Raw genomic sequence first — 72,089 nt, 5'->3', positions numbered from 1 at the left:
CTTGAGTCTGTAACCTCTCTAAAAAACCTCTTCTGTGAGTTGTGAGTGTCAGAGTCTAAAATGCCATGGCAAGTAATGATCAGAGAAGTAAATTACATTTATCAAGATCCAAGTCTACACCCTGTTGACCTCAAACCTACAAATGGAGTCAGAGTAAGACCTTGCAGCCTCCATGGACCTTCAGAATGGAGTCATTTATGTGAAGTTATCAAAACTTAGGGAAAAAAAAGTTAACCCTCCCACTATGACAGACTCCTAAATTAGACCACATAAGCAGTTTTCAAATTATGACTACAAAACCCAGATAAGAATACAGAAGGAATGCTACACAAATCTGATTTAGGGCAGTAGAAATAGCACATGCTGGATTTAAAATCAGGCGAGTCACTGAACAATGCTCTTTGACCTGGCTGTAAGCAACTGTTTGTTGTAACCATAAGACTTATTACACATTTTCAGTGGTTCAGGCAGCACTTACAATGATAGGAGTGCTAAAATTTTAAATATTATCTAAGAGAGATGGGGAGGGGGGAAAAAATATAGGTACATTTTTCCTCTGCTGTCAGAATCAATTAAACAATTAATACACTTTCTCGATTCTTTCCTATCAGCAATGGTTGCTAGAATTAATCAGTTTAATCTGCAAATTCAGTAAAATAATATGCTTATGTACATTACTGCTGCTGTCTCTTCTGATCTGTGGTGCATGAGGCATGACCCATTAGCTCACCCTCATCGACTTTGCATGGGCAATAAGGAAAAGAGGATCTGCAAATAAGAAGTTGTATGTTTTTAGTGGATACTGATACGTTTTTGTTACTACAAACTATAAAAGAAGTATTGAAATTTCCTTGGCCAAACATCATAAGGATCCTTCTTTTGCCATGCCAGACTGCAGCATGAGTGTGTAGCAGGCACCTGATGTATGCTATGCTGGCAAGAGGTCAGCCTTGCTAATGGATGCTGCACAGTTCCCTGTGCCAACATGTCAGGATATCGATCCAGAAAAGCACTCAACTTATGTTATGGTTATCCATGACCTTAGAGAAGAACAGATGAAAATACTGATCACTACCACTACAGGCATTTTCTAAAAGCATAATTTAATTGCTGTGATATTCTTGGAGCAGGCGTGACCAAACTATCAATTCTCAGGAGTGCTCATTGAGTATTGACACCTCTTAGCAGAGGACTCCTACTCATTTTTCAGTACAGAGCATGGTCCTTTTGCATGGTGGAGACAATTTTTCAGGTCAGTGCAGTTTTCAAATGTATGTGGACAAATGTTCAAGTTTTTCTGAGCATCAGAACAGTAACTGAAAAGGAGGTAAGTCTGTCTTCAGCAACCTGAATAGCATGTAGTTTAGGAATTTACACTGCAGAGTATAGGCACTTTAAATTCATAAATAAAAACATTTCAATAATGATACCAAAATTGCTTCTTATCATTAATGAACAAAACTAAAGGCCATTGAATTTCAAGACCTGAATAATTTTAGAATGGCTACACACTTAATCAAATTCTCTAACATGTTCTGCTCTGAAAGAGAATGAAAGGAACATAGAATTTGAACTTTTGACATATAACACACATATATTTTTAATATATATATATTCTTTCTATATACTATATATTAATAAGAAGATCTGCTAATCTTCATAATTCAAAACTATTTCTGAAGAATAAATTCTTAGGAGATGGTCAATTACATTCAGATTATGATCAGTCTTATTCAACATTTTCAAGGCATTTTATTTGAAAGTAAACATAATTCTCCCCCAAGAAAAACAGCAAAAACTGCTGACTTTTCAAAATATGGCTGTTTCTAAAAAGCAGGTTTTGTGGAGCTAAAGTCTATCAAGCTACTAAATGCTAGTAAAATGTATTGTTTTGTAGTCGTACACAAAAAATAGCATGCATCTGAAGTACTATTCCAGTATTATAATTTAAAAATATTAGTAAAGGATTAATGTTGAACTATATTAAACAGAAACAAGTCCAACTAAAACAAGACAAAACAGAACAAAATCAACAATGAGTTCTTCTACCAAATTGAATTCACTAGGTTGGGATAACAAGTTTAAAAGTGCTTTTAAAAAGCATTCGTGGTGCATTCGTGCATTCGTGGTGTAAATGATGCCATAAATCATGACAATACACACCAGAAGAAGCTGCTTGGCAGTGGCACAGCCACAGGGATGAGCAGGCAGAGCTGGCAGCCAGGCTGGACCTGAGAGCCTCAACACTGAGGTCTACCTTATTACAGTAAGCCCAAGCTTCTGTATAGGTCTGTATTTTTCTACGTATTTTTCCTAAGTTCTTAAATGAGGTTTTATTTTACTTAGATATACCTAAGCAGTGAGAAGCAGCAGCTTGTTATGGTTTATACCATGACCCATTCATGCTAAATCATTACTCAATATATTCTAGTTCAAACCTTATTACAACATTGTGGCTATACCTAGGGAAGGCTCTCCTTTGACTATGGGCTCAGTTCCTCAAGCATTTTATTACTGGGTCAGTATTATACTAATATGTTATATAATAATAACATTCAACTTGTAAAAGTAAAGTCCATTTGGGTGAAATGATTATTAGTTTGTGGTGAATTTATTTGTCCATTATATTGGCTCTTAATATTTTTGAGTTAAATCTGGAAGGCAAAAGGGGAAAAAAAAATTAGTTTGGGGAGAGGGACCCTTCCAGATCACATCTGGCTTGTTTTTTGTGATGAAAATCTAGACCAACTGCACTAAAAGCAAAAAATGTTCCAATGTGAGGGCCTGATTCTGACCTCGATGTAGTCTTCAGCCAAACTTTCTTGCAGATTCATTAAGGATAATTGGTGTTTGATATTGTTGCTGCTACTGGCTGTCTGATTTCCACAAACTCAGAACCTCCATATAACAGTGAACTACTGTACTTCTGATGAAGCACAATCATGAGGTATTTTTTGTGTCCTTTATCTGGTGAAAGCCAATGTAGTGGGTCAAGAAGATTCAGCTCCTGTAGGTTTAGGTCTGGAATTAAGATTTACAATTGCATGTTTTAGAGCTCTTTTAGATATCAGCTTGATGAATTCCAAAAACTTATTCTTCCATCATTATGCTGGTGGAATTTCTGTTTATACTTGTCATTAAAAAGGGATTTCAATAGTGTTAGTTCTCAGGCATGGACACATCTCTGGAATTATTTAGCAATTAGTGTTCAAGGCTGCAAAGCCATATTTTGCATTCTGTTCAGTTTCAGTATGTACTTTTCTGTCTTGGCCATATCAGTGGCTGGAATTCCTGCAGAAGGAAGATAAGTGCAACAGTAAGGACACATCCATGCCATATTATTTTAACCTGCAGAAATACAGAAATGACAGAATCTATACATAGAAAGAAACAAAACCAAATGCTTTAAAATAGGCTTTCAATAAGGCAGGGTGTATAAAAAAGAATAAACATTTTGGATCACATGACATCCCTGGTGTAACATGCAGGATATTTGTTCTTTTTAGAATATGTTGTTAAGATTGTGCAAATCGGTCCTGCTTGCATCAAGCAGAGAGCTGAAAACAGACAAGCTGAGCCTCCTGGTAGCACCAAAATGCACAATGAGCGTGAGGATTCACTGAGAGCAGAAGTGAGAAACTCATTCCCCATGGGCCAGGCAAAGCCTCCAGTCAGTGATTGAAAACCTGTCTTAACAGCAAAGATGATTTCATTTTTGTAGTGTTGCTGCTGGACAATGTCACAAATATACACATTAACAGCTTACTGAAAGTCCTCCTGAGCCCAGAACGAGCAGAGTATTTCCTGCTGCTCTCTCCTGTAAGAGACAACCATTTTGGGGCTGTCCTGTGCAGAGCCAGGAGCTGGACTCCATGATCCTGTGGGTCCCTTTAAACTCAGGATATTCTATGATATAAGCTATAAACTATCCAGGTTGTTGAGACAAGGCAATTTCTCCAGCACATGATGAAGTCAGGAGATGGAGAGTTACTGTTCGGGGTTTTAGGCAGCAATTGAAGGGGAAGCTTTGGGCTGTTGTGTGGCAAGTGGTTCCTTGATTTAACCATCTCCGGGTCTGGCTTGGGTAAAGGCATACCTGCCTTTGGGAGCATTTTAGCCATGTCTCTGGTTTTAGGAATAACAACAGATTGAACTAGTGGTCACTGCAGCTGCTTTTGAAAGCTTTTTTCAGCTTTTGTCAAATTTGTCAGATATGATGGATAAGCTTTGGTGAATTTTCTTGCAGAGATGTAGAAAAAACATTGCTGCTATGTGCACTATTGAAAACTCCTGGTGCTAATGGGAGAGGAAAAGGCCTTCCTTTACACTTGCTTACTGCTTTCTATCATGTCGAGATAGGGATCTGAAGCTCAAAATAACAGCCTGGGGCTGCATGGAAGGACAAAAGAAAGGATGCACATTGACTGACTCACTGACAGCCCCTCCGGCTTTGGAGGAGCTAGAAGAAGCTGTTTTACCAGACTGCTACCTTCAGTGTATCACAGACTTTTCCTCAGATACTTCTACTCAGTTGGCCATTTTAGAGCGAATCCACCTGTTTTCCCCGTTGCTAAAATGCTAATCTTTGCACCAAAGTGCTAAGGCAAGAGTCCACCTTGCTCCCACCAGCTCTGCAATGTAGAAGGCAGCTCTGGCAGGGAGTGGGGTTGGATAATGAGGCAAAACCTCAAACCACTGTAAAACAACCTGCCAAGCTTGCCAGAGCACTCTGCAACAGCATTTCTAACATACTTAACAGCCTGTGATCGATCTACAGGAGGATTTCAGATGTAATCTCCTTTGGAAGCCACCATCATCTATAGCTCCACGGAGCCATATAAAATACAATCAAAGTCCAAGTCAGACAAAAGGTGGTATTTTGCAGTTATTTCACAGAAGTATAAATGATTGCACAAGGTGCAAATAGGGTACAGCAGAGACCCGACATGCTCCCTGTCCAAGGATAAACTCTGAATTGTTACACACTGTTTGCCCGCAGGCAGGTTTTAACTTAGATCATTCCTGTACTTTAGACGGGGTTGAAAAGGTTTCTTTGTTTCCCTGAGGAACAGATGAATCTTCTATAAATAACCCCGTACAAGGTTCACAAATGCTGTCTGAGAGCTTTCCCCTTTTAATGTAACAGAATATAAAATCAGATTACCCTTTGCCAGTTTGTTCACCCTCCCTCTAAAACTGTCAGTAGTAGGAAAAAAAGTTGATATAAAGGATCGGTGAAGAACAACTGCACTCATGCATTATATGCAAATGGTCTTATGCTGTTAGCCAGTGATTTCTTACCTTGACTATAAAAGCAATTTGCAAAAAATTCAGGTCCAGCCACAAAAAGCCCTCCACCCTTAACTCAATTTATCACTTTGTTTGCTCAGACTGCACCTAAACACATAAAACAAACAAACAAAACTTAAGACAGTGCAGATAGATGAAATAACACCTAAGTATCTCAGGATATTGACTCTGAACACTGCTAAAGCCCTACATTTTTCCCTTCCTGCCTAGCCTCCAAACAATTGCCATGAGTCTCTAGCCAGGGGCTGCCTCACACCTCCCAAATCCCACAAAAGCTAATACATTCCTTCATCTAGGAGATATTGAGGCTGCTCTAAACAGTTGCACTTTTAGACATGCATGCATATATTTGTGTGTCTCAGCTCAGGAGCACCTAATTTTCCATAATCTCTGACCTGGCATAAATAGTGAAAACAAGCCCCGCTGGATGAATAGCGGAAAAGGCTCAACTGCTTAGCTGGATCGCTGTTGGGAAGGAACACTGCAAAGCTGACTTAGCTTCTGAGGCCAGCGAGTGATCCTGGAAACAAGGGAGCTCAGAAACATGCAAGGAAACGTTTCATCCTTTTTTCTCATTTTCCTCCCCCTGGAATAACTCCTGAACACTTGCTTAAGTGACACTTCTGCCTGCCATAAGCAGCAGAAGGAGGCCTGTGCCAAGTGCCAGGCTGGGAAAGGGAGCAACTGCTGAGCACAGATGGAACTGACAGGGCATTTAAATAGTGGTAGGCAGAGGTAGGTTATCTCAAAGCTGATGATTCAGTCATCGATTACTTTTAAAAATACACTTCCATTAGCACTGGAGAAGGCGTTTCCTCGGGTGTGGGCAGCTGTGGCCCACATTCCTTGTGCCAGCATGATGGACCATCAACTACCTCTGTCAAAGAAAATAGGGAAAGGCTTTATGGCTAAATGTTAAAAACAATGACCACGGATATTTCAGAGAGATTTATTTTGCTCTATTTATAAAGGTTATGAAGGATTCTAATTTTTATCTGTTTTCAGCCTGTTATTTCTTTACCCAGTACTCTTATGATAACTGTGATGGGATGTCTGTGGCAAATGACAAGATAGGGCAACAAAAGATATGAGACATGTCCTTGTGTTGGCTGACAGACACAAATGTAGGTTAATTTTAGCAGGAAGTTAAGGTGCTCAAGGAGTGCTGGGCTGTGGAAACAAAGCTGGATTTTCCTTGTCATATTCTCTCACATCATTCATCCCTGTGCATGAAGCTTCTCTGCCAACAGTGGAAATGAGTGCTGAAGCCAAGCGAAAATCATGGAAGGAGTTGAACATGTACAAACATCACACAGTGACCTTAATGCAGCTGTCAAAGCAATCTACCAAAGCAAGTGTTGGGTTGGTTTTGCCTGTAATGAAGCAAAAAAAAAGGCAGATTCCTTCTAGGTGTCCTCAGGCATGTGAACACTCAAAGAACAAAGTAGTGTTCTACTTATTTCTGCAGGCACTGGGATATATATGATACATTCAGTAATGCATTTAAGTGTTTTGGGATCTGTCTAGGTTCTTCTCATTTGGCTAAAAGTTGCATCTGCCCTATTGAATACAGTTGGAAAAGGTTGCAATACCTTTTGGGCAGCGTCTTTTTTGTCATGACAGAATATTATTTTTTCTTTATTATTGGGAAAATTTGAATATAGAATCATAAAAACTAATATCTGGCAATTTATGAATATATTTTCCAGTTTCCAATGTATTTTCCACAGCTTGATATTTTCACAGAAGCAAAGTCAAGTATGACCCACTTTTGAGTAAGAAATAAAATGGGAAATGCAGTAGACTTGGCACCTCCAAGATGAAAGCATCAACACATTCAGTTATCTTTCAGTTTGCATCTGGCCTGCAGTAAATCTAGTAATCTCCTGTCAAAGTGATTTTCTTGGAAATTTCCATCACAGATTTGGTTTTGGAGAAGTTATCAGCATTTTCTGGGTCCAAACTCTGCAGTGATTATTATCTCATATAAACAGCCTTTACAGTCATGTTATTAACTTGCTAAATCAAACATGTAATGACAGCAGAAGGACAGGAAATCCTGTCCTTTCTATTTACTGCAATGCTATCCTCCAATGAATAATAAAAGCAGATCTAAGAATTGTATGTCATCTTAGGTAAAACCCACAAAAACCAGGATAGCAGCATGCATTGTTATAGAAACTGCAACAAAGTATGTTCCAGCACATGTGCAATCTTGTCAGTCAGAATCAAGTTAATGAATTTCCTCTGACAGCTTCTGATTTCTTTTAGTATCCAATAAATCAGGAGGAAAACAGTAATACCATGCCACTGGCTGGACTCTAATTTTGTCTATTAGTGCATTACATTTGGTGTCACTTGGTTAAGATTTAGATCTGAATTACACCCAAATTCAATTTCTTTGCATATGACTGCATTAATAATCTAATGTGCTAAAAGGTCATTAGCTACTCTAAGATAATTAAGTGCTCGGATTATTAAAAAAATCAATCAGGGACTAAATCTGTAGGGTTTTTCTTCTGGTAAATCACACACGCATTTAAAATCTGACTTAATGTAAGAATGAATAATATATGGAAAGCATTAAATCAGGAAGGTTAAAAGTAAAGAGGTTAAAAAAAAAAAAAAAAGCAGACCAACAAACCAACATTAAAATACCCAGCAAATAAGCCCTTAAGTGCCTGTCAATAATATGTGAAAACAGAAATGGCATTGTAGTTGCTGATGTGAAGAATGGAAGTCTCATGTAGACAGTGGTAAAACTGCTTTAGAGATTTCAGGGATTACTGATGATATTTTTCCAGTACTCAATAGATGGCACACACGGAAACCTGACTGTGGTGGGAAGGGCTGGAATGAGCACCAGGATGGAAGGTTGTGGTGGTCTGAAGACAGACACAATGCTCACAACCAATTACATCAAATGAGGTCACAGGGAGAACAGACTCAGCCAAGCTCTGTTACGTGTGCACGTGTTTATGGCTGAGTAGGCATTTACAGAGTGTTTGCATTTAATGTGGATACACACATACAAATAAATTCTACATATGCCTGGTTTTAAGTTTCCTAGAGAAAAATTAGTTAAGAAATAAGGAAAACAGAGAATGTATTAGATGAGAAAATTAACAGTATTAATGAAAATTAGGATGTGTATCAGAAGACTTTATTACATGGTGTTAAGCGGTGTTTGAAATATTAAAATGAACAATTTTATTTAAAACCTTTTCTGGAAAAGGAAGGAAAGACAATAGTTAGAAGTGGATAGCAAGCATAAATATGTCAATAAAAATTACCACACAAATCCAAAGAAAATTCAAGCCTAGTAAAATGAGGGAAAACAGAAGGAAATCTAGAGTAGAAGCAAGAGAAGGTAAAACTGCAAGTAAGATTTGGTGCTAGATTAATAGGAGAGTGCTAATGTTAGCTACAGTATTTGGTAAGGAGTGAAAGGATGTATTTACATCTGATCAGGGTAGTGGATAATTTGCTAAGTCAAAATGCAAATGTAAGTTTTAAACAACATTAATAAATATTCTTTAAAAAAATAAATATTCTAAAAGGAAGGGAGAGAAATAACCCCAGATGAACTAGCTAAAGAGTTTTCTATCTTGCTGTTAATCATTGTTAATAATTCTGAGCATGCAATGGAAGTCCTCCAATGCTGGACTCAAACAACATGTTTGACCCAATCAGTTATAAAATGTAAAATATGAAGCACCATCAATAGAAATATACTGATGCTCACTAATTTGGTTTTAGAAACAGGACTTGGCAACCTCAATTCTAGCTGTACTCTGATGAACTTCAATTATAATTGGGTTTTGTAACTGTGCTGATGTAATACACTTCTATAGGGCATTTAACTTAGTCTTTCATGGCCTTCAAACTAATATAAAATAACATTATGTAATATAAATGAGATACTTGGGAAACAATAAATGCAGTATGGCAGATCTTACAAAGAAGCTTCAGAAACATACATACTTGACCTTACCATAGGTAATATTTTTATGGACATTGTGGAAACTAATACACAACCACCAAGTAACTGTATTTGCAGATGCTGGAAGCGGAGATGAAGAGATAAATCATGATGGCAATGTAGATTGCACAGCACAATCTGCATTCCAGGATAAATTGGACCCATTCAGAGAAAGCAGATCCTAAAATGTCAAGTGCAATCTCATATATCCAGGGGAAGAAAAAATGTGTGCTATATTTCTGGAAGATTAACTAGCGGCTGAACACAACCTGGCAGCAGGTTGGAGAGGCAGCTTGCACTTCCCTGGTAGCTTTGCTATCAAAGAAGCCAAATGACTTCTGATGAGAAAAACAACAGTATAAACTGAAAAATAGGATATTTATTGCATTGGATTCACTGCTCTTAAATGCAGAGCAAGTGAAAGAAATTCTGCTACTGCAATTAACTAATTTTTTTTCTTATCCAAGGCATAACATCAGATAACCTGTGCCCACAAATAATCTGCACAAGGACAAGGGGATAATGGAAGGGGATGAGAAACAGGGCAATGTTTCCCAAGCACAGGATCAGGGATACATTCTTCTGGTGTAACCTGAGCATGCATATAATGAACACTACTGTTAAACCACAGGGCATTTTCCCACCCACACAGAAGCTGTGGTTTTACAATTGAGGATACATGTTGAAGCACAACAATGGATGTTTGTTGATTGACCTGAAAAGAGCACATCAAGTTGCCTTTCCTCTTTGTTCCCTTGTCCTAGCTGAAAATGCTAAGATTGTAGAGGATTTCCTCATATGAGTTTCCTGTCATTTATGCAAGTCAGAAAGAGGCAAGGATTTCCTACTCCCAAAAAGGAGACATTACACCATGCACATATGTCAGGCAGCAGTGCTGTTGCCTTGAAACGTGAATTTTAATTTCAGCGAGCTTATTTACATCATGATCCTTCATCTATTTACCTGATTTTAATGACACTATTATATGAGAAAGTAATCTGTGACAAGTATGTTATTTGGTGTAACTTTCTAAAACCTTAATGTCTTAACCTTTGTTAGAGTGAGTCATACAATTAAGTAATTGGGTAAGGTCAATTGAAGTAGACACATGGTGCCTGGTGAAAGCATGTGTTGACATGAAGCTGGTTTTATAAAATCATGGTATAATTTCTAGCCTCTGCTTGTACCTTGAGAAACTATAGTTCCCCTAGGGAAAACCCTTGTGAATAAGAAAAGATGGCTGAAAAGATAAGTCACCACATTAGTACTGATATCTTCAATGGCTAGGATTTTAAGAGAAGGTTTTAAATCCTTTTGTTAATTTATGAAATCACTTCTTTCATGGCAAAGTGGCAATACAGTGCCCAAAATTTACTTTTTGGCATCAACATTTAGGAAAGCTTTTGAAACTTCCTTCAGTATTTTGATTTCCCCATTCCTCATATTTGGATCAAGCTCTGATCCTTTCTGTTGCTGTGGCTTCCACACAGATTCACTGACCACCCCACTTCAGTCAGGAGGACCTTCCCTCCTGCCTGTCCTTCACTTACCCGCACAGTATTGCCCTGTCATCCTCATCGAACTGAGATTTGAGACCAATGCTTTTTCCTTGCAGTACTGTCCTTCCAAGTCCAGCTTTCTTCATCTGTGTGGTTTTTTCTCCATCCTGTGTTTCTTTACAAGGTAGTTACCCATGTCTGCTGGCTTAGCTTTCTAGATTTGTCTACTGTTTTGCCATGCAGTATTTATTGCCTGACCAGTGAGTGAAAGCACTCACTGCTTTCCTGATCAATTTGAAGTAGAATTATTTGGAATGAGTAAATTATTTTCCTCCATGTGAGAATGCATGCTTGTCCAAATGTTCAATTTTTCTATGTATCTTCCCTGCAACTTCCTCTGAAGAAACTTTTCCTGGGAAAGAACCAGCAGGCCTGACCTGGTGCCTAGCTGAGGAATCTGGACAGTTTGATTGATTCACCAGGCTGGGCTTTTGGAAAGTGAACCAAGAGAGTGAAAAGAGGCCCTGGGGAATCATGAATAGGAGGGAAAGGGGAAACAAGCTATTACAAAAACTTCAAATTGCCTTAGAAGGGCATAGCCACAGTGACCACACTCAGATTAGTGACATTACACCTCTTTGCCAGGCTCAGCTCAGGAGCATAAGATGACTTTGATGAAGTATAGTAGGTGTAGAACTAACAGTTAATTCCTGTTCCTCAAGAAATGACCTCATTAATTTTTTTTCCCCTTAAGCTGGAACAAGAGTTGAAATTTTGAAATCTCCTACCAGCTGGCATTTTGGGGGTAGAAAAAGTCAGGAATGTGAAATATCTTTCTGAATTAAACAGAATTACTAAATGCAAAAATTTAAGCAGGCTGTTTAGAAGTGGTTTGAAAGTTTGGATGTTACTTTGCCATGTCTGGTACAGGACACAAGACATGGAAGAAAAAGTGATTATATCCTCTGGCCAGGGCTTTCTAATTTGGGAGCCAGTATTGTCATGCTGAATCTATTGCACTCCTTTCCTTCCTCCATTTCCCTTCCTTCCCAAACAGTAAAAATATAATCATGCATTCAATTCTAGTTCTCAGTAGGGAAGATGGATCTCTTATGTGTTTGCATTATGCATTGCTGGAAGCTGCTGCAGTGCAGTGCTCTGATTTTTTGTCCAATTTGACCCCATCTCTTCCCAAGCTGAGGCCTATATCCTTTCAAAAATATAGGAGCAATCATGTCTTGCACACTAAATCCAGTGGCTTTTGATATAATTCAGATCAGAATTCATTCCTTTGTGCTTCAAATTATAATGCAGCAATTAAGATGTTGAATAATATCATAGACTAAAATATGCATGATGGCTCCTAAGATAAATAGTATTTATTTTTAATGCTGATCTTATTTAACAAGCACTATGGTTGAAAGATATATTAAAATGAGAAAACCTTATAGATTTTAGAGGCTATTTGGACAGGATCATATTTCACTAAACTTTCTAGGCACAGAGAATAAAAGGAATATGTAACTTTAACGTTTCCCAAGAGCATTTTTGATAATGTCATTAGTAAAAAAATAATAAATCTCCTGAGTAGCATTTCTCATTTGCTTTTCTCTTCCTCTTCAATGACTTGTTTTTTGCAAAAAAAAATAAATTACAGTGACAGAGAGTCTAAACAAGGCACTTTCTAGGAATACAGCAAATTCTATTAACTCGAACCCAAATAAAAATTATTTGTTTGGAAACACTACTTCTCACATCTTTAAGCATACAATTAAGACAGTTTTAAAAATTTCTGTCAATTCATTTCTCCTATGATGGGACAGATGAATTGCATCTACTTGACTATTGCAACTGGTAAACTCTGTCAAGCTCAAAATGGCCCTTCTATGCCTACCTGTTATTTCCAATGCATTGAAATATATTTTGCAGTGAAAATCTGAACTGCTGATTCAAAGACGAAATTTCTTTAAATGACAATGTAAAGTTTGTTTAGACTTTTTTATTTGTTGATCTCTTAAATGTAGTAAAAGTATGTTTGTGGAAGGATAGAGAGGTGATTCTAATCATAGGAAAGACAGGAACTCTCAAATTGATTGTATTCCCTGGAGTAATATCTGGTGAACAATGGAAAACTGATATTATCATCTCACAGCATTTTATTATTATTTTATGACTTTGCACTACATAGCACTGTATTTATGTATCGAAAAACCTCAGAAAAAATACTCTTTGTGAACCAGGAAAATACTGATTTTTCGGTGAGAATCTACTGTTTGGTTCATTTTCATCTGCTGTCTCCAAGAATAATTACTTAAATATGTTGAACATATAAGAGAAAATCTGGTTGGATACAACAATAATGTGCTATGACTCTCTTTTAAGGAAAAAAGATGAGAAAAAAGTGTAATATTAAGATGCCTTGGTAAATTCTTCTGCATAAAGCACATTGTCATTTGACTTAAAAAAAAAAAGAAAGAAAAAGAAAAAAAAAGGATTCGCCTCAGGTGAACAGATATAGTTTATTCATGAAATCACATATCCACTTGCATTTCCACACTCCCAGCTGTCTTTTCTCTAATTATTTCTCCAGTGACGATTTTTTGCCTTTATCTTTCTACTGCTTAAATTTAACATCCCTCTGATAGATAAGCTCAGTGAAAGCAGAGTGGAGTCTGAGGAAGCAGATTTAATTAATCAGTTTTAATTTATACTTTCAGTTATTTGTATCCATTTATGTGTATGCATACTGTAACCAGTGCTTGCCTCCCATCCACTAAAATACACCTGCTTGCTTTGGATCAAATAAATAAATCAAAGCTGCACACTATACACGCACACTAAGTCATAATTACTGCAGTAGACACCTTGTTATAGGGACACATTACATGTAGGGCTTTTGCATGTGATTAGGACTGCAAAAATGGAACAGCTTTGCAGAAATTAGTACAAATGTTGCCTACAAATGAGGAACGAGTTTGTTAGTCCTTTGTTAGTTTAGGGACTCAGGTTCAGGAAGTGGTGGGAAACAACCCCAGGAATTTCCCTGACAAAGGGACCCCCCAGAAGATCATCTGATCACAGTTTAAAAGAAATGAGCAGCAAGGATGACAGACTTTAGGTAGAAATATCTGAGATAATTAAGAAAAAAGAAGTATGAGAGTGTGTGAGAGAGTCCGTGTTAGAACTTCACTTTTTCTTACAAGGAGAGTGGCAATATTTGTAAACGTCCAAAGTTTTGTGGTGAATGGATCCAAAGACTGTGTTACTGAGTTTTGATACACTTGTTTTACTTAATTTCTTCTTTTCTACTTGTCTCTCTCTTTTGTTACCAGCAAAGAATAGAAGATTACTGCTAATCCTGGGCTGATTCAGGGGGGTGGTACATGGCTGGTTCTGGGGAACAAAAGAGAGGTTATAGGGAACGATTACTTTGGAATTCCCAGCCAGAGCAGGATCACCAGGAGCTACTCCTAGCTCTCTCTGAATACCCGGAGCTGTTCACTGTATTATCAAGAGCTGTATTATCATGCCTGGAAGGAGAACTGCATGATCACCGATTCCCATCCCGTGCCCATCAAGGGCATTGGGATCCCCAGCAGTCAGGGGCAGTGTCCCATTGATTTAGGAGAGTAGGAGATTGATCCCTGCTACCACCTTGAAGCATGGCTGGGCAAACCTTTCCCATTAATCCTTGTAGCTTCAGATCTGACCTTCTGCTTCAGCCAACAGACTGTCCAGAGGATCACCTGGACCATGTCCCAGCCACCCTGGCCTTGATACACACTTGAGGCCCCTGGAGCAGTTCTTACTTTGCTGTCTAAAATCTTCCTTTAGAACTGGGTTTTGTCCTTGTCTTTTGGGAAAGGACAAGCGATGTTGATTCAGCTTAGGAGGAGTTCCTCTTTCTTCTGTGCATGTGTTGTTTTTCCTTTGTCTTGCAAGCTGCAGAAGGGCATTTCATGAGCTTTTCCTCATTTGTGGAAGGCAGTGAAACTTAGAGGGCTGCTGATGAATGGCAGATGCAGGAACCACAGCTTTGCTCTGGCAGCAATTCGTCTTCCATACCAGTGTCTGCTGACACAGATGACCACATTGTTCACATTTGTGAAGGTCATGACCAAATCCAAAAGTTGAAAAATCAGGGTCCCAGATTAACCTTGAGGAGTTGCCACACAACAGCTGAAATCTATGGTTGTAAATCCATGTTGGTATTAAACTTGTAATTATTTGTATTGCTGTGGTTTATTAAAAAAACCCTCAACCAACCAATTCCACCCCTCCAATAGATAGCTTCTTGTGTGATTTTAGCTAAATTTTAAAATTTTCATTTCAAGTTATGCTGCAGAGGATTGCTGTGAAAAACATTAATTCTGTAACTCAGAAATTTGAACTGAGCGTAAATTCAAATGTGCAGTTGAAGTTTGCAAGGAGCTGGGAATCCATGTTGTAAACTTTCAAGGACATAGTTTAACCTGTAACTACCACAGGGAAACAGCTACATCCCATATTTAAATGACTACAAAGGAAAGTATTGGATTCAATCTGAGATTGCAGCTCTTGCAATTCTATATTCTTTTTCCTCTGTTTTAAACCTACACAGTAATACAAATATTTTATTAACAGATGCAAAAACCCTTTCAAATGAACTTCCTCAGCAGTAGCTGAGCTCAGCAGAAATATCTGGCTGCATACAAGAATTGCAAAACTTACAAGTTCAGTAAGCTTCCAGACCAAAGGAGTACAAAAGCACAACTGGCAGCAGCAAAGAAACAGCAAAGGGTAGAGGCTAAGCAGTTTCAGCTCCAAATTTTACAGTCATGTTCTGGTTATTCTTACAATTGAAGCAGTGGACATGTCTCATCTATTAATGACTTTCTTACTATTTGTTCTTTTTTCTATTCCCTGATTAGGCCTCCCCTGTCACTTTCCATCCTATACTCTCTGACTTCTGTTCAGATACCATTTCCTTTGATCCACTGCTTTCTCTGCAATAACCAGAGAAACTGGTTTTCAGTTAAATAATTCAGATGGTTAAAACATGGATTTGTGACATTGTATTATCCCTTTGTATTTCTGTCCACTGTCTTTCCCATCTATTTGTACATTGTCAGAATCTGAAAGCAAAATGTTGTGCACACATTGCTAGACTTAGGGTAGGGTGCTACAAGTCACCTATTATATTCCTTCTAATGAATCTTCTGCCTTGTAAATAAAGGTATTTGAATCCTAATTGACTGCCCCAATTTTTAGTAAGAGATCTGGAATACAACACCCTGAGCTGCTGTGTTCATTGAAGATGGGGTTGTTCATCCCTCCGCAGTACTCCAGGCAAGTCTGAGAGGCTGCATCAAAAGGTTCTCAGTCACCACCCCTGGAGGTGTTCAAGAAATGACTGGACATAGCACTTGGTGCTGTGGTTTAATTGACAAGGTGTTGTTCTGTCAAAGACTGGACTCAATGATCTCAGAGGTCTTTTCCAACCTAACTGATTCTGTGATTCTCTTACCTTGTCTTGGGAGAGCAGTCCATGAGATGGCAGAGCAGCATTAAACTAGTGTGACAAAACTGGTCCTGTAAACAGTGTCCTACTGGGAGAGATCATCCAAAGACAGAGACATTCTAAGCACCACATTTTTAATACTGGGTAAAAAGAAAATTTGTACAACATGTTTGCATTCACTGAGAATAAATTCTGAGCACAAAAATATAAGTTTAGACCTGCTATAATAAAAAAATCCTCCAACACAATTACAATTAAATGAATGATTTGTTGTTCTGTAGTGGCTACTGAAGATTGGTAATAGCCACATGAAATCTGAATCTCTGCCAGAAATTTAAATAAAAATTTGAATCTCTGCCAGAAGGATGTGATGATGGTCAGAATTTTAAAATAATTTTTAACCTCAAGTCATGTGTGCACAGGATCAGGAGTTCTGATCCACTTCACTCTACTGGATGTTACTCATGTAGTGTTCAGAAGTAATAAATCAAGAGGAATGGGAGACAAGCACCATTTTCCCAAATTGTCCGTGTGGAGGTCCTAGTTTTAAGTATCTGTGAAAACATGATTTTGCAATAGCTCTGGGGAATTTCCAAATGTGGATAAGCCATAAATATTGTGGAAGTTTGCTTTCCTCTTGTTCTAATAATCTATCAAAGCAAAGAAACCTTTTTTTCCTGCAATATTTAGTAGCTTTTAGATAACATTCCCAGGACTCAATCCTGAACAACAGCAACTTGTATGGCCTATTAGATTTTTTTTCTTAGTGTGTACATGAAAAACTACTTTTTCATTCACAGAGGATGGGTTTTTTTGTGATGTTTACAAGCCCTGTCCCTGGCAGGGTGTTAAAAATCAGCCCCACTACAATACTACTTTTTTGTAAATAACATGTTCAAAATCAATTATTTCACCATGGATTATCACTGTTGTCTTCCAAATGACTTCCTTCCTCAGGTGACAAATGCAAAAGGACTTTGGGTGATAATCCTGCTCTAACATGCAAATCTCAAAAAAAAGGAAAAGGAGCTATTTCATCCCATTTGAATTTCATGCAAACAACTGAGCAGTGACAGGTCTGAGAGAGAACACCCAAAAACTCCTTAATTATTAACAGAGTCACTGAGTGGCTCAGGTTGGAAGGGACCACAGTGGCTATCTGGTCCAACATCCTGGCTCAAGCAGGGTCAGCCCGGAGCACATGGCACGGGATTGCATCCACGCAGTTCTTGAGTATCTCCAGTGAAGGAGACTGCAAACCTCTCTAGAAAATCACAGCAGATTCACCCACACTGTCAAGAAGTTCTTCCTCATGTTCTAGTGGAGCCTCCTGTGCATAAGTTAACTATTCTGGGGGCTTTTGTGTGGTTTTTTGGTGGTTTTATTTGGGATCTTTTTTCTGCTTTTATTATTGTTGCTTTGTTGGGGTGGTTGTTGTTGTGGGGGTTTTGTTTCTTTCCTTTTTTTTTTTTTAATAAAACTGACAGAAGTGCTTTCCTTTGGAGGAGATTTTTGGGGCCAAATCTCAGCTCTTGTCCCACCACAAACCAGCTTCCTGGTGCCAGGAAATCCCCCAGGACAGCTGCCCACCACACTGTGCACAAGGATTTTGTTTAATATCATGCTTTAATGGGCAAAGCTTTAAAAATGAAGCTATTTTGCCCAGTTTGAATGTCTTGCATACACTGACAGATCTGCCAGAGAACACCCCAGCAACTCTTTACTTTTTAACAGAATTATTAGGGTTGGAAGGGGCCAATGGAGGTCATCTAATCCATCCCCCCTGCCAATGAAGAGTTATCTGGCGCAGGTGACAGTGGAATGTGTCCAGGTGGGTTTTCAATGTCTCCAGAAAGGGAAACTCCATGTCTTCCCTGGGCACCTGTTCCAGTGCTCTGCCACCCTCAATGGAAAGCCCTTCTTCCTCACATTGAAGCGGAACTTGTGTTTTAATTTATGGCTAACCATTCATGGGTTTGATGTGTATACTTTTATTCATGTGTGGGGTTTTTGCTTTGGGGTTATTTTGGTGGGCTTCTTTTTGGTGGTTGTTTTTTATTTCTGTCCCTCCCCCTTTTTTTTGGGGGGGGGGCGGGGGAGGGTATAATTGTTTTGCTTTTTTGTTGCTGTTTTGTGTATTTTTCTTGTTTTGCTTTGAGGTTATTTTAGGGCTTTAATTTATGGTTGTTGCTTTGGGTTTTTTTTTTGTTGTTTTGTTTTGGTTTGGATTTTTGTTCTTTTTTTTTTTTTTTTTTTTTTTACTTCCCCCCCTTAGTTTTGTTTTGGGGTCATATTGGCAATTTTTGTTTTGGTGCCTTTTGTTTTTTTTTTTTTTAATTTTTTTGCTTTGTTTTGCTTTGAGTGTTTGTTGTTTTTTACTCTCCAATTTTATTGCTTTGATTTGTTTCGCAGTTATTTTGGCGCTTTTTTTGTTGTTTCGGGGCGCTTTTCCCCCCCTCTATTTTTCTTGCTTCGGGGTAATTTTGGCACTTTTTGTTGTTATTTTTGGGCTTTTTGTTTGTTTTGTTGTTTGTCTGTTTTGAATAAACCCGATAGCATTGTTTCTCTCGTTCCTTGGCCAAACCCGCTTCCCAGCGCCAGGATCCCTCTGGAGCATCCCACGGTCCGCACCGCCCCCCGCCCGGACCGCACCAACTGCCCGCTCCGGGGGGGGAGGGCTGGGTGCTCCCTCACTCCCCCCCCCGGCCGGCCACCGTCGCCTCCCCCTCCCGGCCCGGTGCCGCCCCTTTGGCCAATCACATGAGCGGGCGCGGGGGCCGCCGGGAGCGGGCGCTCCCCGAGGGGCTCGGCTGAGGCGCAACATGGCGGCGCTCGGAGGGCGCTGAGCGGGGCCCGGGCGGGAGCCGCGGACGGGCAGCGGCCGGGCAGCGGCCAGGGAACGAGAGAGGGAGGGAATAATTCGGAGAACTGCGGAGAAAGGTGGCGGGGCCGTCTCGGGCGGCCCCGAGCGGCGGCCATGGCCCAGTGCGTGCAGTCGGTGCAGGAGTTCATCCAGGACTCGTTCGTGCCCTTGGTGGCCGTGCTGTGCAGCGAGGAGGCGGAGCGGCTCACCCGCAGGAACAACCTCAGCTTCGCCGAGCTCGTCAGGCCCTTCTGCCGCCTCACCTCGGAAGGTCGGTGCCGGGAGCGGAGCGCGTTGTTTACACGGGCGGGGGAGGCGGCGCCGCCGCTCCCTTCCGCCCGCGGCCTCCGGGGGTCCCGCACGGCTGCGGCCGCCGGGGCTGCGCCCGCGGGACGGGCCCGACGCCCCTTCCCCTTCCCGGCGCCGTGGCGGCGGGCGCCCGGGCGGGTGTCACCGGGAGCCGTGACAGGCTTGGCGGAGACACGCGTTTGCCGGGGTTGTCGCGGGTGACAGCTGTTAAGTCAGCTTAGTTTCATTCGGTCTGCGGAACCGGGGAAGTTTGGCTTCTCCTGGAGGCATCCCACGGCTGAAGAGGAAGGTGTCTGTAAATTCAGCTCTTCCAGAGGGATTTTTGTCTTCCATTAAAACCACTTTGCTGTTACCTCCCTAGTACTGGTGCCTGACTCTTGCCGTAGACTACTGGGTTTCACACTTGCCGTAGCCAGGCGTTGAAAGTACGGCTAGTGTTTCAGAAACATTAATCGTGATTTCAGTTGCAGGGCTTTCCTTTCTCTTGCCTGTAACTTTATCATTTATGCTTTTTTTTTTTTTTTTGGTTGTTGTTGTTGTTGACGTTTCTGTGAGTAAGACCTGTGCAAAGAAGGAGTGGGAATCGAGCTGCTTATGTGGCAAAATGGCCACGTGAAGCAGCAGGAAAACTGGAGAATAACCACTTAAGAGAAACAACGGAGTTTTTTAGCTATGATGCTTTAACTTACTATGCGGAATTTGTTTGTTTTTAATTTAGTTAAGCTATGCATTTCAAGCTGCTGGTCATTACAGTAGTGTGCAGGACAGCAGTTTGCAGAGAACTGCTTGTCAGAATAGTGCTGCAATGACATTTGTCAGGTTTGGTTTCTGACAGACATGTAGCTCAGACTGCAGCCTCTGCGTGTCATGCGCTGAGGAAAGAGTGCAAGAAAATTAAGTTTGTACTGTCATTCTTGTTAGATTTTTGCATTTCTCAAAAAATAGCAACAGTTTAAAAGCTACTTTGTGTTAAAAACTGCCTTAATTTTCAGGTGAGTCTTAGTAACTTATCAACTGTAACTTGTTCATAAATGTTTTTCGTTTTGTTTAACAATGCTTATGAACTCCGTGAGAATGCAGCAGAGATAAAAATAATAAATGCGGATGCTCACATATTTAGAGTTCTGAAGTTAATTATCTCTTTCTTTTAGTGAAAGGCTCTCAAAATGCATCTAGGAAACAAAACCAGGCAGAGTATTGGAAATGAAGCATTCACTTGAAAGGTTAATTAATTCACTTAGTTGCAACTATTTTGGTCCAATTATTGTGACAGTTAAGGAACTTGCAAACCTGAATTATCCTCAGTGTTTCCTGAGTAAAAGTTGGCACAGTGGGTTTTGTTGCTGCACTATTTTGTGTGTATTCTGATCCAGCAGGCCACAAGCCTGAGTCCAGTTCCTCACTCCAAGAGTGACTTCCTCTTCCTACTGCCTGGGAAAAATGTTACTGCATGCTGACTCTCAGTTCTTGTGTTAGAAGCAGCATGTGTGAGGGTAAGGACAGAGAGGAAGAAAGGCATGATTAAATGATCTGATTGTGGTATAGCAGAATGTGTGCACATGGCATGCTCTGTGTTTTACTGCTTCTGGTTATAATGTTATTGTTATTCTCATATTATGTATGGTTATGATATTGTGGTGATAACTATTCTGGGATTCTGTGAGGAGCAGTGGCCATAAGGTAAAATACAAGAAGTTCTGCTTCAACATGAGGCAAAACTTCTTTCCATTGTGAGTGGCAGAGCACCAGAACAGGCTGCCTAGGGAGGCTGTGGAGTTTCCCTCTCTGGAGACATTCCAAACACACCCAGGCAGTTCCTGTTTACCTGCTCGAGGTGATCCTGGCTTGGCAGGGAGGTTGGAGTAGATGATCTACAGTGATCCCTTCCAACTATAACAGTTCTGTGATTCTTTAGTTCTGTTTTGATATCTTCCTTTCTAAGCACAATTTTTCTTAATGTGTGAAATGGGGTGTGAAATGCTGTCCATTTTAAATTAATCTGTCTTTCTTTACTTAGTGGCTATTCCATTGGATTTGTAACAGAAAATTGGATTGATTAGTATTTCATCCCTTTAGAAATAAGCTATCCCTTGCTTATGCAGAAGTTTAAAGTACATGAATAGCTTCTTGAATTCTTCTATAACTTGAAAAGCTCAGTCATGGATTTGCTACTGCATTTTTAGAGTCCTGTTACAATACATGTTTTTGTCTGAAATTAGGAATTATGTAGCTTATGAACCAGTGGCTGTGTGTTTGTCAGCCTTCTTGCTTAGAGAAGCAGTGCAGGTAGGAAATTAATCTACTGATGTATGTGCAAAACAATTCTGATAAACAGGAATTGAGCTGAGCTCTCTACTGTGCACGTGTCAGTCATCCTTCATGTGCTAACAGAGATGTGAAGGACCAGAACACACCATAATCCTTCAGGTAGTGTAAAACCACACACTGTTGAGGTTGCTTAATTTAAGGAGGATAAATTCTGTCTAATTTCAAGTAGAACCCCAAAAAGATATGTAATGTAGACACAACAGGAGCACCCTTTGCACAGTATTTAATCTACTCATCAACTTTGGCCTATCAGTGACTTGCTAATATTGGTGTAGCCATAAATACCCTTGCAATACTCAGCAAACTGTGATGGTAGAGTGTCCCAAGCACAGATTCAGGGTGCTCTGTCCTGTAAATTTTAGCCTCTTGACTTCTGTAAGAAAGACACCTCCTGTTAGTGAAGGAGAAATGTTTAAAAAAGTGAAAGGACAGCTTCCCCAAATTTTCAAGTTCCTTTAATAAGGAAACTAAAAGTATACTGAGGATTTTATACCCTCATATTTATTCTCAAAGTGGCTGTCTTTCTTAACTGTTTTGTTTGTTAGTAACAGCTGATGCCTGATTTAACATGTGTATGCATTGTATAAATTGTGTATATAGGTAGGTTTTCTTTAAAATAGGATCCTGTTTTTAAGACTCTTTAAAAATGCTTATGAACTAATACTGTCTCTGTGGGAGGGAGGATTACAGTACACATGTCAATTAGCAAGTATCACTTTAAGATAGCATTGGTTACGCTTAAATCAAAGTATTTGACCTTACACAAAAAAAAAGAGAGCTTCTGATAACTATCTGATTCTAAGCCTTAAATATGTGCAAGATGTAAGGAAGTATAATGGGAACACTGTGCTTATTCGAGCTTAGTGTGATGTTAGGAGTTCCTTGTTCATGTGTATCTTAGCATCTTCAACTTCTGATGAGAAAGATACGTTTCTAATACATGATACTGCTGCCAGTTTTGGCAAAGTTCTTTTTGAAATTATCTTATAAACATTTTAAGAAAATGTATAACACAAGGCATGTCTTTTTTTTTTTTGTATTAAAACTTCTTGGGGTTCCAAGTATGTCTGTTATTTCAGTCCTTATCATTAAACATATGCCACAGATGTCATCTGTGTTCTGTATGGAAATGTGCTTGCACTTCATTATTATGGCTGTTACGTTTAGGGCAGACAGCAAGGATGAGTTGTAGTGTTACAGCTGTGCTGGTGAAGGCAAACTAGTTTCCTAGTTGTTTGCCACTTCCTTTACATCTGATAATTTCAAAATAGGGTTGATAATTTACCAATGTGATAAGATGAAAGAAGCCCCATCCAAAACAACTGCTTCAGCTTTCTGATAGAATTGCTGAACTAAGTAAAGTTTAGCTAGCACAACTGCCTTTTCGGGTGTTGGTAAAGCCTTATGATATACGAGTTCAATCTGAAACTTATAGCTGAAAAAACCCACACAATTTTAGATTAATTTTGGCAGGATGAGTTTTCTAACCTGCTTTACTGTGTTTTCCCATGAGCTTAAGTGCTGGTAAAGCTTGGGAGTGAATATGTGCTTGAGGAAGGTAGAACTACATGAGTCAAGATTTGAACCACATTAGAAATCTGTTTCAACATTCAAAATGGATTGTGAACACATCTAGTGTGATCTGACTTTAGCTATGTACTTGGTACTTCTTTCTGAAGAGGCTTGTGGAGAAGGTGTGGAGTGCTTTCCAGGCTGGAGCAGATTGAATACTCAGTTTCAGACCTTTATGGTGTGAATCCTGTAGTTAGTTGAAAGATGAAGAAAACACTAAGAATTTTCCTTTGTGCTACCTTTTCTATGCTATACAGGAATTTGTGAAAAAGCATGCAGAGGAGTCGGGCTGTGCTGCGTGGCACATGGTAGCACCAGGTGGCTTAGGCAGCTGTAGTCAGTGTGTCCTGCCTGCACTCACAGTCTGGCTTGCTTGGTGGGGTTGTAGTTTGAAATAGGGTGAAATTACATGAAAAATCCCAGCAGGCCCAGAATTGTAACGAGCGTTGAAAATGTTGTGAACAGTTTTTTAAAACCAGATGGCTTTAGGAAGCAATTTTCACAAAGATTCTACAAAGGAAGCTATAGCTAAAAATCATAGAATGGTTAGGTTTAAAGGGACCTTCAGGAACGTCTAGTTCTAAGTTTACCCTGCTGTGGTTAGAGTTACTTTCCATTAGACCAGGTTGCTCACATCCCTGTCCAGCCAGGCCTTGAACTGTTCCAGTGTTAGGGCATCACAGCTGTTTTTGGGCAACCTGTTCCAATGCCTCACCATCCTCATGGTAAAAAATTTCTTCCCAATATCTGATCTAAATCTGCTTTCTTCTTTCAGTTTTAAACCATGCCCCCTTGTCTTGTCACTACGTGCCCTTGTACCTCTCCAGCTCTCTTGAAAGCCCCCTGTAGGTACTGGAAGGCTGCTCTAAGGTCTCCCCCATTCTCCAGCAACCCCAACTCTCTCAGCTTGTCTTTTAGGATACGTTAATTTTGGATGAATGAATACTATGTTATCCCTGTCAAGTTTCTTAAATGCTATTTATTTGTGTGTGTGGGATTTTTTGGAAATTGCTGATTCCTTGAAACATGATGTGTTGTGTGAAATCCATACATGGTTCTTATGGCTTTTCCATGAAAGTTGATATGTTCTACACGGAAGGGAGTGTATCAGTGTAAGATGTGCATGTACTATGTTAGATGGAGTGGATATTCTTACCAACTGAGATCCTATGCTATTCATTAATCAGTCTGCCTAGATGAGCCTAATGTTGAACATCAAGTAATTTTTTGTTACCACCTTCCCCTCCTCCATTTTTGGTAGTCAAGCATTATGGACTGTGATCTAAAATTGATGATGGAGAAGTTTAGTGGAGCAATCTTTAAAGAGATAATGTGTTGGAAAAAGACTAATTTATGACAACTATTTTAACTCTGTCACACTCCTCAACAAATCCTCTTCTTTTTCCTTTTTAGTTCACATGAGAGATCCTAATAATCAGCTTCACATCATTAAAAATTTGAAGATCGCTGTCAACAACATCATTACTCACCCACCTCAGCCCGGTGCTATTCGGAAACTTCTGCATGATGTTGTGTCTGTCAGTCAGCCTGCTGAAGGACTGGTAGCTAATGTGATCACAGCTGGAGATTATGATCTCAACATCAGTGGTATGTAATGCATTGTATTTTTCATCATGTAAACTGGAATTGGCTGAGAGATTTCTAGCCTTCATTTCAGCTTTGTGGCATGTACTAAAATTATTCAGAGATGCAGTTTTGAGACATTGCTTTTACTGAAACCTTGGATTTATAGCCAATAGTTTTGGCTATATGTAATGCTGAAAGAGTGGTTGAACTGAATTAATAATTTTAATTTTCCTGGTATTGTAGTTCTTCTCAACTTCTGCGAAATCATTATTTTAATGTAGCCATTAGCGATGCTTTCATTGTGTAATTTTCTTGTTACAAAACTGATACAGTGACTTGTTGCAGTTGGCTGGATAAATGTCAGAACTTGGTGTTGGTACTAATGTACGGCTTTATCTTGAAGTTAGTTAGTTATCTTAGTTATCCTAGCTTCTTTTATTTTTTATGATAAAGTCATAAAAAGCTTAAGGAAAAAGGACTGTGAGGAAAGGTGTGTGATTCCTTTGATTCTTTGTCTTTTTTTTTTTTTTTCCTCTGTGGAACTTGTGCTTCATATTTCACTGTCAAAATGACTAGAGTATTCTAAAAATGTTTTTTTTCTCAGATCTCCAAGTGATGAGGTATTGTGAATAATGCTAAATGAGACCTGATCTTAGGAGCTGAGAAGATTGAACTCCTCCCAATTAAGACCCTAATCCATTAAAGCTTCTGAGCATGTACTTAGTTTGAAGCTTGTATGCACTGCCCTATTTAAACATGCATAATTTATTGTATTTAAAGTTCAGCCTGCAGTGAAGAGTTTAGCTCTGCTATAGCAATAGACTGATAAAACTTTGTGAGGATTAGTGACTAATGTTGCTGTAGTAAATTCTTTTTTAATGTTGATAATGGAAAAATGGCATAATCTCATGTCTTGGATACCTAATTTACAAGATACGTCTTTAGCTTGATCTCCCGTGTTGGTTATAAAGCAAAAGACCTGAGCCTGGAAATTTCTTGTTTTTGAGATGTGTTGAAAATCCTACATTTTGTAAAATTTCTGTGCCCTTCTTTATAGATCACATTGGTGAATTGCCATTTTGCTATGAATTTTTTTTTTGATGGAAAGTTTGCTTCAATTTTAGAGATGGAAAAACCCTAAGAAAGCAGAATGATATCAGTGAGGAGACTTTTCCATGAGGTTTTTAATGACCTTAGTTTAGATGTTGAAAGAAGGGAAGAAAAATAGTGGCTATATTAAGCAATGCTTTGTAGTTACAGAAGCAAATATCTCTCCTTTTGTTTTCCATATTTGCTGCTGGAGCCTCAGATGTACAAATTACCGTGTTTGACTATCTTTTATCTCTCAGTGATTAGGTTCCTATTTCCATTCACACTGGCTATATGCTTATTTGGCAGGAGGAGAGGTGTATAAGCTGTTTAAGATCACAAAGAAGGACAAATTCATGTAGTAGCTTTGTCATTCAGTGGAGCTCTGTGTCACAAAACACTGACAGTGCTGTGATGGAGGAGTTTGTATCCCATTACAGTGTAAGAGGGTATGAGTAAATACCAAGTAGGGTTTCTTTATGCTTAGATGGATATGAGTATTTATTAAGACATTTAGGGTATTTTTTTTTCAACTTAGAGCATTTTATTCAAACCAAGGGATGCCTTCATTCCTGACAGCAGAACATAGTCATTTGGCATTGCAAATGGGAAATGTTCTCATCAGTTCTTAATTTGTTCTTTTTTGGGAGTGAATTAGTTTTCTAGGATAACAATATTAAAAGATATTTCCTTAATTTTAATGGTGATCAAGTGCAGTCTATTTTGAAGAAAGATAAACACTGTTTAAGAAGCTGAGTTATGTTTCTGGCACTGGGGTCATAATCCTGCTCTTTTTTTGATAAAAGTTTTGGAACTGGTGTGTTGTATTGATTTAATTGTTTGTAATCCTTCTTCGTTACAGTTTTGTTTAATATTCTTTTATTTCCATAATCTAGTGCTGGGAGACTCATCTGGTTGCTGAAAAGTTGCTTGTGTTCAGCCATGCCTGCTTCTCCCATGTACTGGTGCATGTAGAAAGTGAAGAAAAATGATCCCATTAAAGAGCTAAATTATTTGAAAGAAGGAAAGACTTTTTTTTCTACTAGATCAGTTCCCTGGCTATGTTTGTTCAAGGCTGCATGCTATAAATGCTGGCATGAGGCATTGGAGGAATATGTTTGAGATGAGAATGTTGGGGCAACCACTTTCAGCAGCTAATGTATTCAGGCACTTTTAACTAGTACTATAGGCTTGGAAATCTCACAAGTTAGTGCCTTAGATTTACTGTCTTCCATCTGGTAAAATAAAAATCGAGTGTAGATACAAGTTAAATCTTTGCTACTTGATAGAATTTCCATTTTTGTTTGAGCCTAGAATTGGGGCTGAACTAGAAATTAATATTGATTTCCATTAAAATACTCTGTCAAATGTTGAGAAGCTTGAAATATTCATGATTAAGGTTAGCTGGAATCAAATCTCCTGCATGCCCCTCATGGGCTTGCATGGTGTAGATTTTTTCTACTTCACGCTACCAGGGTGTAAAAGCCGAGAGTGTGTTTGCATCTGACCCTTTTTAGTATAATAATATCATGTTTTTTCTATCAGATCGCTCAGTTAAGGCTAGTGTTCCTTGGTACAGTAATTGGAAAGAGACACTGATGGAACTGAACACATCCACGTTTTATTCAGGTATTTTTTTGTGGTTGGTGCTGATTTGCCAAATTGCCCTTTACTCCTTTTCCATGTGCCCCCTCCACCTTTCCTTACCATCTGCTACAACTGTTCAGCACTTTTCCAGACGTAGATGTGTGTTCCTCCATTTTTTCCCCCTAACTGAAAAATCGTTGGTGGTGGTTGTTTTAATTTTTCTTTTAATCACATTTCTACTCCTGTTAATCAAAATCATTTGGTCTTTCCATACAATCAATAAGGGTGGTGGTGGTAAATTACCTGATGCTGTTAAAAACACTGGATTGTTTGATCCTATGGAACTGTATACTGTCACTATGCTGTATTTCAAGTGTACTTTCTGCTTCTCTGGGGAATGTCTTTCTCAGGGGACAGTAACACTTTTTAAGTTGGAACTCAACTGCTGACTGTACTTAGAGCACGTGTGTCTCTGCTATATTGACATCCTTTCTGGAGTATGATCCTTAAAAAAAGAAAAAGCTCTCTAATACATTTTTATGTAGTTTATGAGACTTATTGCTACCAAACCACATTGGTTATTGACCTCTCAAGTCTCTGCATTGTGGTCTATAAGAGCCAGGTTCTGATGTTTTTCATTTTTATATATTAATATAGTTTATGCCTTTGGTGAATAATATCCATTCATCCCTTCAGTAGTATCTGTTCAGATCCTGCTAAATGCCTAAAGGGTACAAAACTTCATTAAGTAGACTTTCCATTATTACGCTGTTATGTAGAAATACTACTTTTTTTTATTCTTAATAAGTTCTGAATGTGTTAACAAGTTTGCCAAAACTTCAGTTCTGTTTCAGCATACTGGAAAAATGCAAAGTGTATGGATCTGGGTACCTGAATGGCAGTGCTGGTTTACACTGCTGTAAGGTGTTATGAGGTGTTACAGTAGTAAAATTTTTTTCAAATACTGCTTTTGTTTTGAGTATGGTGTGTGTTTATCAAGTATCTACAATAAGTGATTACAGCCCTGTAAAAGGCTCAAGTGAATCCTGTTGATGTTGCTGTGTAGAGGAAATCCCAGTTTCCTTTGAGGCTGCTTCCAAGGTTTTTAAATAGGCCTAATGAAAAAAGAGGGCAAGGGAACCAATCCACAAAACAGAGTAGTACTTCCCTGTTTGTAACTCTCAGATTTTAAAAAACACACATTTTTTTATTTTGCAGTGATTCAGCTGTAAAACAGAAGTGAAAATTTTTTGCCTTAGGTTGTTTAACAGTGTTTACTTTGAACCAGAGTTACTGCATGGCTTGTTATACTTGTGAAAAATGCGTATGCGTCACTTTCTTATGGCTTACTTTTAATAATAACAAGCTGTGTTTTCCTTAATTTAAATAGTTGGCATGTTTGCATGTAGGACTCAGTAAAGCCAAGAGCTTTTTATATCCTAGATGAGTACTCAGAGAACAGTTTCTGGAAAGGCTATAACCAAAAGCTGGAAGTTTGTCTCCTATTAGGCTTTTTTTAATGTGATATGTGCTCAATGCTAGACTGAATTCAAGTGTGGCTGTGTCCGACTTCTGTGTGTCTGAAGCCAATCTAAGATGGCTTGACAATGTAGGATTGAAGAAAATGCATTAAATGAATGATACATACAAGATAATGCCAACATAAAAGTGAACCTGTTTCCAAAATTAGCTTAAGAAATCAAAGTGGTGGTTTGGCTTGGTTTTTATGAGGAGGTGCATGAGAGCCTTACAAAGCATTAGGTATTTTTATTTACTAAAGTCTAGCAATGTGGGTTTTTAGGGTCATATAAAGAAAATACCTTCAGATTTTCTTCACAAATTTTTTTCTCTGCTAGTTACTGTTTTCTAGTTTGCAGGTGAGATGACAGTGGATTCCAGTTACTTCAGTGTGAAATGAGGTTATTGAAAGTGAATTGATTTTGCTCTGGAATCTGTTTCCCACTCAAGGGAAAGGGGTTGGAGAACAAAGATATAATAGAACAGGCTTAAAAGAAGAAATAATAGTTCATTGTTTGACCTATAGCTGGAGTGGAAAGAAATGGACAATATTAGGTTCACATTTTTTTGATGTCCCAGACATCCTTGGTTTCCTTTGATTTGTTACTCTTAGGAAAATGAAATCCCTATTGTGAAAGGGCCTTGAACTTGGCAGGTTAAAATTATTAGGCATTAATGGCACAACTTAGATCTGAGGTTTTATCTTCTTGGATCTTTGCCAGCTGAACTGTTTGTTTTAGCAAGGCATGGGAAGGGGACTGCTGTCAAGCCAAGTCAGCACTTGTAGAAAACAGGCAGCATAGGGTTTTGGTAATCCTTAGCTCCTCTACATACTCAAAAATGAATTTTGTTTCTTGGTCAATTCTTACATCCCTAGCCCAGAAATTCAATGACTGTTAGAAGAATTTATTTCTTTCTTTGCCAAGTGTTTGAGTGTTTAAAGGGATGGTAAAGAGTAGTGGTTTAACAAGGACTCAATACATGTGAGCCTGAAGTGGTGAGGAATGTGGTGCTTAAGGTGCTATTCAGTTTCACAGGATTTGATTCAAGTGTTACTGTTTCTCCTACTTGTGTTGCATCTAAAATACTTTCTCCTTGGACTGTTCCTCCTTCTTTCCCCTGCCATGCAAACCTTGTCAGAGTTTGCAGGCTTCACTCTCAGGTGTAGTCTTTCATACTTCCTTTTCATTAATGGGTAAACAAGTTTCACTGAATAGTCTAATTTGTCGTGTTTTATTGTGTATTTCAGCTACTACTCCTTGGTTTGAGTCTTACAGAGAGTGCTTTCTTCAGTCCATGCCTGCATCTGATCACGAATTCTTAAACCACTATGTTGCATGTATCCTTTCAATGTTACAGACCGCTCCAGGGAAGGCTGTTACAAAATGTAATGTAGGAGACACTGAAAATTTTGCAGTAACTCTTTCACAATTATGATTTGAAGTCTATATATTTTTCTTTTATGTCTGACTACACAGACTGGTTTCATAAGGGCGTCAGGGTTTTCTTTGTGACTGTTTGGCCTGAGTTTTTTTATAGTGTTCCTATTGGGTTTTTTCCCCCTTCTTCACACACTCTTTTTGTGTCAAAGTGAGCTCAAAGACAATACCTGTAAATGAAACTCCATTATCCTCGGACACTTTCTGCTGTAGCTCTTGAAGTATCTCTTGTCTGTCCCTTATCTACAACAGAGGAATGTGTATTTGGGATGCATCTGCTGCTTTTTAATAGCTTTTTGTAAGCAGATGGAGTGGTGGAGGTTGGGGAGATGATGTTTTGGAAATTTGGTGAACTTTGAGCTATGCTGGATAAAAAGAAGTCTGGAAAGATGCCTGAATGCTTTCACTTTTTTTTTTTTACCAAAGCTTAGGCCTAATTTGCTTGTCTACAGGGAAATTGAGAATAATCACTGTTTCATGATGTAGCTGGTGTTAAGCTTTACAGTAATTATGATACTGCAGGTTTTATGACACTCCATTCCTAATTCTGTACTGAACATTATAATTTCAGTATAGTGGAAAGGTATTATAATGGCCACACCTGTGCAGAATTAACTTTGCAAAATACTGATTCTGGCTTCTGAATTTTAATAATATTTAAATTACAGCTTTGCTTTCTGGCTTCTCTGAAGTAATGTTTTTTGATTTGGTGAGTAGATGTAGCAGGGTGGGATGTTCCTTATTAATGATTGTGTAGTTGAGGTAAAAATCTGACCACTTCTGCTTTTTACTCGGGTGGTGTTGCTGTGTTTATGAATGCTGGTGATTACTGTTGTTCAGGTGATAACTTAAAGCCCCAACTCTCCTTGGAGGTTGAAAGCTAAAATACGGTGGGGATGAATTTCAGCTACATGTTTGCTATGTGAACATCTAGTCTCTATGTAAAATCTTAAATTTGCTATCATGTAGCAGCTTAAACTTAGATTCACGGTCGGAATTGGAGCAAACTCCTGTTGCATCTCATTTTACAGATGTTAGTTAACTGATTGTTTTTTTATTGAGAGTAAGGCCAAATTCTGATTGCACATACTTTTGTGGCAGCATGTTTTACATACCTAAGTATTGTATCATCTATTCTATTTTATATACTTCCTGTTTTATTCTATGATCAGTGGTGTCCCTTTGTTCTTTGGGTATTGTCCTTAATGAAATCAGGTATGCTGGTAGTTTCTTCTAGTGAACCTGACCCTGTGGAGCAGTTCCTGAAGCTGTCCCAAGAACAGCATCGGATTCAGCACAGTAGTGAATACTCATATCCCAAGTGGTTTATACCAAACACGCTCAAATATTATGTGCTACTGCATGATGTAAGCACAGGAGAAGAGCAAAGGTGGGTCATCTGCCTTCAGTGAGCTTACAGATGAGCTCTTTGACCAAAATGTTTGTGTTGATAAATTCTATTGAGATTAGACATGCAACAGGATCCATTAGCCAGTATGCTATTATCAAGACAGATATTTGAAAGTATTATTTTTAGATGATCTTCTTGTAAAATGAAATTAATCAGTCCCAGCTTTTGGGGTAGGTGCTTTCTTTGGTAGCTTTCTGGACTAATTATCAAAGATTTTCAGTTTACTCTTGCATAATGGATTGTTTTAAAAATAGGAGAATTTTCCTTTTAAGCACTATAGATAATAGTCTAAAATAGTTTGTTGCAGTACATGCTCTAAAGTTAGTTTGATATCAAGACAGGATAAATGTTGTTTTACTGTTTCAGAGCTGACTCCATTTATGAAGAGATGAAACAGAGATATGGAACTCAGGGTTGCTATTTGCTGAAAATAAATTCTCGGGTGTCTAACAGAGGAGCAGACGAACAGATACCAGATCCTTGGAGTCAGTACCTTCAGAAAAACACTATCCAGAACCAGGTATTACAGTGTTCTAAAAACGGATCTTACCATGCTTATGAAAGTCCATTGTAGTTGCATTAAGTTTCACCTTAGTGTTATGTGTTTCTGCAGAATGGTTATGCAGTCCAGACACTTCTGACACAGCTGTGGCTTTTCGTGAGGGCATAAGATGAGTCCTCAGTAGGAACTGTCCTCTGTGCTACTTAAGTTGACAGTAAGGAGCACTGAAATACTGGACTGTCTGAAATAGATTGACAGGAACACAGAAATAATAGACAATAAATAAGAAATAATAAGAGTTGTAAGAGGAAACAACCTCAGAAGTGTCGTGTTCATAGCAAATTTCTACCTTCATTTTTATTTGTCTTTCTCAGTCTTAAATTTTTTTCCCTGGGTCTTCTGTACTTCACTAAATAGTCTGGGTGTGTTGTTTTGTGGGAGTATGTGTGGTTTTTGTGATAACTTCTTGTGGGTCTAGTCTGGTCTGTCATCTGCTAAGATTGCAAGGGATGGTGTGTTTTGAGTTTGCCATAAATATCTGTATTTTTGGCTTTAGAACCAAAAATACTCTTTTTTTGAGTTTGCTTTTGACTGACTTGCAGTTATAACTCCTTATGATTAAAAGGCTTCTGGAATCATATTTCTTTACCAAATGTAGCTGTTTGTTCTAGGTAGCCATTCTTGGCATCAGCTGCCACTGAAAAGTCAAAACATTCCATAGTCTATAAGCTAAGAGGACCAGTGAGTTACAGTCCACCATAAACTAATCAGATATTTTTCTTTTTTTCTGTCTCGTGTGAACTGTGCAATATAGATCTTTGTGTGTGTGAGCTTATTCAGGAACTGCTTTAGGGAATATATTTTTGCTGCTGTAGGCATTGCTGTGCAAGAGTTGGAGTTACTTTGATTGACAGGCAAGCCAGTTGAGCAAGTTAGAAGGTACTTGATTAATTTGGTGAATATAACTTTCATCTTTAAAATAAGACAGTTTATTAAAGCCTCAGAGACTACTTAGAGAAGTTAATACATATGAACAAACACTCTACTGTAGTAATTCAGTTAACTTATTGAAACTGACAACTATTGTTTAATGACTTTTGTATGTGGATGAGTAGTCTTAAAGTTCTGACTTTTTTCCCCTCTCTTTTCTGGCAGGATTCCTATGAAGATTATACTGTTGTTTCAAACAAGAATACTGATCACTTGATATCAGATGGCATAGACAGTGAAATTAAAGGTATTTTTGTAGCTTTATGAAAACCTCGATCTTAGAGCGTTTGCACAACTGTCTTTTGTCTTGGACAGTATTTAATTAGATGGTCTGTTAGGCAGCTCAGAGTAATGGTTTTTTAAATGCTCTAAGTGCCCTCAAAGAAAAATGCTGTGGTACTGACCTACTGGATTGGTGACATCTCCTTAATGAGGTGGTTAATGATGTATTGGGCTCATATTTTGTAAGTCTAAGCATATTGTCTGCAAACTCTGGTAATTAGTGAAAATAGCATAGGTTTAAATGGCCAGTTTTCATAATAATGAAAGTTCTGGTTTGTATACTTCGCTATAACTTGGAAGCTGAGGTTTTGGAGTTTGTCCTTGGTTTTCATATTAAATCTGTAAATGTTAGGGAAGTGCTTAGTTTCTAAGTTGATTGGAAGCATTTGCTTTGGAACTCGGCTTGTGGATGGGAGAGGATAGTAAATGAAATTGAGTGCAAATTATTGCACCCTTAAACACAATTAAGATAGGTGTGTAGGATTCAGATGAGAGGCATCACCAAACAGGGAAAAAGTGAGGTACCCTGCATTGCCTGGCCTGCCTCAGTCCAGATCCTTCATATCTCACCTGAAAGGCTTTTGGAGACCTAGTATGTGTAGGAGACCCTACAGTTGCCATCTTTGTAAGCCCAGATGTAATCTAGGAGCTACCAATTGAACTTTAAAAACTCAGGATTAGATTTCATGAGTAATATCCATTGAGGATTTGCTTTCACAGCTCAGCTTTGCTTGGTGCCACATAGAGCAAGCTGATTTTCTTATAAATAAGAGAACTGCTTAAGTCTTAGAGTGAAGCAGTGTCTCAGTCTATTTCAGAGAGCCAAATGCAAGAGTGATAAGCAGTCCTTCTCATTGAACAAAGAGGACTTTGGAGGAAATTGTTTTACATCATGATTGCTTGGAACAACATGGAAAATTAGATTTGTTTTGTTGGTTTTTTTTTTTTTTTTTTAACCTTAAAACATAAACAAAAAAAAAGAGAATGGACCCAATGGAGCCATTGTAGTAATTGCTGCAATCCCAACTTTGATGAATGCTTTATTTTGATTTTAATGTTTCCACAGTTTTCCTTCAAAGTTGTTAATATTAATCAGCATACTGGAAGATTTTTTTTGCACTGTAGTTGAGGACCAAATCTGAACATATTTAGTCATGTTGTAATTCTTGTGATTGCCTGAACTTTCTGAGAATTGCAGGGATGAAGGGATGATACAATAGTCAGTGCTCAGCTGCTGCCTGCTCAGCATTGATCTGTAGTGCAGAACAGTTGGTGAATTGCTTTGCTTTCCAGAGTTCTGAGTAAGGGAAGCTTTGAAGTAGGTTAGTAAAAATGACCTTTTAAATATTTAAGTAGCTTTATACTTACTGGAACTTTTATTTCAATCTTTCAACAGATAGCTTGTCAAATAACTTTAAGACTCACCCCCTTCAACTGGATCATCCCAGTGGCAGTTTGGATAGCACTGATTACATGAAGGCTTCTACGTCACTTCAAGACTCAAAGAAGTCAAATTCTGGGACACCTCATGGTGCTTGTTTAACTCTCACAGATCACGATCGAATTAGGCAGTTCATACAGGAATTCACATTTCGGGGACTTTTGCCACACATAGAGAAAACAATTCGACAGCTCAATGATCAGGTCAGTTTACCCTTAAAAGCACTTTGTGCTATAATAACGAAAAATGGTTAGAGTATAAATCCAGTTACCCAAAAATCTGTTTTGACAGTATTACTTCCTTCTGCATCTAACGATTCAACAGTCTTGCTGAAAACTGTTAGTGGATTTAAGAGAAATAACTGAAGTTTTCTCATTATTATTTAATTTGTCTTTTATAAAAACAAGAACTAATTTGTATCAACAACTCTAGTGCAAGGTGGCTTCTTGGTGAAAACCTGTGTGACTTGTTTCCAGGGAAATCTGTTGTACCTTAATATTCTATGCTTTTGGATTAATCTGGCCTGGGGAACAAAATAGACTTTGTGTTTCAACATCAGAATACGCAACTAAATTTAAGAAATTTATTTAATCAATAGTTGTCTGCAAAAAAAGCTGTCCCCCTCAGTTGCTACTTGACATGGAAGAAATGCAGGGACACCCTGAATTGCGTAATTCTGTTGATTTCAGCAGTTTTTGCAGCTGAGTATGCTTCTCTCAAACTAGCATTTTTTGGAAGTGACATTAATATCATGTCCATGTTCAGTCAAGGTCATGCATTAAAGTTATTTGCATCACAGTGAAGTCCTTTATTTTACAAGTGTTTCACTCTTACATGAGCTTAAGCAGCTGAAGAGATGGATTGACTTGCATTAGTACAATCAAATTACTGTATTCACATTAAGTTTTGGACCCAAATATCAGTCAGTTGTCTGAGTTCTGGTTTTATTTTGATTGGATTGTCTATTCAAGTTATAGTTTTAAGTATGAGGGCTTTCCATATGAAGGGTCGTGTTGTGTTAGGAATGCTCACTCCCTGAATTGACTTTTGGGAGTTGGTATGTGCTGACCATATTTACATTTAGTAAGTTTTATGGAGAAGAATTAAAAATAAGTGGTTACATAAAGTGTAGCAAACAGGAATGCAGTGATATATTCCTAGTCCTGGTAAGAAAAGAGAGATGTTCTGCTTTTTAAAATTATCTTTAAAGAGTGATTATAGTTTGCCTTATAGGACAGGAGTGGTAATTCCCTGCAGAAGTTTCCTTCTAAGTGGAACTTATCTAAAAGAATGAGGTTGTGTAATGTTGCTTGCCTCATACCTTTGACACTTGAAATTGTAGTTCGTGGTGTGATAATGCTTTATGTGGATGAGAGAGAAGGTTCTTGTAGTATGCACTTAGTCTAGATTTTAGATTAGACTACTACCCAAAATTGGATAATCTGATTATTTAGAATTTAGTTTTCGAACACATGTAGCAAATGTTCAAGTTCTTAAGGTGTGTGTTTTACAGAAAGAATAAAAAAACCTCAACTGTAAACCTCAACTGTCTGAGATAAAATAAACATGTGAACTATGAATATATAAAAATAAATATAAGAACTTCTGTCTCAATGTCAGATTAATTCTAAGAAAGAGGGTTCTTAGTTATTTTACTCCTTTAATTATTTCTGGTTTATGGAAGACAAATCAATTTACCAGTGAAGTTTGACTTTTTATATTAGTTTAACTTACGTCTCTTGCAATACAGTGCTCTAATTCTCTAATTCAATGTCTTCCTCCAGTTAATATCCAGGAAAGGCTTGAGCCGATCACTGTTTTCTGCTACTAAAAAATGGTTTAGTGGCAGCAAGGTTCCAGAGAAAAGTATAAATGAGCTCAAGAATACTTCTGGTTTGCTGTAAGTAATCTCAGTCCTTATTTTTAGTTCTAAACTGGAAATGTAGCCTTTTTTAGGGGTGGGAGGGAAAGCATGTGTTTGTTTGATGGTGTTCTGCAAAGTGAACTAAACCAGCAGTGTTGTGAATGATTTCAATTAGAAAAATCATGAAAAGTACTGTGCCTGAATATGTACAATAAAGGAGTAGCAGAACTTGAAGAAGGGGTAAAATAGACTGCAGTCTCATCTGCCTGCTCTATTTACAATGAGGCTTTCTAAGTTAATATGAACAAATGATTTTAAGAGTATTGGTCATAAAAAGAAGCTATGGTTTGTCATGGGGGATTTTTCAAGAATTTGTACAAGCTTTCCCACCTGTCATTACAGCCAAACTCCATGTATAGGTGTTTTTGCTTATGTAACTATGCAATTTGTTCCAGTAGAGTATTGAGTATATTGCTTTTACAGTGTGTTCAAGAGCTAAACTAAAGGGAATTTCATACTTAGTGCACCTGTGTCTAAGTATTCACTAAAACCAGGTTTTAAGTGTTAGCAAAATACAAATTCTGTATGATTTGGTAATTCCCTCTGTGAATTAGGTTGTATAATCTTGAAAAACAACTGTCTTTACCACAGAAGTCCAAATAATTTTGGTCATTGCCTGGTCAAGGTTAATGTCTTTGACATGCACGTACAGCTTCAAATGTCTGTGTTGTGTGTCTTTGGATTCATAATGAAAATGTTCCTAATTCTAGCTTTCTGTTTTGAACTTGTAAGCGTAGTTCACTTCCTACAGCATTGACATACAAGTGTTTGTGAAAATGTATTTGATTATTGCTGAAGTGAATCATACATATTGGATTAACCAAAAATTAGATTGATGCTTGCAGAGGACAGGAACTTTGGCATAAAGCATAGTTGTTAGTGGACTTACTTATTTCAGGAGAAATGTGGAGAAATAACAACTTGAAGCTAAGTGAACAGTCAAAGTCTTATTTTTTTTCCTTCTCATACAGTTCTGCTTAGCTCTGATGGTTAATCTGACTGAGCAGTTTGAGTGGTAGTTATAAACTCCATTCAGTATTTCTTGGCTAAGAGGAATGTGTGCTTTCAGTGTTACTGAAAGAGTGAATCTTGCTAGTAAGAAAGTAGGATGTGAAGCCAAGTTACGTGTGGAAGCAAGGAAAGAGATTCACTTTTCTTGGCTGTTTTGGGGCAAGGCTGAGAGAGGACAACTTTGAATTTAAATATTTGTATTTATAGGTATCCACCAGAAGCACCAGAACTTCAAATCCGGAAGATGGCAGACTTGTGCTTTTTGGTGCAACACTATGAACTTGCATATAGCTGTTACCATACAGCAAAGAAGGACTTCTTAAATGATCAGGCAATGCTTTATGCAGCTGGAGCACTGGTTGGTACTTCATGTAACATGAACATTCTGTGAACTTTTTCTAATAATCTCTAATATTTGTCTGAAGGTAATAAAATGCAATCTCTCTTCTCCACCTCCAAATTTGTAAGGGTCTCCTCAAATCTGCTGCCTATCTTTAGGAAACTCCAAGGTGTTGTAAAATCTGTTTTCTGCTGTTATATGAAGGGCATAAAGATATGAATAAGAACTGGAGAGTTAATTCTTAAAATGTGGAAAGGAGAAAAACTAGAATGCAACCTCCAGAAAAATTGATCTTTAAACTGATAACTCAAAGCCAGACATAAAATAGCTTTAGAGTATCTCTTTTAGACTTAAGTAAAATACTTATTTTCCAGAAATTCAAGACTCCGTCACTATAAATATGGTATTGTACGTGTTTTTGGGTGACTTAAAACTTGAAGGCTACACTTTGAGTATGTCACTACTGAATTTCACTCTAAACATATACTCATTCATAATATCCTCCTAAGAATGATGGTGTTTATGACTAAAATAATTTTAAACAAAATGAATGGGAGTACTGGGGGAAAATGAGTAATTTTATCAATTTTTAGAAGATACATATTTTAAACTTTAGTCTGGTTAACTTGCTAAAATTCGAAACTCTGCTTCATAGACCCATGGAAGCATTATTGTACACCTTTGCATCTTGATTAAAACTTTTACTTAAATATCTGTTTTTACAGTTCAGAAAGTTGCTCTGCATTTGGATAATATGAATAAGCAGAATAATATTAAGAAATCTTAATTTCCAAATGAATGGAAGCTGTCTTAATTATGAATTTGTTGCAATTTCCTAGTCTTAATGTTTACTTTCTGCAGAAAATCTTTGCTATAATATTTCAATCTGTGAGAAAAGCAGTAAAATTTCAGACTGTGTGTTCACTAGAGTTTCCTTGGAAGCTAGTAATGTAATTTCATTTAGGCAAAACTGAAAAAACAGACCTCATCTTAAAATACATGTTAGTGCTACTTTGCAGGAGCAATCTTCCTGATAATAGGAAGTTCTTTTGGATTTGTAAAACTGCACTGAATCAATGCTTCTTCACAATGTTGGGTGTACTGTCAATTGCAAACACTTCTGTATGTAACTCTCTGGCTAGTTACAAGCAGAGCCATAAATAGGCTGTTGTATTAAACCTTTTATCAGTTAACAGTGTATTGGATACTTTTATATGCCAGTAACTGATTAGATGAAGATCTTGAATCTAATAGCTATTGAAACATGTTCCTCAGTATTTTGAGGTTTATGATTTGTTGAAAAACCTACATTGACTTTACTGGATTTCTCTTGTAGGAAATGGCAGCAGTATCAGCTTTTCTTCAGCCTGGAGCTCCTAGGCCATATCCTGCTCATTATATGGAGACAGCAATTCAGACCTACCGAGATATCTGCAAGTATGTTGTTTACTTTTGTACTGATCTTTGTATGGTGAAAGCTGAAAGATCTGGTGGCTTAACTTTCTTGCCCTGAACAGTAATAGTGTGCCAGATGATCACAAAATGATGGTAACATTTTAAGGAGTAAGATAAACTAACATATCTAGGATAGCATGAAAGGAGATCTGGGCTCTTCTTAACAGAGTGCTTATTGAACTTGTGTATTGAATTCACATGGTAGATTTTTAGGTAGTGGGATGGCTGCAAGGAAGGTTTCTGTGAGAAGACAGCAGGAGCTGCCTGTGGCAGAATCAGTTTTCACTCATCTCCAAAATGAACCTGCTGCTGTCCAAGCTGGCAGTGCTGCTGTTACCTCTGTGATAACACAGTTAAGAAAGGGTAAAAATAGCTGTGCAGCAGCTGGGAGAAAGGAGTGAGAAAATGAGAGAAACAGCCCTGCTGATACCAAGGTCAGGAGAAGACAGGACTTCCCTGCAGCCTGTGGTGAAGACCATGCTGAATCAGATTTTCCCTTGTGGCTCATGGAGGTGCATGGGCAAGCAGGGACCTACCCTGTAGCCTGTCCCAAGGCCAGAGCAGGCGGATGTACCTTGAAGATGGCTGTAGTCTGTACAGAGCCTATGCCACAGCAGGTGGCTGTCAGGAGCTGTGACCTGTGGGGAAACCACACTGAAACAGTTCCTGAAGGACCCTACACTGCAAAAATTATACATGCTGGAGCAATTCTTGAAGAACTGCATCTGTGGGAGGGACCCCACACTGAAACAGGCGAGGAGGAGGAAACAGCAAAGGAGAAATGTTGTAAATTAATGTTAAAAGACCACAGCTTCTTCTCCCTGTTCCTCTGCCTTGCTTGTGGGGAGGAGGAGGTAGAAGAATTTGGAGTAAACTTGAGCCTGGGAAGAAGGATTAGTCAGGAGAAGGTGTTTTATTTCTGCTTTTATTTATCGCTGTGCTATTCAGTTATTAATTGCCAATAAATTAATTTAATCTTCCCCAAAACAAGTCTGTTTTGCCTATGACTAAATGGTGAGTGGTCTCCCTGTCCCTTTCTTGCCACATGAGGTTTTTAGTCTGATCTTCTTCCCCTGTGTTGCTGAGCAGTGGGTGTGACAGAGCAGCTTGTTGGGGACCTGGTACAACTTGCCAGTACAACCTGCTTCTAGCTGTTGGATTTCTTGTTTATCAGATAATTTTATTTGGTACTCTTAAAAGCACAATAATGTTCTAAAAAATGCTCTCCAGCTTTGACTTTCATAACGCTCCTGTTATAGTAGAATTGGACACTTAACATGTCAATCTGTATGTGGTTGTTTTGTGGGGAGTGAACTGTCATATATTTTGCTTTAAGAAGAATAAGCTACAGAACCTCAGTCTGATGTCGTGTCTAGCAAATTAGTAAGATTCAAGATAAAAAAGTTCTCTGAGGTTTATTTTGATAAATATTTATTAATACATGCATGTTTTTACTTCAGGAACATGGTTCTGGCTGAACGCTGTGTACTGCTTAGTGCTGAAATCTTAAAAAGTCAAAGCAAATATTCAGAGGCAGCTGCTCTTCTGATTCGTTTGACCAGTGAGGTAAAACTTAGTAGCTTTTTCCATTTCTGCCCTCTCACTATTTGTTTTCTTACTCAAACACTTCTAGGTTGCCTTCTGATTCTTGTGCTACAATATTTTCTAGCCAAAGGTAGCAAATGAACAGGTATAGAGCATGAAGTGAAGAAAACTGTGTACACTGTAAGTGAAGGAACTAGTACAGTTACTCTTTTTCTAGTCAAATGACTTGCTTGACTTCCTTAACCATGCTAAATATGTTATCTTTGGCTTTGTAACTAATTTTCTTTGACATCTGCCTAGCTCTTGGATGGTGTAGCTTACAAACTCAAGTGTTAAAAGTATTAGCATGGCTTGCTAGAGCCATAGTGGACACTATCCCATATATAATCAGAAGTTCTCTATAGTTTAGGCAACTAAGATTACTGTAGCTCAGCTGGTATGAATCCTTAGAACTTTGCTGTGTAAGTGAAACCGTACACTTCTGTGATATTAATTGGTGAAAATTAGCATGGATCAGCTTCTGACCCAGGAATTGTCTTGCTTTAAAAGGAATGAAGAAAAATGTTAGTGTAGCATCTCCTTTAAAGCTTGGAGGGAATTTTAACTAGTAGTTCTGATTTCATGGCCAGCTGCACCAAATGTGATGCTTCTGAGACCTTCCTTGGACTGCTTAGGCACGGAATAAATCTGTTTAGTTCTGTAATTTTCTTTCTCAAGTGTCTCTGTAGCTTCATTCTTTCCCTTTCAACTTAAGCTTGCTATCAGTGTTTACAAGAGCAGACTAAGTTATTAAAGCAAGGAATTTAAATCCTGTTAGGTCTGCATGGTCATTTTACAGCTTAAAATTGCACATAGTATTCCTGTGGAAAATTTTGGTAGTTGCAAGGAAAATCTTCACTGGATACTATATTGGAAGATACAGACTTGAGCATCATTGATAGTGTGGAGTTCAGCTGTGGTAAAATCAAGTAGATTCTGTTCTGATTGGTTAAAGTAATATAGCTGTGTCTTGGCAGAAGAGAAGGATATAATAGTAAGAAAATGTACATTAAGAAATCAATACGTTCAAAAGGTTCATGTGATAAAAATTCACCAAGTTTCATTGCTTCCTGTATTTTTCGGTCATCCTGGTAGAGGTCTTATTTTTTGGTTTTAGCCCTAATATCTGCAGGGGAAAGGGGAGGGTAAAAGGTGGGAGAGTTCTTCAGAGGTAATGGTAAGTGTTTGAAACTGTAGCCTGAGTAACTGAAAAAGCAGAAAATACTTCTTTTGTTACTCATACTGAAACGGGTTCATATATGCTTCGCTGAAGTAAGTAAGAACATGATGGCATTGAATAATATTGAAAAATACTTTTTTTTAGTCTTATTTTATGTACTCACATATGTATATAATGTTTGCATATAAAAGAATCTTCAGCTTCACAGAACTCTTACAACTTACTGTCCCTCTTAGCATTAAAACAAGGCCACTGTTACCTTTATGGTTTTATTCGACTCAGGCTAACTCTTCTTTTTTCCTTTTAAACAGGATTCAGATCTTCGCAGTGCACTCCTGTTGGAGCAGGCAGCCCATTGTTTTATAAACATGAAAAGTCCCATGGTTAGAAAGTTTGCATTTCATATGATATTGGCTGGCCACAGATTTAGTAAAGCAGGCCAGGTAAGTATTATCTTTCCACATGGAAAATATGCCTGGTATTAGATACTTTGTGTGTCGTTAGTCTGGAAAAAGATGCTTAGCATCTGACACTTCTGTGCTAGTCTGCAATATTCTGTTTTGTAATCTTCTGAAAATGATTTCTGGAGTGATCACCCTAGCCTTTTACTTCTGTTTTTGAAGGAATGCTGAAGATCACTGACTTGAAACTTAAGTGATGTGTGTTTTCATTTCTGGGTCTCATTTTATACACAGTAATTTTGCTTTTTTGGGCAAAGGAATATTTTTACTCCTGAGATAAGAGTGAATTGCGGGAGATAATTATTTGTTAAACTCAGCTTATTAGAATAGTAGCAGAATTTAGGTATTTGTTTTTCCTGGTGACTTAAATACATGTTCTGTATTGGTGTGTGAACAGTCACAACAAGCCAAAGCATCTCTGTGGCTGTTAGACTTGAGTGGCAGTTAAAGCAATACAGATCAGATTGTTTTTACTCCCATTCACATTACTTTGCAGGCAGTTCTAACGGTGGTAGATGAACTTCTTTGGATAGAACTTTTGTGCTTTGTTTCTGCATTAGTTGTGGGATATATTCTGTTAAGATAGCTTGTGCTTGATTCCTGCTGGACTTCTTATTGCAAGACAATAATACAGGAGAATCAAGGTGTCAAATTTCTGTTTTAAACAAAGCCCTGTGGTCTTGGCTGGGGATTTTCTCCCACCCTACCCAGTCTCAATCTCACTGTCCTGATAAGGACTAGAAAAAGTATTTTTGCATTGGTGGCTTCTGTGATGTAAGGAATAGTAGGAATACTTCACCCCCTCCTTGGTTTTCTTCATGCAACAGTTTTCCTGTCTGTTGTTACAACAGAACAGTAATGGCAGGAAGCTATTGATCAGTTTTTCATGTTTTTACTCTTTTATATCCTGTTCCTTTGTCTGGGAAAGTGAATGCATTTTGTAAAGTTTTGGCTTTGTGTAAGAGCTCTCTTTGCTGTTTGTATCTAATATTTGTAGGGATTCTGGTTTCCAAGAAGTACTTTTTCAGTGTTACAGGAAATGTAGCTATTTTATTTTTCCTTAGAGGTACGAAACTATAAAATGGTACTTAAGAGAAATCAGCCAGGCTGTTTAGCTGCAGACCATAATACCATATTTTAAAGTGTCACTAGTACATGCTGATGTTAAGGATTTACTGCTTGTACTCTGCTGTCATCACCATATCAGTGTGAGCGTGTATTAGATTTTTTCCCCATTAGTGCTGTAAGTAAGGGAATGCTGTTGCCATTTTTTAGAAGCTGAGACAGCTGTACAGTGAATGACTATACAGCTGTTCAACACCTAGACTTGGGATTGAATGCCTGGGTCCTGAGGTATGTGCAGGAAAGGAGCTATGTAGCTTACAGGGATCAGTCCATCTATCTCCCAGTGGCTGATACGATGATTGGTAATTTTTCTTGTATGTAGGGCTGTGTTTTGTTGGTTTTCTTGGCATGGATTTTTGTCCCAGATACATATACTGAACAGCAGTTGGCTGAAAGTATCACACTGAAAGTTCAGTTCAGGTGGAATGAAATGTATTACATCTAGCTTATGTCCTGAGGCTTGGCAATAGAGCTCTGTAGACTTTAGCAGTCAGTCCTAAAGGAACTTCAAACACTGTTTTAAAAGTAATCTTTTCTTATTTGCTTTTCTAACTTACTGCCTGTTACTATAGTCTTTGAAAATGTGAACTTAATCTGGAGGCCAGGCTCTGTACTGTAGGAACAAGTACTTCGGTGCTTAGATTAGTATTGACCAGATTCTATGAGGCACAGTTCTGAAACATTACAGTTTGCATAGTGGCAGGGATGTGGTAAAAAATACTTTTCTGACTTAACTGTTCAGTCTTCCTAATGTTATAATTTCAGTCAGTGGATAACAGGAAAATTTGACAAATGACCTTTTTTCTTGCAGAAGAAACATGCCTTACGTTGCTACTGTCAAGCCATGCAGGTTTACAAAGGGAAGGGCTGGTCTCTTGCAGAAGACCACATTAACTTCACCATTGGTCGTCAGTCCTTTACGCTTCGTCAGCTGGACAACGCTGTGTCTGCCTTCAGACATATTTTGATCAATGACAGTAAACAACCTCCAGCTCAGCAAGGAGCTTTTTTAAGAGAATATCTTTATGTCTATAAGGTAAATTACTTCCTTGTCTCTGTTTCTTGAGTACTAAGTAATTTTGTTGCCACCAATTCTCTATTAAATCATTAAATGATTTTCTGTTTTATCTGCTTTGTTCCAGAGTTTTTTGGTTTTTTTTAATCTAGTTGATGTGTTCAGTTTTTTACTTCAGAATTCAAAAAACCTGCACATGCTGCATTTCATGTGTGTAGTGCTTTCACAGATTTCATGTGTGTAGCGCTTTCACATATAAGTATATGGGTTATTATCACAGTAATGTATGTGTTTTTATTACAATAAATTCTTCTTTTTGAGGGTCATAGCTGGATTGTAGTTGTGATAATTTTAGAGGAAATGGGTCTGTTCTGTTTTGATCAATTTATAATGATTTTGAGGGCTTTTGATAATACATGTTTAATAAAGACTAGATAGCTCTGTTATCATCCGTATAGCAAATTTCATTCTTTATTATAGAATTTGTTGGATCAAGTGACTCATTGAGTTGTGTTTAAGTTCATGGGTGATTCTGGATTGCAGTATACTATATACATCATGGGGTGTGTAGTGCTGATATTGCCACAGAATATGCAGCCATGTAGATACTGTCTTTTAAAGCTTATGAACAGAATTTCTGGGGTGTTTAAGTTATGGCAGACCTTACTCAAAGGCTGGTAGTTGAATCCGCAGCTCAGCTTGGTGAGAGTCTTGTTTAATGCTGGGGGGATAGTAAATATAGTTTATCAAATTCTGAGTTAGAGAGTCAAGCTTTGCATCAAATAAAGCTCATAACAGCAATGCAACCATGGTAGTGATTAGATTTCAGGGTTAAAATAATTATTCTCCTTTTCCCATAAGAATTTCACAAACTTGAAACACCTATTATAGAAAAAATAAAACAATTTACAACAAGTTAAACAGTTAATTGAAATTATTTATTCCATCTTAAAAGTACTTCCTGTTCAAACATTGAGTGTTTTTAACTTGGCTTCCTTATCATTCAACCATTGGTAATGTACATGACACTCTGTTTTCTTGCTCCTTTGCTCCAGAATGCAACCCAGCTGTCACCTGATGGTCCCTTACCACAGCTTCCTTTACCATATATTAACAGCTCAGCAACTCGTGTTTTCTTTGGCCATGATCGACGACCAGCAGAAGGTTAGAAAATTTTAAGTTAACAGTTTCAAGTGCAGGAGTTGGTGCCATTTAAAAGAAGTCTGTCATTATGTAAAACTAAAGTGACTAGGTAACTTAAAAATATTTCAAAAAGAAAGCTTGAGCTTAATATCTACTGGCTGGATGTTTTCAGGCTTTCTGTGTAAACATGAAATCTGTGTGTGTGGTTGTGCGGACTGTCACTGTTTTTCACACCTGGAAAGCTTCAATGCAAGTCTGTAATGAACTTCATGAAAGGGATTATTATTGCTGTAACAAATACTGGACGCTAGTGGCGATGCTACAAATTAGCTTTACAGTTAACTTCCTCTAGGATGAAATATTTGAAACACTCTGATTCCTGAGTGTAAAGAAAGCTGAGTGGAAATACTTATATAATCCAAGGCTGTACTGTGGAGTTGTACTCCGTTATAAAGTAGAAATGATTTGTAGCCTGGGTATACTATGTAGCATGCTAAAATCTTGGAATGCTGTAGAATCCAAATTGAACTATATTCAAATTAATCTCAGCGTTGTCTTCCATGTGTGCATATCAAACTGCCCTGCAACTCACTTTTTAAAATCAATTGTAGTATAAGAATTATAGTGACCTAGCACTTAAATATTTTAAGAATAGTTACCAAACTGCCAGTGCAGCCCTCTGATGCAGCTGTTGCACATCACTGTTCTAGCCTTTAAGACTGCCTTTCTCTTCCCAGGTGAGAAGCAGGCAGCTACACACGTAAGCCTGGATCAGGAATATGACTCAGAATCATCTCAACAGTGGAAGGAGCTCGAGGAGCAGGTTGTGTCTGTGATAAATAAAGGAACAATACCTTCAAACTTTCAACCAACGCAGTTCTGTTTAAATCGTTACTCAGATAACTCCAAATTTCCGCTTGCTGTGATAGAAGGTAAAGTTAAGATTTTTATACTTCAGAAATAAACTGAGTTAGGAAATATCCATACAAATTTATCTATCTTATTAGAGATTTGAGCCAACATTCTTGTGCAAGTTTTGTATGTGAATACTCTGAGACAGCCTTCAGATTGTGATGGGGAAAGCCTGTTGTCATTATTTTCTTGCACTTTTTTGATAGAACCAATAACTGTAGAAGTGTCCTTCCGAAACCCTCTGAAAGTTCCTCTTCTTTTGACTGACCTTTCATTGCTGTGGAAGTTTCAACCTAAAGACTTCAGTGCAAAGCATGATGGAGAAACAAAAGAGCAGGTAAAGAAAGCTTCATCCTTTTCCAACCCAAACAGCTGCAGGTATGCAGTATATATTGAGTATTCAAAATTCCAGAGTATGAAAACATTTAAGCATAAGCATTAAACATGAAGATTTAAGTGTAAACTAAAAAAAAAAAGGGAAGAAAAACAGTAGCTACTTAAACAATTTTCATATTACCTAGATTTTCCTAGATCTGTAGGACACAAAGCAGCCAAGTTAGCAAAAAATTCTAACGTGCATTGTAAAGCTGAATGCAAAACAAAATACTTCTAAGATTTCATTATATATGTACCACGTCTATTTTGAGTCACACTAGCCTTGACTTGCAAATATGAGTGTCAGTAGGTAAATTATCAAATACCTTTTTCTTATTTGAGTTGTTGTATGTAGTGAAATGTGTGTTCTGCAAAACTGTACTCATATAACATAGAAATATCTTAGTATCTTGATTAGAAGAGAAATGAAAACTTACTGTATTAAAAATTAATGTTTTGAATACTTTAGATGAGCTGTTGTGCTACTGTTTGACTTAATACTTCAACTAATGCTGCCAAAAGCTCTGATGGACTGTTGTCATATCCAGGTTTTAAAGGTTTTAATGTATTCTAATACTGAGTAGTACAGTAAATTCCTAAATAATTTGTTTTCCTGGCCAAAACTTTGGGAACACAGTGATCTCTAAAGGTTCTGTAAGTATTTACCAGAGTTATAAACATGGTTCTACATAGTTTAAGTCTCAAGGCTTACCATACACTTTCCCTTCTGTTCTGACCTGAACTGCTACTTTAATGATGTGATAAATACTTCTGCGAATATCCGTGAAACAGACTGGGAATGGTTCCAATTTATAGTGCTAAATCTTAAATTTCTCTTAAATAAATGTTTACTGAGCTCTCAAGCTGCTTTTTTAATTCGTAAATGCTGAGAAGCTGAGCATGTAGCACTTGCTTTTCCAAACTGTTTGGAAATTTATGTGATTTTTTTCCCTTGAGGAAGGGGAAGGGTATTGGAAATATTATTTATGGCAGTTTCTCTGCCTAGAAGTAATAGTATCTAAAGAGCTGTTTCTTCTTTTCAGGGTACATGTGATGAAGATATGGTAGGAACTGAAGCAATAGCAGAATTTTTAATTAATAGTGAGGAGACAAAAGTGGTAAGTACTATACTTTGTTTTAAAAAGTCTTTTCAGCATTGAACTTTAGTATGCATTTCAGACTTGTTATGATCTGAACTTAACACTAAACTGACAGAACACATGACTGAATCAGAAATTCCAGTACCTCATGTATCTTATCATTTCATATAAATGTGACAGGACCAGAGACAGTGGGCACAAGAGGCTGCTCCTGAACATGAGGAAATGTTTATAACTTCATTTATAACACTTACTTACTTTGTAAATGTGATGGTGCTTGAGCACTTGGCACAGGCTGCCCAGAGAGATTGTGAAGTATCCATCTTTGGAGATGTTCAGGGCCCTTTGGATGTGGTCCTTGGCAGTTGGCTCTAGATGGCCCTGCTTGAGCAGGCAAGTTGGGCACGATGACCTCCAGAAGTCCATTCCGGCTTCAGTCATTCTGTGATTCTGTTAATCACAGTGAAAGTTAACGTTAAGGAGTTTTTTCTAATGTAATGAGCATTTCTCAGCTCTGAAGTGGTTTGGTAAATTCTGTGTATATGAAATTTTCAATCTAGTAAATGATCTATATTTACTGTTGCCATTATAGCTGACACAGCTATAAAGTAAATGTAGCCATGAGTGTGTTTAGCAATTGGACATTTAACTGTAATACTTCTTTCTAGTAGCAACAACAACAAAAATTTAACGTATCTCCACAGGCAAGACTAAAGCTCTTTCCCCATCAAACAGGGGAGCTACATATTCTGGGAGTCGTTTATAATCTTGGCAGTGTTCAAGGTGCTGTGTCATTAGATGGGATAGATCCTTCTATTGGATTACAGACAGGTAAGTGTATTCTTACTTTAAATTGTGTTTTTCTGGAAGGAGGAGACATGGCTTCTGCACATGAGAGCAAAATTCTAGTGTCTAATGTTCAACTATCATGATACAAGGCCTTCCGTCAGGTAGGGATGTAGAAATAAGAGAAACAACTGAAATGGAAAAAGAACAAATTGGCTCTTGTAGGAATCCACAAGGAAGGATGCCAGATCCATACTTTGCTTCTCCTTTTAAATTTGCTAAATTTTTGAAATTTTTGAATGTAAAAAAATCAAAATGTAAATATTCCATCTATGCCACGTTGAATCTATAACAACTTCCATTTACTCTCTTGCTGTTAATTTTTCTTCTGCATCTTTTTGCGTTAACTTTCAACTTTTTTGTCTAAATGTTGCACTGAAGTCCTTTCTCTAGGTTCCTAAATTTAAATTTGGCTGATAGCTTTTTTTTTTAGCTTTTTTTTTAGCATCTTGAATTTCCTTTACATTACTATATAAATTGACAATTAATTGCATGCTACTTGATCTGTTTTGTTGAATCATTCATCTGAAATTGTCTCTCATGTGGTGAATTTAGTTGTTAGATGAAACGGAAATCAAAACGTGTCTGAAAGAAATAGAAACTTTTTTAGAGGCTGGAAACCTTTTGAATAAAAACCATTTGGAGAGTGGTAGCTGTCTTTAAAGGAAATAATCCTCTAAGTGACTTTTCCAGCCTGGCAGAAATTGGGAAAGGAAATAAATGCCATCAGCTTCATGCACTGTCTGCCGCTTCCCTTCCAGTTGTAGTCAAACTATGGAAGGGCAGAGTAAGCCCACAGCAATGGATAACTGGCTGTTGGAACTTGAGCCAGCCATGTGTTATGTGGCTGTAAGCTTTGAATAGTTCTTTGTTGGTGATGCTGCTTAATCAATGAAAACCACATTGCATGACGAAAAATAACTTTTGAGATTGGATTGGGAGCTTTGGATCATTTCTTAGAGACAAAGTCAGGAATTACTTAAAAAAACCCAACTAAACAAAAGTTTGAAAACCTCTTTTTCAGGGAAGTTTGTTTCCAATGGGTTATCTGTACGAGGAAGACAAGATTTAGAAATCCAAGGACCTCGACTTAATAACACAAAAGAGGAAAAAACATCTATTAAATATGGACCCGATCGACGTTTAGATCCCATTATTACAGAAGAAATGCCTTTGTTAGAGGTATGTAGCTACTTCCTGTTGGCAGTTTTGAGAAAATAGCTAAGTGCAGTTTATAAATGCAATTCTAACAATGGGGGCTTGGATTTTGGTAATGCCTAATCTTTCCAGGTAATTTCTGATCTGTCAGTGACAAACTTGTGTGGGTTTTTTTTAATTGAAACTTGAAGCCTCAAAATTAGTATCCTTCTGAAATTGCTATATTCCCTTTAGAATTTTAGTCAGCAGCACCTTTGGTAGCCAGATTTTAAAGTAAACAGGGAACAGTCAAAGAAGCTTTTTTCTGTTTGCTTGTCATCCATCCAGAAAAGTTACTCCAACTGGTTAATTAAAATACAGTGCTTTTTCTTTCTAGGGTTATTAAAATGGTGACTGGTTAATGATAGGGGCCTATAGAGTGGGATGGATCAGCTAGAAGGGACTACAGTGATCATCCAGTCCAGCTGCCTGACCAAGTTACAGTATGTTAATGGCTTTATCTAAATGCCTCTTGAACAGTGTCAGGCTTGGGGCATTGACCACCTCTCTGGAAAGCTATTCCACCCTTTTGGCCACCTTCTCCATACAGAAATGAATCTTAAGGTCCAGTCTAAACATCCCCTGGTGCAGCTTTGAGCCATTCCCACATGTCTGATCACTAGATTTCAGGGTTAAGAGAACCTCCCTCTTCACTTCCCCTCAGGAAGCACTAGGCAGCAGTAGAGTTTGTGTTGTTTTCTTGTCATTCCCAACTTGGCTCAGTGTTCAGGTTTTTATTTTTTCTTTTTCTCTCCCATACAGGTGTTCTTTATAAATTTTCCTACTGGGCTTCTCTGTGGAGAAATCAGAAAAGCGTATGTAGAATTTGTGAACGTAAGCAAGTGTCCTCTTACTGCACTGAAGGTCGTGTCCAAGCATCCAGAATTTTTTACTTTTGGTGGAAATACTGCTGCTTTAACACCGCTAAGTCCTTCAGCCTCAGAGAACTGTAGTGCTTACAAGACTGTTGTGACAGATCCTACCTCTGTGCGAACAGCACTGCTGTCTTCAGCTTCTTCTGCAGACTTTGGGGTTGGCACGGGAGGTTCACCTGAAGTAATACAGGTTCCACTTCCTGATGCTGTTCTTCTTCCTGGGGCTTCAGTGCAGCTGCCAATGTGGTTACGGGGACCAGATGAAGAAGGTGTTCATGAAATTAACTTCTTGTTCTACTATGAAAGTATTAAAAAGCACTCAAAAATGTGGTAAGTTCTTCTAATCTACCTTCTCTGTCATGCTTATTAGATTCTGTGATTTTGTGATTGTAATGGTAAAAGTAAATATTACTGAATTTCTCTCAGTCACTGTGATGATATGAAAATGGCCTGTTATTTGCTATTCTAAGCAAAATTTTTTCTACTATATGATCTAATTTCCATAGGAAATTGAGTAGCCTATGCTGCTTTTATTGGAGTAGTAAATACTAAATTAATAAAATAAATTAATAGAAGGCAGGTTAATGGAATTCTGTTATAACAACCTTTATTTGTATTTAGTTCCTCTGGAACCATATTGTTCTGAGGTATAGGGTGAAAAATCATAACCTAATTTGTTTCCCATTTTATAAAACAAAATCTTGTCTGCATTGAATGAAAGATTTTGTTGTTAAAATTTGGTTAGTAATTGTATTGTGATGAAGGATAGTCTCTTTCCAGAGGTTAAATACCAAGTTTGATTTGCACACTATTGTATAGTTCCTTTTTGGACCATCTTGAGAGAGTCCACAGTCAAGTTTGACACAACAAGCTAAAACAGCCCCAAGAAATTCATTCACCACTTCTGTGGGCAGGCAGGTTTTCAGAAAAGGGAGGTTGCATCATGTTTAATGATTACTTGGCAAGTGATCATCAGGCCCTGCTTTCTCCTTTTCCCTGTTTTTGTTGCTGAGCATAACACCATATGATATGGAATATCCTGTTGGTCAGCTGGGGGTCAGCCATCCCAGTGTGTCCCCTCCCAGCCTTTTATGCAGCCCCAGCCTGCTTGCTGGTGGAGTGGGGTGAGGAGCAGAAAAGGCCTTGATCCTGTGCAAGCCCTTCTCAGCAACAACAAAAACATTCCTGTGTCTACACTATTTCTAGCACAAATCCAAAACATGGCCACTTACTGGCTACTGTGAAGAAAATTAACTGTCCCTGCACACTTGGTGTGTGTACCAGAGTTACTTCAGATAAACTCTAGTAAGATGGACTGAATGTCTTGTGGCTGGTAACACCTGAACCTTTTTCTCCAATGTTTCACCCTGAATTAGACTGCGTGTTTAAAGAGCACCTACCCATGCAGCAAGATGGTTAAAAATAGAGTAGGTTTGATAGGGTATCTTCAGTGAAAAGTGTATCTTTGGTGCTTGGGATGAACAAATTGTCTAATGGCCTTAATACTGACAAACATAAAAGCTAAATTTCTTGATGTCATGTTCTGGGCAGTCCTGGTTGTTCAAAATGTTGTCTTTTTTTTTCTTTTCTCTCCTCCCTTTCCTAGTCACAGAGTATTAAGGCACACTGCAGTTATTTGTACCAGTCGGTCTCTGCACATTCGGGCTACTGTCTGCAGAAGTAATGCACTTGGGGATGAAGAAGGCAGAGGGGACAACATGTTGCTCTTTGTGGATGTAGAAAATATCAATACTGTAAGTTCTTATTTGTATTAATAATAATAGTACTGTCCTGAAGCTCAGCAGATATGAACCAAGACTCAAGTTTTTCTACAGTAACTTTGCAAACAAAAAAAACCCAAAACCTTGCATATTTGATCATTCAGTTATTGTTGGAAAGAGTATTAATGTGAAGTTATATCCTAACTCTCTGGAAGTCTCCTATACTAATCATATTGCAAGACTATAGTTCATAGTGTTTTTAGGAAGATTTCTTCCAAATTGATGAGTGTTCTTGGTCTCAGCTTCCAAGGTTGTCTTATTCAGAACTGTGTCCCCTTTCAGTGGAAACACTGGTAGAGTTAGTGGTAATGTCAAAGTCAGAATTTAGGCTCCAATTTGAAGGAAATTTTTCTGTTTACATTTGTCACTAAACTATAAAGACATTTTTACTAATATAATCCAAATACAGATATGTTAACTTACTAAAGCAGATTAAAATACTCAGTTTTTCAAACATGCTAATTTAAATTTGCTCATTTTTTTGGCAAAGCTGCTCCCATTTTTTCAGTCACAAAGCAAGGTAACTGAATTGTCTGTTCATAGAATTCATAGACACTTAGTTGGTAATGGAACCACTGAGCTGATTTGTTGTTTTCTTTTAAAAGTGTGTATGCTCTGTTTTTTTTCTTCATTTACCGAATATTGTCCACTCCTTTAAGGAGGGCGAAATGTTTTTATAAAGGACTTACCAAGTTAACAGTGTGAGGCTTATTTTTCTACCACCACCTCACTCTTTACAAGAAAGGAAGCCAACTCCAAAAGCTACATTTTATTGTATACTTATGTAAAACCAAAATAGATCTTGAGTTTCTAGGATTTATGATATAGCAATGCTCCTTAAGTAATCCTAGAAACTAAGCAGCCTTGTGGACAGTGTTCTGCATTGGAGTTAAAAAGCCTAGTTTTTGTTAAAGTTGTTCGTAATCTAAAATACTAGCTTGTGAGTCTTTTTCTGGGGGATCCTTATTTCCTCTTTGTGTGGCTTTGTTTACTGGAATTGGAAGTTGCTGTGATCTGGGACTATTGCTTTACTTTACAATGGGTCTTACATCTCTCCTTGTCTCTAAGTACTGTGTGTTATGAGTGGTGTGAATAACGAGTTAAATTAAGATTCTAACAGTGCCACCTTGCAGTGAACACTTACTGTGCAATGTAGCACATCACAGCTGTGATTGGTTTTCTTTGACATAACTTTTGTTTGTTCTGTAGAGTGAGACGGGTGTTAAGGAATTTCATATAGTGCAAGTTTCAAGCAATAGCAAGCACTGGAAGCTTCAAAAATCTGTTAACATCTCTGGAGACAAAGGTGTGTATCTTTATCACCAAAATGATGGCAAGTCTAGCTTCTGGCTGATAAAAATAGTTAAAAGAATCTTACAAGGAACTGAATTTGGCTTTTAGAATAATTAGTTTCTAATAACTTTGTCCATTCCAAAAATAGTAAAGCCCTTCTTTTGTTATATTTCAAGAAATAAATATACACAGATAACTTATTCAGACTTTATGAATTTTAAAAAACAACTTAATTTACAGGTAAATTATTTCTGTGATGTAGAGAAATCCGTGTGTGGGGTGGCTGATAACTTTCCTCACAAGAAATATGGTTGTGTTGTGTGCCATTGCTATGCCTGATTAGCTGTGCTTGTTGGGTGTCATCAGTGTGTTTCCTGCTTGTGAATGTTCAAGACTTTTGTCTAAGGGACTCCAATTATGCTGAGAGCGAATAAAAAATCTTGCCACCTTTTTCTTTCAGATACTAAACTGGCTAGCAGAGAGAGAGCGAAGTTGTGTTTTAAAGCAGTGAGATGCAAAAACTCAGAAGGTAGGTTTTTTCCTGAATGTGGTAACTTTTTGAAAAAAATCCTCTTTTGGATACTGTATGCTGAAGTTGTGACTTCCCATGATGCTAAAACAGTGCTTTCTCTTTTTATCCCTTAGAAAATTACACATTTGCAGATATTGTCTTTGGAAATGAACAGGTAGGTGGATGGGTGCAACTGCATATTTTATCTTGTGTAAGGTGTCCCTGTCATGTGAAAGGACAAAGAGGTGGTAAGGTAACTTAGGCTGGCTTGTAGTCAGGAATATTAGGATCCCAGCTCCACAGCTGAACTACTTTGGAATCACATTGCAATGCTGGCCTTTTTGCTAATGCTTTTCCTTCCTTTTCAGCTCTTCGGAGTAGTTATTCAAATATGTCCCTCTAGTTTTCTAATAGAGGCCTGCAGATATTATATTCTTGTTCTTAATTATACTTTTACTAAGACAGGCTAAAAATTCTTATTATATCTTATTTGAAAAACTGGAAAACTAATGGATGTTGGTCCCCAAATTTCAAAACTACTACAGGAGGTTGCAGTGAATTCAAGGAGTCTGTTTGATTTTTCTAGAAGTTTAGGATTCTAGACTACCATGCTCTTCTAATCTTTTTTGAACACACAGATATTGAATAATCCTCTCAGTAAATGATCTTGGTACTACAAATGCTTTCCCAAAACCTGAGGAAAGTAGGCCTCTTGCATTAGGTCAAAAATCTGCATAGTGGATTTAGTCATTTGAATGACAGATTGCTTATTTTATGCTGAGCATACATTTTTCCTGAATTTATTCAGCTTTTAAAGCCAAAGAAAACCTATTCACTGCCATTTCATTTCATAGGCATATAAATTGAAGTCAGGACTAAAAATCTGAGGTAGATGTGCATTTTTAGAGTTGGAATCTGAGCTACAGGAGCTTTAGCTTTCCTTGAGAACATTTTATTACAGTGGAAAGATGGGGAGGGAGTCCTCCCTTCTGAGCAGTGGCTCCAAAGGTGGATTTTCTCCCTGGGTATCAGCATTCTGCTGGTGCAATAATTAGCAGCTTTGCAACAGCATATTCTGGAAAAGCTAGCAATTTTGAAAGGAAGGGGTTGCAAAGCTAAAGTTCCTTGCTTACCTTGTTGCCTCCAACAGGACGCAGTATCATTGCTCTTAGAAACCAGTTTCTTTGCCAGGCTTTTGGTGTTGGAAGAGCTTGGTACACATGACAGCACAGTGTTTCTGTTTGTGCCATGTATCTGTGGGGATGTGCTGTGCACATCTATTATCTCTGCTATTGCTAGCAAAATGTATGTTTCTAATTTAGGTTAATAATTCTAGCTAAGCTGAGGAAAATATTAGTAAGCAAAAATGACTTCTGTGTGACTTAGTTGGATGCTGCAGCTCTCTTTAATAGATTTGATATATCACAGTAGACTGCTTTGTGGTAATAATCAAAGCTCCTATTTCCAAGTTCGGTATTTGTAGTTCTAAACTAGCAAGTTATAGCACTGTGTTCCCTATATTACCTTTAGCAGCCCTTTAGCTATTCTGGTCTCTAACAGGTCAGGCACAGAAACCAAGGTGTCTGGCATCCTGTAGCTTTGCAAAGGGAAGGCCACTGGGATAATGGAACTGAAATGCTACAATGAGCTAGCTCTGTTAGAGCAACTTGAGTCAGCTCACATCCTTCTGAACACTTTCTTCCTTTTTTTCTCTTGTAGATAATAAGTTCGGCCAGTCCTTGTGCAGACTTTTTTTTCCAAAGTTTATCCTCTGAATTTAAAAGAACACATGTGCAATCTCATACTCATGCATCTCAAAGGGCAGTGAAACAATCGTTTGATGAAACAGTCAGATTGATACAAAAATGCAGTGAAGTTGATTTGAACATTGTGGTACTGTGGAAGGTATGTATGGTTGTGGCCTTTGTGGTAATTTGGACATGAAACATTACAGTTAGAAAATAATTTTATGTGGTATCCTGAACTTTCAGGCATATACATACGGAATTTATGGGTGAATCTTTTTTCCTGAAAACAATCAAACGAACTATAATGATGCCAACAGCAAAGATAGTCTTAGTATCTATTACTGTAATAAGTGTCCCTACATTACTCTGGATGCATCCAGTTCTTCTAATCTCTCTTTTAAAAGAGAAAATTATGAAATCTTAAACTAAGAGACTTATTAATGCTTAATCTTACAGAACTGTAAGAGCAACCCAGTATGTTTTGAAGAAGAGTCTCATTTGAAGCAATAGAAATTAGCAGAAATATGTCATGCTAGCCTCTAAGTTTTGATCAGTACATCATGTTCCACCTAAGTTTGGGAGCAGTCAGTAATTCTGTGTTATGACTCTTATGATAGTTTCTGGTCTGCAAATGTCTTTGTATTATGTTCTGTAGGCATATGTTGTGGAAGACAGCAAGCAGCTTATTTTGGAGGGCCAGCATCATGTTGCCCTTAACACCGTTGGGAAGGAGGCCTTTTCATTTCCTCAGAAGCAGGTAATCTACTGTGAAGTTTTCCTTTACAATTGCTTCTTGCTGTAAATAGACTTAATGAATTCCCTAGTATGTAAGTGTAAGCTTTTGTAGAATCTTAACATCAGATATGTGTTATTACTAAATAATTCAGGCTGACAAACTCCAGGTTTGCTTAGTCTTCTGTATTGAACTAGCCAGGCCCAGTTGAAACATGAGAAAAGCAATATGCAGGTAAGCATGTTGATGAGCTGTTGTTGAGGTAAACTCTTCTTTGGTGTTTCAGGTAGAACTAGAAACTTGTTAATGGCATGAAAGGTAATGATTATTACATAACAGTAGTAAAATGGTGAAGTTTGTAGTTTTTTTGCTTGATGAAAGAAAACAGCATCTGTAAGAAACTGGTGGCTGTCTTCTGGTACATGAATTGATAACAACTATTGAAGTTACAGATAAGGTTCTGTAAAAATGTCTGTACTAAATGCAGTTTATGTGGATGAAGAAGACTAATGTTCAGAAAAAGAGGAAATACATCTTGTGCTTGTTTAGACTTCTCCTGAGCAGCATATTGCTGTTCTCTCTTGTTTTGGTGCCATGCTTATTGTTTTTACCAATATTGCAAACATAATATATATCTTTTAGTGAGCTCTTAAAGTTGCAGCAAAGAGTACTATGTACTAATTTTGTCAAGAAAACAATACAGGACAAATGTCTTCCTATAAATACCATACTATAATGCAAGCAGTGAATTACTCTGAAGGTGTGCATTTGGCTTTGGTTCATCAGCCTTTAAGTATTTGTACATTGCTAAAATAATTTTTTCCACTTAGTTATTTGTGCTATGAAATAAATGGGAATTGGCACACATGTGCTCTAGCTAGGCTGAGGAGTACAAGAAGCTGTATTAATCTAATGACAACTGCCCCCTCAGGTATTCCTTTCCCTGTCTTAATGTATATGTAGAACAGTAGATCACTCTGTAGACATCTAAGGTTAGGAGACACAATACTGTGAGCTTCTGATCTCATAAAGTTCTGATTCTCAAATGAATAGGAAGAGAAAATAGAAATTAATCACATCTGCATCCTAAAATAAACAAATGACTGAATGGTATGGGTATGGGTAGAAATTCACATTTCTTGTTGACTGGAACTCTGTCTGTATCACAATCAATTTCAAATTAAAGAAATTGATCCTGCCACTAGCTACAAGGAGGATCTGTATGTACTCTCAATGTTTTTTGAGGAATATATGCTACTGTATTAGCATTCTCTGTCTAAAATCTATTTCTAATCAGGTTTTGTTACAACTATCTTCATATAGATTGTACATTGATTATTGTATTCACTTCCTTGAACATGAGGAGCGCACTTCTTTTGAAGCATTCTGTTGGGAGAATGAAATTCGGTTGGAAGCAAGAAAGCATCTGTGTTGTCATGCAGTTGAAATCTGCTATAAGAGTAATTAGTTGTTGAGGTTTTTTTAATAAACATGTAAATTCTGTGTCCTCATGATAACCAAAGCCCAGAGTTAGCATAAATTTTAAGAATCTGTGATCTGAGGACTGCTAAGAATTGAGAAATTGCATATCCTCACATACTGCTTTTTTTAATTGGCTCATAATAGTGTGGGGAGAGCAGATAGACTGCTCTGAGGTGGGAGGTGAGGTGTAACAATTAACTGATTTGAGACTTTGCAGCAGTTTACTTCATTCAGTCCACATTTCAGAATTAAAAGACTCCCCAAAATAGAATTAGATTAGGCTAGATATAGAAAATAATGTACTTAATCTCTTAAGAGTTGTGTGTTGTCCTTGAATTATTTTGCTCTTTTAAAGTAACACAAACAGTGAAAAGCTGGTGGGGGGGGGACAGTGGTAGAAAACCCCAAACTCAAATGTTACCTCTAATTTAGTATTTTCAGTGTATAATTTTGTCTTATAAGCCTGTATTTATTCTCTTAAGTCATGAACAGGGTTGGAAACTACTCTAGACTGTTTCTGATTTGCCTTGTGCCAACAATATTGAAGTTGGTTGTTTTCTGAGGACTGAACAGCAGAGGGAGATGGAGGTGCATGCTTTTTACCAACACATGTGGGTTACCCTTTCATAAAGGACAGAGGGCTGCTCTGATCTGGGGGGAAAAAAAAAATTCCTGACTCTGAACTGGGTGTCACCTAGGGTGCAAGAGTCCACTGTCTGCATTTATTGCTGAGTTTTGTTTGTTGCTTCTCTACAGTGACTTTCTTCTTGACTTCTTTAGTTTCATGCTGTTGTATGCAGTAAAGGCATTTTTGTCTGTCTGGCAGACACAGACAATTATCTCCAGCCCAAGAACAGTCATACAGTGGACACTGATGAAACATGAACAGAATTCCTCTCTGCCCCCCCACCCCCCCTTTTATTTATTTTAGTCCTCTGAGAAATGGCTCAGATCTTAGCCAAATTAATCAAACAACTCTGTTGAAAAAAAGGAGATCACTTACTTTATATTTTGGTCAAATTCTCTGTACTGGTTAGCTTCTGCTACATTGTCATTTGTGGTGTATCTCAGATTAACTCTTTGCCAGCTTCTAAATATGTAGTTTGGGTTCACAGAAGCTTCTACTACTGTTAAGGGAAACAAAGCTTCAGTAAAGCACTGTAGTTAAGAACAGGAGATAGATATTTTTCAGCACTGTTATGTTTAAGTTGTTCCAGCAGTTGCTGGCAGATTGGTAGTTGGGTGAACTGGCATAAATTCATCCTCATATGTCTATAAGATGTTAGACTGCTGACTGAACCATGGTGGTGGGTGGTTACTTCTGCTTGGATCCTTGTGGGACATTTAATGCACAACAGGGATGTGGAACAGGCAGCAGGTGCAATTATTCCTGTACCACAGTAGCATAACTTGCTATAGTATTTGATAAAACCAAGATTTAACTTCTGGTTACAGTGGGGCTTGGAGGAAGGCTGAAATGTTTTTCTGGGTAAAATTTCTATATGTACCAACATATTAAAAAGGTAAGCAGCAGTAAAATTCTATACAAGTTTTTTGATGCTCAAATTCATGTGCTGCCTTTTCTTCCCATGTTTGTTCAAAATAGAATTAGAGATACTAATCCTTTTTCATTCCAACCCCTACAATAGCTATGACTTTAAAGCTGGTTTTCTGTCACTAAATAGAGATGTTTATTGTTGCTGTTTGCACTCAAGTTTTTTTGTATAACAAAATAGCACTACTTTGGAGCATAGGCTACTGGATAGCGTAGACCTACCAAGAGATGTGACAATCTACTTCACTTTTATGTTTTAGAAGTTTGGAGTCATAACATGCAGTGTGCTGAAGGAACCACTTACAGAATATTGACTTTGTTAAAGTGTTCATGTGTTTCATATAGAAATCTCTCTGGATTATATGGAAAACGTTTATCTTCTTATCCTTCCTCTCGTTTGTATTTTTGAAAAAATGTCCTTTGGCTAAAAGTAGGGGAAAAATGCTAAATATAGTTTGTTGCCTTAAATCAGAAGGTGCCACAAAGTGATATGTTAATAGTCACAAGCAACAATATATGAAGAAAAAAATAATATAAGGTGTAAATAAAGTGAATTGCTTTGAATAAATCCATTTCAGGCCAAGTAATAAAAGCCTCACTTATAAATTCAGTTAAGAATTTGTAAATTAGGGCTGGTTTTTTCAGCTATGGTACTGCTGTAGGTTTTGTTTCTCTTCTGAAACATGCTTTTTGGAATCAAGTAGTTTTAACTGAAAGTCAGCTTAAAATTGCACTTGAAATACAGCTACTCTGTCTCTTCTTCTTGACCTCTCTGCCTTAAATTAGTGTAAGGACAAAAACTTCAAATGCATTAAACATCCAGTCACAGTTAGAGCTGTTGATTAATATTATTTCTTACTGCACTCTTCCCTGTTTTTCTAATCTGGTGAGTTCAATCCAAAAGATTTTGAAATAAAAGTTCAGTGTAATATGGTGGGATAGAAGTAATAGTGGAAGTAATAGGACATTTGACACACTTCTGGTTGCAAAGACTTCTCACCAGTGGAAGGTGAGAAGCAGCCTAGAGGTTTGTCATTTGAATGTTGGCATGTTGGGAATAGCATCCATCCTTTCCAGGTGTGCTTCAGGACTGCACATGATGTTCTGGGCTGCATGTTTAGTCCTGTGAATTAGACCAGTGCTAGCCCAAAGTAAAATCCATAAAATGTGTATAGAATGGATGCAAGCACAGAGGATAATTTTAGGTAAGACAGCTTCTTAAAACGTATGCAGCTTAGTGAGTCAGCAACAGTTTGGTTGGAAGCAGGAATTCTTGACATGTAGGAGAGGGTAGGATTTAAGTAACTATTTTTCCTATTACTGGAAGTGACATCTTTTGCTACTTCAGGACTTTTTTTACAGAACATGTGGGAGGAGATGCTTGAATAAAACAAGATTGTTGGAAGGATTTAAGACTTTCCTTAAACCACCTCAGTAGAGGAAAAGCAAAGTTCTTAAGGGTACATGAACGTCAAGAGCTGAAATACACATTTTTCACTCTGTTATATCAATTAATAGAGCAGATAAAGTACCAGTTTGGGAGATCTGGCTTATATTCTTATCATGAGTGAAATATTACAAGTAATTGCAACATTTGATCTGCTGTTTTACTCATTGTGGACTGAAGAGCTGAAGGTATCTGTTTTCAAATGCATTATTTGATTCTTTATAGCAGTAAAATACTGTTCCTGGAGTTCTCATTTCTGTAAGTTGAGAGCTAGAATGAATATGGATGAGTCACATGTTGAAGGAAGCAACTTAAAACTGGGGTTTTAAAATAGAAATTCTCAGATCTAAAATGGGAAAGGGAAAAAGCACATCATCTAGATGTCTCACTCTTATTCTACTGCTTTCATATATTCTGCTTTTACTTATGCTTAGCTCCATTCAAGAGTTTCCTGTTTAGGTTTTCTTCTGTGCATACTGGTCCCTCATATTTGACTGAGCACGTCAATCCTTTTGGCTATGTGTGACTTGTGGTTTATGGGGCAAATATGCTGATTTTTCTGTACAACTTGGAAAATAAATTACAGTGCTTTTTCTGGTGTGCTTAAGGGCACATTGACCCAGTCTCTGGGTCAGTTATTCATAAACAAAGAATATTGTTTATGAAACTGAAAACTTTAAGTTGTTTAACGTTTGGTATAAAAATCTTTTAAAGTGACTGTATGTGAAGATACCATCACTTCTGTCTATCTGGTGGAAAGGAGGAACTTCTGAATTTAAAAATGCATTCTGAGATATTAAGGAATGTATTATGGGTAGATCTGTCTGTTACATCTATTAAAAGATGCTTTAAATTCTTAAAATGTTGCTTTTTCAACTTTTAGCTAAGCATAATTGCAGGAGATCTGAAACCAGTATGAATGAATAAAGCACCATTTCAGAAGTGTATGTAGAGATGATTTATAGCTATTTCAACCTAGCAAAATACCAGACTCTAATGGTTGTGACTTTCTTGTAACACAAATAAGTGAAGATGGTGAGATTATTCTAGTTGAATTAGAAATCTTCTGTCTAGTTTTGAGTGTATTTGTTTGAAGCTGGCCTGTGTAAATGGCTTTGGGCAACAAGAAGCTTTCTAAAAATAGAAAACCACTTTCCAAGCACCAGTTACGCAGTTTGTAGCTTTTGGAACATAACTGAGGGAGCACTGTTATTCTGGTGCTAATGCTTGTTGTGTATTTTTAGGCAAAAGCAAAAAAGCTTTAAAATACAGCTATAAAATGTAAAACAATAACAAAAACGCACACCCCTCTTCCAACCTCTTGCAGTCAAGCCTCTCTACCTCTACCAGTTTGTATAGATGAGACACTCAAATTACACCATAACTTTTTTGAAAGGGACAATCCTAACCATTTATGTGGCTTTCTTGTATGCAGCTTCTGCTGGTTACTGGAGCTTGTGACACTTCTGGAGGCTTTGCAAAGAGCCACACTGGGTCAGCAAGCAGATTTTAGGGGTCAGAATTCACGCCCCCTCCCCTTTTAAAAGGCAGTACTTCACTTGGGCTGATAATCAATGTGTTCAGCAACAAAATATCACCTGTTCAGTTCTTGATTTTTCTTTTGCTTTGTTTGTGAGTATAAGGCTGTTACTGCTTGGTGTGTATTCTTGAAGGGAAGGCACAGGTGCCAAGTAGGTATGGGCTTTTGGTTTGGTTTTTTAAAGCCTTGATCCAATTTCACAAGCTCCAGAATAGGCCAGGAGTTTAATGCATCTTTAAACTTAGCATTTATCTCTAGGTAGCTTTCTGATCTGTATGCACATCTTCTTGGTTATTGTTTGGAAGTCCTTAATTCTTTCCTGAACCATTCACTAGGTAAGAGAAAAATGGGCTAAATGTTCTATCTTAGCCTTTGTTCTAGGTACACAATCACAAAAAGCCTAGAGTCTGAGCAGCTAAACTTGAAGAGATAGACATCTTTTCTGACTCTGACACCCAGAAGGTGGCTGGAATTAAGGTTTAGCTCTGCTGGAAAATGATTAGTTTTGCTGATTTCCAGTCCTTCTTCAGAGGTGTAATATTAGAAGTAAAGGTTTGAGATATCAACAGCACTCTGTACTTTCACCACTATATGTTTCTGCTGCATTTCATGATGTTCTTGTCTACTTGTAGAGGTAAATATTCGTATTTGTCTTTTGTAGGGTTTTAAAAAAATACTCGGGAATTCTGATTGGGAGGACTTGGAACAGGTAATTGACTCTAGGGCAAACTACAGTGTGTAGGATATTGCTGTGTGGTTGAAGGCAGCCTTGAAAATTGTTTGGACTATTATTTGAGGGAAGAGAGTAATTTAAATGAGAACCTATAATCTCTGCTGTGTTTCATGCTGTTAGTTTGCATTGTTTGATTGGGTAGGATGGAAACACCAAATTCATTCAACACTTAAAATATATTTTATTGTTACTATGGAATATCTTTTTTTCTTATCAAATTACTTTTTGAAAAAAAAAACAAAACAAACTACTCTTCCTTTCAAAGGGAAGACTTACAAGCCTGTGAAAACATTTGGTGTCTTCCTGTTATTATCAGCACAGTGACTAAGGTGTTCACACACATTTCCGAATGCCCAGTGTGTTTGGTTTTTAAATCAGGTTTCATTGCCTGTACTGTTTCTTTTCAACTTAAAAGGTACAATCTATCGCCTTTTAATGAAAAGTATTAACTTTATTATATTGTACCAACTTACTGGTGGCTTTTTAAAAATCTTGTTTCATGTGTTTTTAGTAGGCAGTAACATTTACTGCTGCAAATTCTTTTTTTCCATTCGAGATGGATTTTCTGCAGAATAGGTTCAGAAGGAAGTACTACAGGCAGCCCCTTCCTGAATAAATCCTGCTCACAAACCAGATTAGATGATGTTGGACAGAAATGCTGCACCAAATGCAGGCTGGTTGCAGCTTTCTGTATCACTTAATTTCTTCTGCTTCAGAGACTCATTCCATCCAAAGGGTTAGGGGGAATCCCAAGTAGTGTGTTAGAGCTTGTCTTGGGCTTTCAGCTGGGGACAAAAGGTAGCTTTCATATCTGCAACTGCTTGTTATGCAATTTCAAAGAAACTCTGTTATTCAATCCTTCTGTCAGTGTTCACACATTCCTGTAAATTTCTGTTTGCTTTACTTTGGCTCTGTTCTGGGTAACTTGTGCATTGGCTTTCCTGTTTTGAACTTCCTAGGGCAGGTTGTGAATTTTTTTTGTTGTTAGGTACAGCTACTGAACAGGAACAGTATAAATGCTGTCCCTTTTCCTTAGAAGCCAAACCCAAGCACTGGCAAATCACTGCAACAATAGTGTGCTTTTGTGAAACTCGCACAGATAGTGTTTTCATTAGCAACTGTGAAATCTGTCTGAAAAGAGGGTAATAGATAAATCATACCAGTTCCTTGTCCAGCATGCTTAAATACAAACCACGTTGGAAAAAATGTGAGCTTCATGATGCTGCAGACTTGTTTCCCTTATGAGTTATCATTCATAATGGAGAATTATAACTTCTGTGACTGGATTTCTCATACCTTATGTTACTATTTTCAATGTTACTTTAACTTTGTTTCAGGAACTACCAGAAACAGTTCTCTTAAAGTTTTTTCGACCAGAAAACACACCTGTACCTGCAAGACCAACGCCAGAGCAGCTTTCTAATCTTATTAAGACAAGTCTTCATTATCCAGAGTCTTTTAATCATTCTTTTCATCAAAAAAGGTTAGTGAAACATTACCTTTAGAAACTTTAAAAATATTGTTAATTAGACATAAATCCTTTTGAGACATGCTGTGTGCGTTATGATATTAAAAGTCTGGTATGCAAGTGTGAAATGTTGTTAAGTTTTTAAACTCACTCCTTCAGAAGTTTATCGATAAAATGAAAGTTTCCTGTAACACCATAGCTCACAGTTTTAATGTTAACAAGTAATGTTATCAAACTTACTGAAAAAGAATAGTCTGCTCCCTTTGTGTTTATTTTTGTTGTCAGAGTAAACAGTGTGATTTCTTTGAGAAGCCAGACAGAAAGAAAGATGCACTTTTAGCTCAAAGGAACTGTTATGTCTACAACGTCTCACTTGCCAAGATTAGCTGCACATGGTTCTGACTTGCGTCAGAAGGAAAGGTGGTAACAGTTCAGATCACTGGGGCTTGTCTCCTGGAAGAATATCAGTATTAACCTCTTTCAAAAAGCCTACTGCTAGAGTGAATTGGTTGGAGCCTGTAAAATCCATGAGTCTTTCAAAATTGTAATGACATGAACAAACCCCCGGCTTAAGTTCTGAACATTCAATGGGTTGTACTTGAAACATGAAGGTACCTATTTAGGCTTGAGTTGTTTATCTGAAAGCTCTACTGTTTTACAGTTTTTTATAACAATTAATGTAAGTTGTCAAAAGAAAGGGATTTGTTTCTAAAATCTAACATTTAAATGTTCTGTGAAGTGCTGTATTTTAATGACAGTGATAAAGCATGTATTTTCCCTGTAAGACATTCAGCTCTTATTGGTTACAGTCTCAAATTGTTCTTTTCTTACAATTCAGGTTTAGGATATTTAAAGTGTTTAGGCAACGGCAAGGAATTCCTGTGACACAAATCACTTGCTGAATACATAGAGCTATTTTAGCTGCAGTGGTTTGTGTTCCTGCCTGTTGATATCTTGGGGTCTTTCTTGCTCCAGCATTATTTATAGAAACAATAATAGTAATTGTGAACAAGCAGAATATCAATTAACTGTATTAGTTTTATTTAGTATAAAGGCCTGCATTAAATCCATGTGTACATGTGCTATTTGTTCTGGTTGAGCACTGTTCAGGTTATAACTTAAAGCCCAGTGTCAGCAATTCCTCTATGGGAGGCAGTGCAGAAGTATCCAGTCAAAGTCTGCCAATCAGAAATTCAGAATGTAGTGTACTGGACCATGTTATCCCATTCTGGTATGTTTCATGTCAAACAAGCAGATTTCCTGTAAACTGAGATGGTATTTATGCTTTTTGTCTCCTTTCTCAGCTGGATGAAGGGAGATGGTAACTTCATTTGGCCCAAATGAGCCAATGCAGTTTGCCTTAATTGACAGCTTTTGTTATCAGTAGCTCCATTCAGTATAAGTGATTGTATTTCTACCTACACTGGCATAATTGACAACTACATATAAATTCTGTGTTTGTGGAAATAATTTTAACTATTTAAGAGTATAATTAAGACTATCCAAAATAAGATTTTTTTTTTCTTTAATGTAGAACTGTTTCTCTTTGCAGCCTCTGTCTGGTACCTGTCACTCTCCTACTTTCCAATTGTTCCCAGGCTGTTGTAGATGTGATGATTGATTTGCGGCATAAACCAACAAGGTAGTTTGCAAATGTTAATAAACCAATATTTTTTAAGAACCCTTCCTAGCTTGGAGAGTCTTGTAATATTTTAACTATATTGAATATCTAGAATAGGATTTTTTCTACAGTGGCTTCTTTGAAAGAATTGAAGTTGGTAAAGGTCTCATGCAATTAAGTGTGAGTCTTCAGTCTCTGCTAAGACAGGGCCTTTAATTGTGACTCTTGAGCAGTTAAAACTTGGCAGATCTTTTCTAGAGAAAGGGAAGTGCTTTTCCACTAGTGAAGTAGGAGCTTCACCAGCCTTTATTAAACATAAATTGTTAGGTTTTCATTTTTAAAACTTTGAATAATTCGTAGACAGCAACTTCCTCCCGCAATTTGGCTTTGTGTAAAATTTTGTAGAACCTTGGATATTTTTAAGACTTCCTCTAGGTTTAGCAGCTGATTCTTTTGACTGCCTTTTTGCTCAGTACTGTAATAGTATGTGGGAAAATATTATCATTGAGGAAGTGTTCATGAGTTGCTTCTAAAAGTTTCACTGAAGATTTTTTGTGGGATAGAGAATTCAGTACCATGATATCTATACCATTGTAATTCTGCCACTTCTGTTTAAACAAGGCAACTTCAACTCATGAGTAATGTAGGTGACAGCTCCCCTTCTGCCCTCTTAGGTATAATACTACCTAGTCTGTTTGCCACCAGGAAGGGGAAGAAAGATTGTGAAGACATTGCAGGGGCTTAGTCATGGGTGAGCAGTGGCTTCTTGCCAACAGTCCAAGTAAGAGCCAAGTAAGATTTTAAAAGCCCAGAGCCCAATACACAGGTTCAGAAATGGAAGACAGAAAATTTAAGTGTGGTTTGCTTTTCAGGTACAGTTAGGGAGCCATTCACTGATCTGTTTTTTCACAAGATGGTCATATTGCATTACATTGGGAGACATGTCCTAAGACAGTGTACTCCTCATGTACCTTGAAACTGCTTAAAAAGAAAGCCCCCTCATGCTCTCTCCTAATGTATCAGTGCAGTGTCTCTAAAGCAGTGTATGTCCATTTTGACAATTCCTGTGTGACGTGCAGTCTGATTTAACTCTAGCTCATGGGACAGACGTAAGAATGCCTGAAATAGGAATTCCTTAAACTATGACAATTTGAATATTGTTACTACGTTTAATGTTAGTGTTATGTGCCAGTTATGTAGAAAGCTGAGAATACACTGAGTTCTTCATTATACATCTTTGTGTAATTAATGTCCTGTGTATAGTGTACAGTACATTAGGAACCAAAGAAACGCATTAAATGTAATGATTCATCTGAGCTAAGGGAAGAGCCACTCTTAAGGATTTTTAAGTGAGACAGAGAACATAAAAAAATATTTGGTAAGACTCAGAGTCAAATTGAGCTGATGGATAGACATAAGCATCCCGAAATTTACCCAAGGGTACCCTAGGTACTCTGAGTCTGCATGTATTTATGTATTTGTGGGAACAGGTGTGAGTGGATAGGGATGTAGTAGGAAAGAAGACAGACACAGGTGATTTTTTTTTTTAAGTTGTATTACAGTATCTCAATAAAATGTTAAGTGGAGTTCTCTCTGTAGCTATGATGTCAGCTGTTAATCCTCGAAAAGTCCAGCTTTGTCTTGCTAGAAAGCCTGCTCTTAAAGATAAGGAGGGTTTGCAGAACAAAGACAGCAGTATGCATTTGGGGAAGGCAGTGAAAAAGACTCAGCAGCATCAAAGACAAATGGCAGTTGGCGCTCCTCCAAGGAGAACCAGAATAGTAATATAAGTTCCCTACTGACTTGTGAAAAATTTCTAGAAAGTATCAGTCTTTGTAAGGGCCTGGTGAGGGGGACACAGTGCATTCTGAAATCTTAGAAAAACTTGGAGGGAGTCCTGTAAATTGGTAATACATACTTCAAGTGCAGAGAATTAACATTTTTATCCTTTTTTTCAGCTCCGAAGCACTAGAAATACATGGATCTTTCACATGGCTTGGGCAAACACAGTACAAGCTTCAACTTAAAGGCCAGGAGGTCTATAGCTTGCAGCTCAAAGCTTGCTTCGTTCATACAGGTGTCTATAACCTTGGAACCCCCAGAGTATTTGCCAAGCTCGTGGACCAAGTTACTTTGTTTGAAACAAGTCAGCAGAACTCCATGCCTGCACTGATTATTATCAATAATATCTGACCACTTTCTGAAAAAAAAAAAAAAAAGGCACTAAAAGAAAAAATAAATGGGATTCTTTTCTTACATTGCTGGTTGACATTTTGCTGCAGTTTTTTTGAAATAGCACCTCAAACATCTAACTTGTTACTAAAGATCATGTAGAAAAGAAAATAGCAAAATATTCAGATGACTTGTCAGTTTGTTTCTCGATGCAATGCACGTTGGACTGAGCATACGTTTATCCTTTTATAATGTATTTCTTCTCTGGTAATTAAGATACTCATAACATAAAATACTCTAACTGCAGATCTGAACATACTTGTGTGTCCAATGCCCTGTCAAAAATGCAGCTTGACTGCTGTTACAACTTCCAGCATGGTGTGTTTAATATTTGTGGCTGTATTAGGATATGATTCAGGAAGAAAACCTCACTGGCTTTTTTCCTGTCTGAAGCCATTAGTCATGGTAAATCCCAACCTTACTGTGAAGTTCAATAAGGTCTCTCAATTCCATTTCTGATTCTCGGTTCTTTAGTTAAAGATTTTGGTTTCATATTTATAGAAACTGGTGACTTTTCAAGGTTTACATAAAAGTCCACCTAGGGTGTTAAAAAAATTTTGAACCAGTTTGAGTATTTTCTCATTCATCTCAAAACAGAATGCACTATTTCACAACCATGAGATTGTCATTTAAATTGTCACTTACTTTATTATGTAACTATAACAACAGATCTGTTTAAAAAAAATCTACTCAAGATTTTCAAGAAATGTATTATATTTATAACAAATGTACTGTAAATAGAATAAAGCATACACCATATTCACTGTATGGACTGGTGGCCTTTTTGCTTCCCTTTGCATACAGCTGTAGCAATCCACAGGTGCTGCTGCCCTCACAGGACAGTGCTGGTGTATGGGGCAGTGCATCTACCTTCTGATACATTTTATTCTTTTTAGGTAAGGCTTTCAATTTTACTCATGTTTGGTACTACTGCATGACTGTCTCCAGGACTTTAGACTTCCTTAAAGACTTGGAGCACATTCACAGCACATAACCTTTCACAGTCAAACTTAATAGGACTGTGGATCATGTGACTAAATCAATAGAATACTGAAATATTCTCTGTCCATGAATATGTTGCTTCAGGCCTCAGGTCCTTTTCTGCTGATGTACAGCTTGAAAGAATAATCTGAAAGGTTTTCAGCATTGTAGCCTTTAGCTGTGTCATCACTGCTTTTTCTGTCTTACACCCATTTAGGGAAAGAAAAGTCATTATTGATGCCATTCAGCTGTGCTCTGCAGGCCACAGTGTTCTAAGTCACAGTTGGTACATATTTTAGGACAGCCTGTCCAAAGTGGGTTATCAAGAGCATCTTGTTTAGAAACTGGATGAAATAAGAGAGACCCTTGTAGAGGGAGTTGGGCTTATCTGATGGAGGCTGGAGGTGGTGCAAATGGCAGCTCACAGTGAGATCCAGCTGTTGAGCAGTGGCTGGCAGGTAAAAAGCAGGTGAGAGAATTGGAGAATCTCTGAATGACAGAGCAGTGAGGTGAGATGAGATGATGCAGGGCAAAGCAGCTCCTGGAGCTTCTCAGCACTGCAGACCCAAATGCGTAAGCTCTGACGCTCACCTGCACGTCTGAGCCGCCTGTGATTCATCAGTCTGAGACTCAGCAGGAGCTGTGGGTGTCTGGGAGAGGAGGGTCCTTGGTAACCTGCTTTTCTGGATTTCAAATATAACAGTGGAGCTTTTCCTTTCTTGGAATTGCAGTAGCAATGGTTAGCTGGAGACATGCTCTTTGTCTCTCCTGGTGTGTCATTAGAAATTCTAAGTGTGTCTTTGGGAGCTGTAAAATATCAGTATGATTGCTTAGGAGAGGAAGTAGCATTGGAAGTAGGGCTAAGCATGCCTCCTTAGTGGATTCTCACATGGGAAACTTTGTGTCCACATTGTGGACTCCCAGTGATGATGGAAAACAATTCTATTGAAATGAAGATTAATCTTGCTATTGAGTAAATAAGTAATCTGCAAAGGCATGCTTGTGCTTCTGTCACAGCAATGTAGTGGCTCACAATAGATCATACCTCTTTGAGATGGCTAGAAAAAGCTCTCAAAGACAATGAGATCCAAGGGATCTTTTTTGCACTAGGAATCTACTAATTTTTTCTGTCTTGCTATCTTTGTAACATAAAACCATGAAACTTGCAAAGCTGGAGTTTTGGTGAAAAATAAAATGCCCTGTTTCAATCTG

General features: G+C 37.8%; 1 protein-coding gene across 4 annotated transcripts; it reads left to right on the top strand.

Annotated features, from left to right (window-relative positions):
* The first annotated feature begins 19,116 nt into the window (after positions 1 to 19,116).
* On the top strand, positions 19,117 to 70,664 carry TRAPPC8 (trafficking protein particle complex subunit 8). Of its 4 annotated transcripts, XM_066562715.1 has the most exons (31): positions 19,117 to 19,425; positions 24,777 to 24,971; positions 27,585 to 27,668; positions 30,394 to 30,483; positions 31,799 to 31,973; positions 32,361 to 32,514; positions 33,652 to 33,733; positions 35,165 to 35,412; positions 36,994 to 37,109; positions 38,352 to 38,502; positions 39,821 to 39,921; positions 41,400 to 41,505; positions 43,015 to 43,146; positions 45,101 to 45,325; positions 46,360 to 46,468; positions 47,185 to 47,379; positions 47,566 to 47,696; positions 48,778 to 48,852; positions 49,539 to 49,665; positions 50,705 to 50,862; positions 51,640 to 52,082; positions 53,359 to 53,506; positions 54,743 to 54,839; positions 55,287 to 55,355; positions 55,472 to 55,512; positions 57,057 to 57,242; positions 57,741 to 57,842; positions 64,504 to 64,551; positions 65,913 to 66,058; positions 67,596 to 67,685; positions 69,623 to 70,664. In XM_066562715.1, the coding sequence occupies exons 1-31, from the start codon at positions 19,269 to 19,271 to the stop codon at positions 69,855 to 69,857; spliced, it is 4,416 nt and encodes a 1,471-aa protein (XP_066418812.1). In that variant the 5' UTR covers positions 19,117 to 19,268; the 3' UTR covers positions 69,858 to 70,664. The 4 variants fall into 4 exon arrangements, with proteins under 4 accessions (XP_066418812.1, XP_066418829.1, XP_066418820.1 ...); XM_066562732.1 differs by lacking the exon at positions 27,585 to 27,668; XM_066562723.1 differs by lacking the exon at positions 64,504 to 64,551 and having other exon boundaries at positions 19,118 to 19,425.
* Positions 70,665 to 72,089: the final 1,425 nt, after the last annotated feature.

Source organism: Molothrus aeneus, chromosome 1 (assembly GCF_037042795.1).
Source record: "Molothrus aeneus isolate 106 chromosome 1, BPBGC_Maene_1.0, whole genome shotgun sequence".
NCBI classification, from domain to species: Eukaryota; Metazoa; Chordata; class Aves; order Passeriformes; family Icteridae; genus Molothrus; species Molothrus aeneus.
This window is presented reverse-complemented; position numbering and strand designations above follow the sequence as displayed.

What these genes read in the sequence shown, in the direction of transcription:
- TRAPPC8 (XM_066562715.1), top strand. Translation starts at nt 19,269, where the DNA reads ATGGCCCAGTGCGTGCAGTCGGTGCAGGAGTTCATCCAGGACTCGTTC. An exon ending in TTATGATCTCAACATCAGTG is followed by an intron (nt 24,972 to 27,584) that starts GTATGTAATGCA and finishes TTTTTCTATCAG; the next exon opens with ATCGCTCAGTTAAGGCTAGT. An exon ending in TCCGCTTGCTGTGATAGAAG is followed by an intron (nt 47,380 to 47,565) that starts GTAAAGTTAAGA and finishes CTTTTTTGATAG; the next exon opens with AACCAATAACTGTAGAAGTG.